The 72,089-nt window shown below is 34.7% G+C and overlaps 1 protein-coding gene across 1 annotated transcript; it reads left to right on the forward strand.

Annotated features, from left to right (window-relative positions):
- The first annotated feature begins 12,411 nt into the window (after positions 1–12,411).
- On the forward strand, positions 12,412–13,556 carry LOC113766740 (F-box/FBD/LRR-repeat protein At5g53840-like). The gene is made up of 3 exons (XM_027310896.1): positions 12,412–12,465; positions 12,901–13,413; positions 13,488–13,556. The coding sequence occupies exons 1-3, from the start codon at positions 12,412–12,414 to the stop codon at positions 13,554–13,556; spliced, it is 636 nt and encodes a 211-aa protein (XP_027166697.1).
- The last annotated feature ends 58,533 nt before the right edge of the window (positions 13,557–72,089 follow it).

A 72,089-nucleotide genomic window follows, 5' to 3' on the forward strand; every position in this document is an offset into this window, starting at 1 on the left:
TTCTAACCTTACATCGTGAAATTTCTTTCCTAGCTCGCATTCAGGAAGCATGGGCACATCATAAAGACTGAGAGTTTTCTGATCATGACTTTGGGAATTTTCTTCCTTTTGCACATGTCCAGAAGACGCAGACACGTCAATCTTAAAATTCTGCACTTGTGAAAATAATGGACCCGTAAGTCAAATGCAGATATGCCTTGTGAAGGGCTAGTCTTCCGTCCACTAAATTAACAAAATCAAAATCAAACACACAAAACACAAGAATTCTGAAACAAAAATAATGAAAATGAACTAAAAACTAATTCAGTTGCCTCCCAATAAACGCCTTTCTTTAATATTTTTTGCTAGACATAAAGTATCATTTCTTAATTCGGTTGTAATTCGAGCTTTCTTGCAATTCGTGGCATTTTTTCAAGATCTAGATCGCCATTGAATGCAACATTCTTCTTTAACTTTTTGTCTATTTTCACATTATAAGTTGCTTTCAACCCATGATGCTTGTTCGTAGCAACTTTCAATTTACCACTACAATTAAATTCAGGAAATTCTCGCGCAAAAAGATTAATAGCATGAATGGCAAATACAGAATGAGAGTTAATAGGATGTGTCATTGTATCAAAAATATAAAAATGGACAACTTTTTCATCAAATTCCATTATAAGAGTACCCTTACTAACATCAATTTTAGTTTGGGAAGTACTCAAGAAGGGTCTTCCTAAGATAATGGGTGATGGACTTGGAGCACTTCTAACATCCATGTAAAACACATAAAAATTAGCAAGAAAAATTAATCCATCTATTGGCACTAAAACATTTTCAATTACTCCATCCGGATAAACAAATGTACGATCAGCCAATTGAATTATTACCCTTGTTTCTTTCAAAAGTCCTAAATTTAGAGAATCATACATTGATTTAAGCACCACGTTAATAGAAACCCCTAAATCTAGCATGACATTTTTAATTTTAGAATGTCCAATCTTACAAGGGATAGTAAACATATCTGGATCCCCACATTTAGGTGGCAGTTTTCTTTGTAAAATCGTTGAGACCCTCTCAATTTCTTCTTGTTGACACACAAGTTCTTAAAGAATTTAGTGTATTTTGGCATTTGCTTCATCGCATCCAACAAAAGGATATTGATTGTTACCTTTCGAAACCTCTAGAATTTCTTTCTCTTTGTCTTGCTTTTCTGGCTTTTCCAACCCATTAGGAAAAGGCGGTGGATTAGATCTAACTTTAATTATAGAATCATGAATTACCTCTAAATTCACACTTCTCATTCCTTCCTTCTGAAACTCCTTTTTGATCCGATTTTTATTCTTATCTTTTGAAGTCACGAGTTCGGGTCCCTTAACTTCCTTCCCGCTTCTTAAGGTCATGGCGCTTACATTCTTCAGGTTCACTTCGGATAGAGATAGCAATTTTTCTTGAACTTGGGATTCCAGACGATTTGATTGATATTGCCATCTAACTTATTTATCTTTCATCTGATTAATTTAAGCCTTACTATTTTGCATGTCAGACTTCATTTTCTGTTGGAACCACATAGTGTTAGCAGTTAGTTCTTTCATCATGTTTTCTAATGATGGGCTTGAATTGGAAGAAGGAGCTTGTGGCTGATACTGATATTGTTGTTGGTACCCCCGTTGTCTGTTTGGCATAAAGTTCTGTTGTCTGTTTCCTCCATAGATGAGGTTCGGATGATCACTCCAACCTGGGTTATAGGTACTAGAGTGACAGGTGCCGAACCTGTGCAATAATAATTACCTACTCAAGAAAAATACAGATTTTGTATATAGCGGCGAGCAGGGTCGAATCCACAGGGACTGGGGATAATTCATTTCTTCTAGAGTCCAGAGTATGGGAGGTTCTTGGATTAAATGCTAACTAAATAAATCAAGTGCAGAAAATAATTGATTAAAATAAATAATTAAGAGAAACTCTAGCCAAGGGTACACTTCAGAAATGGTTCAAGCACTGATCATTGATGCAGAAATAATTCCAACATTTAGCAATAGATTAGTTATAGTTGTCATGCACGCGATAAACAACCAACCCTTCCTTAATTTCTCGATAGCTAAGGTACGACCGTTAGCTATTTCTCTAACCAAAAAATAACCCTAGGTACGACCGTAGGATTTAATTTCTAGATTGCATTAATAATTAGAAAGGCCCAATCCTAACCAACAAACACGCTACGAGGGTTTGTTTAAATTAGATCATATGCTCCCCTGACATAAACCCAATTACGCCAGTTGCTACTGAGGTAGAGATAACGAACAATTACGGATTCAATTACCCCTATTTAGCAAAAATAGCCTATATGAATAATTAATTATTGCGCACTAATCAATCATACACAAGGCCATAGCAATTAAAATCAAGGAACATATAAATACCAATAAATGAAGAAAATAATTAAAACAGATTCGATCTCACAGTAATTGTCGAACCAAATCGTCAGTTGTCCCCTTGACTAGAAAAGCTTAACCACGCCTCATGAGAAAATCTCCCCGTTGGGGAATATTGTCGAATACCTGGCGTGTGTCAGAGGCCAGTCCAAAGAAAGAAAACTAGAACTAAACTAAAAAAACTAAAACTAAAGCCCTAGATATCTCTTGCTTCTGTACGTTGTCCCCTTTTAAAGCAACAAAAGAAAGATGACTAAAAGCTATCTAGGTGGTCCCCACACATGTGGACAAAGCCTCCCAAGTACTTCTTGTTCCAAGTCTCTCTACGTTGCTTTCTTTTGAAGCCCAAATGACCAAATGCCTTTCACTAGCTTGTGGTCCCCCACCAATTCAAGGGCCCAAGGATTGAAGCCCTTAGAAGTCTCCATATTTTTCACAAAGTCCCTCCTTTTTGGTAGTTTTCTGCTTCATTCCTGAAATTGATTCCAAATACCAAATATGAGTAAATATCAGCAATTAACACAATATTTGTCAGGGATAGAAGGGAAAATTAATAATAAAAATACTAACAAATTATACCCTATCAATTCCCACCACACCTGAACCATGCTTGTCCTCAAGTATGAGAACAACAAACAAACACCAATATTTGATAGTGGCTATTGCTCTATCCAACAAATTGCCAAGATACCAAGACAAGCATATATCAAGCATGGGTGATCAAGATCCAAGAAACATCACTTCGGTTAGTTTCTAAACCACAAACTCCTCTAATTTCATGTTAACTAATCTAAGAAGAAGGAATGACGCATAATATTTATCAGTAAATGGTCCAACTATTAACCAAAATCTCAACATTAAATCCATAAATCGGCAAGCTGACTTTTATTATACACTAACACAAACTTCACTTTTTTTCACATTTTTTTTTTTTTTTTTTTACTTTTCTCTTTTTTTTTTTTTTTCTTTTTTTTTTTAATAGTAACAAAAGACTTAGTCGCTAGCCATTTGAGCCTTTTGACGCGAACTCCAACATTGGCCAGATGAAGGAGCCCGGTTACTCAGCTTCTATCGCCACGTGACCACGTACTCATAGCAATTACTACTTTTTGACGCGAGAATCAACACTTTTAGGTGCAGATCCCCGGTTACTCAGTAGTAACTAATAGCGGAGTATAGTCAAGTTTGAGCTAAAAATCACAAAAACTCAATATAACACAAGAACCAAAAGAAAACTTGCATCAGCTAGCCTCATTTTTAAACATGGAGAACTAAAGTTAATAACCGGACCAATTCACATGAAAATGCCAATAATCATTCCCTATACCTAGGATAGTTAACCAAAAATTATAAGAGTAAAACAATCATTGATAATCACCAAAAAAAATGTTCTTGGATTCAACCACATTAACTTGACACCCTTTTATTATTAAAACTTGGCAAAAGTAGAAATAGAGGCAATAATCCAACATCAAACCTTGGCATGCACTTACGAGCTAATCACTAAAAAGAAGAAAAAGAAAATGAACGAAAGACACTAGCACCATAATTGCTCCCCCCACACCTAAATCCTACATTGTCCTCAATGAAGGGAATAAAGCAATTAAAGCGAAAAGGGCAACGAAACTTCCCTCACGAGTGGCGAAAGGGTAGGCGGGAACGGTGCACGGAAACCGATGTGATAGAAGTACGCGGCCAAGGTCTGAGACATCTCAACTCAATTCAACCAGCAAATGCAAAACTCTGTCCACCCAAAATCTCAAAAAAATGGCTCCAGTTGGCCAGTTAATGCCTTAACTTAAAATCAGCAATTTCATCAATGACAACTTAGATATTTGACAATAATAACTCAGCCAACCAAATAGAGGTACCAAATTCAATTGAAAATATTTTCACCAGTACCACTGGGGTAAAACGTAGTCCAAAATCAATGAAATTGCTATAGCAGAGTAGAGCAGTAGTAAAGCAATAGCCCCAAGTATGTACTTAAACCACCAGGTGGGAATCCTGGCCACTGAAGTCACAGACAATGGTCTTCAGAATAGCAATATTAACCAATCACCAAGATGTCCCCAACAATTAAACGAAATGCTATCACCCCCAACAAGCTAGTTAAGCAGCACAGGCCCCCAATCCAACAAATAAAAGCATGAATGATTAACTCAAAGTCCCAACAGAAAGCTCAAGGAGTTGAGCAATTGACATCGACCGGCATAGTATTCGAAAGCAAAGAAACCGAGTAAAAATGTCACACTCAACCCCATAAGCCCTGTGGTTTCTCAAACGGGTAATCAACAACAACCCCAATAGCCGGGAACTCCACCAAACAATGTCAATTAATTTAAGCAGATAACGCAGCCACGGAGTTCTCCAATTCAGCCCAGCAAATAAATCCAAGAAATAGTGCTGTAAGCAATTGGGTAGAAGTGTTCTAGGGGTGAATACCTCCACCTAGTATGGAAGAGAGAGAGCGCAACGCCAGGGAAAGGACGTGCGGCTGGCGGCGGATGAGCTGGAGAAGAAGAGGAGAGCTCGCGCAAGGTGGTGGTGGAAAGCAGCGGCGGTCACGCGGGCAAGTGACCGGCGTGCGTTGCGCTTGGGCAGCGGGACAGAGGCTGCTGCCGCGCCTGTGGGCTTGTGGCCGCGTGAGGAGGGAGCTGCGTGGGGAGGCTGCGGCGGCGTGATTGCTAGAGTGGCGATGTAGAGCTCGGCGTATGGTGGAGCTGGTGGACTGGGCAGCGGCGGACAGAGAGAGAATGGTGCGGGCAGGGGAAAAGGCGGCGGCGCGCGGCTCTTGTGGCAGTGGTGAGAGGCGGCGCGCGGGCTAGTGACGGTTGGTGGAGCTTCGTGCGCAGAGCAGTTGGGTTGCGCGCGAGGCAGAGCTCGGGTGGAGGTGGCGGCGGGCCGCTGCTTCGGGCGACACAGAGGAACAGGGGAGAAGGAAGAAAGAAAGAAGAAGAAAGAAAGAAAGAAAAAGAAAGAAAAGAAAGAAAAGAAAAGAAGAAAAAGAAAAAGAGAGAAATTGCTGTTTTTTTTTCAGAAATGTTTCTTTTTTTTTTCTTCCAATTATGAGGCTCTTTGAGCCACGGAAATAATTTTTCGTTCTTTTTTTTTTTTTTTGGAAATTGATTTCGACTTTTTAAATAAATTTTTTCTTTTTTTTTTTTTTTTTTGAAATTTGGAAACTAAAGCTACGGTGATAAGAAATGTTTATTCTATTTTTTTTTTTTTTTTTGAATCCTTACCTTTCCCGCGAACGTGACGCGGGCGCGTCATGAGGGCAAGAGAGCTCCCAGAAGTTTCTGATGTTTCTGATCGTGAGCTTCCTGCACATCACCGCGCGGGCACGTCATGAGGGCAAGAGAGCTCCCAGAAGTTTCTGATCGTGAGCTTCCTGCACATCATCACGCGGGCGCGTCATGACTGAAGGGCACCTATAAATCAGCAAAAACGAAAATTGAAACCCAAAATCAGTCAAATTCAAGGAGAATACATCTAAACTACCACACGAAAATGAACAAACAATTAAAAGGAACAATTGGGTTGCCTCCCAAGGAGCGCCTTTCTTTAATGTCTTTGGCTAGACATTATCATGTTTTGCTCATGGAGGATAAAATCTTGTGGCTCGTCTTACTGCTTCATCCTCTATATAGTCCTGATAACCCTCGTAAATAGAATAATCCTTGAGCATACGAGCTACGGGCTTCCATGGACTAGTGAATGGCGCCAAACGAGTCGATGATAATTTACATTCTCCATTCACTCCTCCCTCACTTGCATTCATTGGTTCAAGGTATTTTGCCATCTCCACTCTTAACTTATTCCTGTCATGAAATTTTAAATTTTCTGGTATAATAAAATCAATTTCAGTAACAGGAGTTGAAGAATAGGAGTCAGGAAAATATTGATTAAGGAGTGGAGAAGATGTCACCGCATTTGGAGATTGTTCACTGGATTCGTTCACTTGAATGGGTTGCGGTTGGGGTTCCATTTCTTCCTTTTTGGCTTCTTTTTCAACTGCATCTGTAGATTTCTCATTTCGACACTCTTGCATCTCCTCATCACCAGTCAAGCAAATTGCACTCTCATTTTCTTCTAGATCAACAACGGTTTTCGAGGGCAATTCTTCCATTTGAGAAGCCACTCGATTTATTCCGGATGTCAATAGACATAGTTGATCTGCCAGGTCGCGAAGGCTCGCTTGTGTCTCATGATGAGATCGATTTAGGCTCGCTTGTGTCTCCTGATGAGATCGATTTAGGCTCGCTTGTGTCTCATGATGAGATCGATTTAGGCTCGCTTGTGTCTCCTGATGAGATCGATTTAGGCTCGCTTGTGTCTCCTGATGAAATCGATTTGTATTAGCAATTAGTAATTCCATCATTTCTTCAAGAGACATACCTGACACGGAGGATGATTGTTGAGACTCTTGTTGTTGAAAATCCATTGGCCCGGTCGCATAATCAAAATTGAAATTATCCCACCATCCTTGATCATACCCGTTTGAATAAGGGTCATACTGCGTTTGATATTGGGGTGAAAAATCTCCAAAAGTATCAATTGGAGCGCTTAGATTATCTTGAAATGCAGGGCATGTGTCAGTTGAATAACCTGAATCAAAATAAGTTCCACAATTTGCAACAGCCCATTGATCATTAGGGAAAACATGAGTCTCATAACCCCATTCAGGAACAAAGTCCAGTCTATCATCAAAATATGGAATGTTAGCAGCCATAAACTATATAAAAAAATAAGAGAAAAATAAATTAAAAATGAAAACAAGGTGAATTCAAAAAGAAACAAATTAATCAGGCACCAGTCCCCGGCAACGGCGCCAAAAATTGACAGGTGCCGAACCTGTGCAATAATAATTACCTACTCAAGAAAAATACAGATTTTGTATATAGCGGCGAGCAGGGTCGAATCCACAGGGACTGGGGATAATTCATTTCTTCTAGAGTCCAGAGTATGGGAGGTTCTTGGATTAAATGCTAACTAAATAAATCAAGTGCAGAAAATAATTGATTAAAAGAAATAATTAAGAGAAACTCTAGCCAAGGGTACACTTCAGAAATGGTTCAAGCACTGATCATTGATGCAGAAATAATTCCAACATTTAGCAATAGATTAGTTATAGTTGTCATGCACGCGATAAACAACCAACCCTTCCTTAATTTCTCGATAGCTAAGGTACGACCGTTAGCTATTTCTCTAACCAAAAAATAACCCTAGGTACGACCGTAGGATTTAATTTCTAGATTGCATTAATAATTAGAAAGGCCCAATCCTAACCAACAAACACGCTACGAGGGTTTGTTTAAATTAGATCATATGCTCCCCTGACATAAACCCAATTACGCCAGTTGCTACTGAGGTAGAGATAACGAACAATTACGGATTCAATTACCCCTATTTAGCAAAAATAGCCTATATGAATAATTAATTATTGCGCACTAATCAATCATACACAAGGCCATAGCAATTAAAATCAAGGAACATATAAATACCAATAAATGAAGAAAATAATTAAAACAGATTCGATCTCACAGTAATTGTCGAACCAAATCGTCAGTTGTCCCCTTGACTAGAAAAGCTTAACCACGCCTCATGAGAAAATCTCCCCGTTGGGGAATATTGTCGAATACCTGGCGTGTGTCAGAGGCCAGTCCAAAGAAAGAAAACTAGAACTAAACTAAAAAACTAAAACTAAAGCCCTAGATATCTCTTGCTTCTGTACGTTGTCCCCTTTTAAAGCAACAAAAGAAAGATGACTAAAAGCTATCTAGGTGGTCCCCACACATGTGGACAAAGCCTCCCAAGTACTTCTTGTTCCAAGTCTCTCTACGTTGCTTTCTTTTGAAGCCCAAATGACCAAATGCCTTTCACTAGCTTGTGGTCCCCCACCAATTCAAGGGCCCAAGGATTGAAGCCCTTAGAAGTCTCCATATTTTTCACAAAGTCCCTCCTTTTTGGTAGTTTTCTGCTTCATTCCTGAAATTGATTCCAAATACCAAATATGAGTAAATATCAGCAATTAACACAATATTTGTCAGGGATAGAAGGGAAAATTAATAATAAAAATACTAACAAATTATACCCTATCATAGAGTATGGCTGATACTCCTCTCTTGGCACGGGCACGTGACTAGTCATATTTACATGTTCAACTCCTTCATCTCGTAATATTGGACACCTATTTGTGGGATGACTCGTGTCCTTACAAATACCACATGCTTTGGCCTGTTGCAAATTTCCTACAGCCAACTGTCGAATAACCGAAGTTAATTTAGATAATTGTTGTTGAATTGATGAGCCATTTACCTCATTTACTCGGCAAGTATGGACATCCTTTCTTGTGCCAAATTGTTGAGAATTTTCTGCCATCCTTTCTATTAATTCCCAAGCTTCTTGAGGAGTATTATTCACCAAGGCGCCTCCACTGGCAGCATCTAAAAAGCTTCTGTCTCTAAAGAGTAAACCCTCGTAGAAATACTGAATCAGCAATTGTTCACTTATCTGGTGCTGAAGGCATCTAGTACATAGCTTCTTGAATCTTTTCCAGTAGTCATAAAGAGACTCCTCAGGATGCTGTGTAATGCCACGTATCTCTTTCCTCAGACTGGCAGCTCTGGATGTAGGAAAATATTTTTCTAAAAACTTCTTCTTTAGCTGTGCCTAGGTTGTGATACAACCTGCTGGCAGATAGTACAACCAATCTTTTGTCGAATCTTTAAGAGAAAAAGGAAATGCTCTCATTTTTGTCTGTTCTTCAATAATCCTAGGGGGTTTCATATTTGTGCACACAACATCAAATTCTCGCAAATGCTTATGGGGTTCCTCACCTGGAAGACCATGAAAAGGCGGTAAAAGGTGAATTAGACTAGATTTTAATTCAAAAGGGGTATTATCAGCTAAAGCAGGAAAAGTAATGCAAAGTGGTTGTTGGTGTAAATTTGGGGTAGCCAACTCCCTCAAAGTTCGAGCATTAACCATGATGACGTATTCTTGATCAAAATCACTCAAGATGGCACTAAAAGATTCTGCCAATTCGAGTTCTAAATGGAACCTCGGAGATGCAGCAATTGATTGCTCCTCTTTGTGTTTTCTAGTCTCCTTTCTTACTCTACATGGAATCTTCTCTATTTTAGGATCAAAAATTAATTCACCTGTACAAAAAAAAAATGGGGCATAAAATAGAAAAGTACCAGAAAATTAAAAATAAACTGAATTTAAAAAGAAACAAATTAACTAACGCCAGTCCTTGACAACGGCGCCAAAAATTGATAGGTGTCGAGCCTGTACAATAATGAATACCTATGAGAAAAATATAAATTTTGTATATAGGGTGAGAAAGATCAAATCCACAGGAACTGGGGATAATTCATTTACTCTAAAGCTCAAAGTTTGGGAAATTTTTCTATAATTGAGGATAATTAAACAATTCAAATAAATTAAATAAAATTAAAACTAAATGACAATTTAACAAAATTAAATCAATTATGAATAATCTCTAACCAAAAAATAATTTCGAAGATGATTCACTCAATTGATCGTCGATGCAATGATAATTTCATTTATTCGCTGATAAATAAGTTATAATGGTCAAACATGCAATGATAACCAACTTTTCCTTACTATATCAGTGATCAAGGTACGACTATTAATCACTTCCCTAATCAAGAAATAACCCTAGGTACAATCATGGAGTTCAATTTCCCAATTGTCTTAAGAATTAAAGAAACCCTGTTTTAGCCAAATAACATGCTACGAGGGTTATTTTAAGTTAGTTCATATATCTCTTTGACATGAATCAAATCATACCTTTCTGTCCTTGCTTCCTAATATTAATAAACTACTATTACTTAGCCGAATCAAAGTATAACAAATCTCATCTTATCCGAAAAGAAAGAATACATCTCAACAAACAAAGTAGCTAGTGTCCTAGTTGAAATCAAATACTATCTATCTGATGGAGCATCCGACTCTTGCAACTTCAATTCGAATTTTAGAGATCATGTACCAAATCCCGATCTTCCCGGACATATAGAGTTAGACCTTGACATGCCTATGTCGAATTGCATAGAAATTTGGTAAAAATTATGTTTTTAATCCCTTTTTTTGCTTTCGATCCCTACAACCAACACAATTACCAAATAAAAGTAGTATCTGTCAATTAATGGAATATTTGGTTGAAATTAAAGAGAAAACAATTGTGAATTTTATGACAAAAATGTAACCTATCAATATGTGAAGTCAAAATCCAATCACCTTTTAATCCTGCTTTTTAGATAATGTGTTGTATACATACTACTTCATTACAATAATTTCGTTGAAGGACATAATTTGGTAGATTATGGATTTTGACTTTCTTTTTTATTAAAAATTTATAATTTAAATACAAACAGAAAGAACATAAATTAAATAATTATTCAAAATTAGAATCTATAATCAGTATAAGTAATCGAGTAAGAGTGACATTTCATAATTTGTACGACGCATTTTTTTAGTTATCTAAGATAAGAAATGCATGAATTTGTGTTAACGACCTACACAAAAAAATGTATTTGTGTGATTTAAGATACAAAGAGATAATTTCCAACTCAGCAAATAGATTTTTAAGTAGCTAAGTATCAGCTCAACATCTCAAGTATATTGACAAATTTATATGTTGCTAGCCATAGAAAAACTGAGTACAAAATATTCGTACCCAAGAGCTTTTAGTGTTGATCACATGAATCACATTTTAGTGCAGTTAAAAAACAAGCTCCAAAAATACGTCGGAAATTAGGGGGTTTGGGATATGCCAACGTGATATTAGTGTTTTTTTTTTTTTAACTTACCATACATGCCTGAAAACTTAAATAGTACTGTAATAGAGCGGTATCTTTGTAATATAAGGGCAACCCCTAAATTAAATTGATTTATCCTTGCAATGGTAGTAGGTTGTGTATTTCAATAGCATATGTTTCCTCCCAAAAAAAATTACTAAAGCAACGACTTTTATCAATACCTGTTCCCTATAAATAGAGGCTCTTTGCGATTTAGTAAAAATTGAAGGAAATAATTGTAATCATACGAAACCTCAAGGGGTGTCCGTGCAATTTATTGTTTTAACGGTTGGTTACCCACTCCTGCTTCAAATATGTATCCAAATCCGCAATTATTAAGCATTACTAAGGGTCTGTTTGATAACATAAAAAAGTGCTGAATCTGAATTATTTCAGACATTCAGATGTTTTGCGTGTTTGATAAATGAAAATCTACTTGCTGAACTTGTTAAGCAGTGCTGAACCTGTGTGTATTTTTTTCAGCACAAGAATCTTAACTGAATGCTTAATTCTGATAAGAATCAATAGAATTACTTCAACTACCTTATCTTATCTACCAAATTTACCCTTGTTTGTTAATTATGTTCAAAATTTTTATCTAATTAAACAACCTAATATTCTCTATCTAACGATTTTTAGTTTCTTTTTTCTCCCTTTTTAATGACTTTCACATCTTTTTCATACTCCTCATATAATATATTTCATCTTTTATATTAATTTGATTTAAAAATAAATATTGTCATTTTCATACTTAACAAATTTAAACTAATTAAATCATAGATTCTATTTCTTTTTTGAATGAAAGGATATAAGGGCAAAATTGTCAAATTAAACTTATTAAGCATTCAACTATAAATATTTATCAAACAGTATAAATATGTTCAGCATTAAAATTCAGACATTCATATATTTTTTCAGTGCTTAAAATTCAGCAAATTAATTGTTTCAGTATTCAGATTTCAGAATTCAGACTTCAGAATTCAGATTCAGTTTTATCAAACGGACCCTAATTCCTACTGCTATGAGGAAAAAGATTTCCCCACGCTAAGCTAACCAGGCTGATGGATGGTTTTAAGGATCATTAAATCATCGATTGAAGTTTGGCTATTCTAAGTTCAACAAAAACGTCTTGAAGTTTGGCTATTGTAGCAGCTAATTGTGTGCATTCCATGGAGAAAAAGGCGAAGAAGGCCCGTAGTGCACCACCGCAGTCGCGCCAGAAGGTGAAAGCTTCTCTCCTCTCGTCTCCCTTTTCTTTTGAGATTGTTTATTCTTGAGTTTATCTTATTTGCCACACTGCTGCGTCTTGGGCTTATCTTATCTATCAGCTTCTTTAATTTTTAGGGGTTTTCATTGAAAAACAATCATAAAAAGATGAATTGTTCATTCTCCTTTGTTGCCTTTTAAATTATCAAGTACTTTGGAATATGAAATCACGTCTTCTTTCGCTAGCTATATATCCAATATTGGATATTGGCAGCGTGGGCATATTACTTTGCATATTAATCTGCACCTGCGTTTTTGTAGATAAATATCTGATCAAAACTTGTATTTCTTGCTATGTTGATTGTGTCTTAGAGATTAAGCTTTACTTTCTTTTTTTAACCATACAACTTGTTCAAACCTGTCTTTTGAATGTGGAAATATTGCTTTTGCAGGATTGGATTGATCAGTTGCCGGAAGAAATTCTGGGAAACATATTGTCACGCATGGCGATGAAAGAGGCAGCAAGGACAAGTATCCTTTCTCGTAGGTGGAGGAACCTCTGGAAAGTTTATGGTAGCCATTTGGATTTTGATGCATCGGAAACAATGCGGCTTATGTTCGATGGGGTTAAAGAACGCCACATCGAAGCACCAAAATATCGAGATTGGGTTAATCAAGTCTTAGATTCCCATGAAGGTTCATCATTAGAACGACTGAGAATTGCTTTTGACTTGGGCGGGTCATATATTTATGCAACTGCTGTTGATAAATGGATCGACTTTGCCATCGTGAAAAGAGTCCAAAGGCTTGAAGTGGATCTGACTGCAGCTGCCGGATGTTATACGTGTTCTGATAGTGTCTATACTTTCCCGTCCTGGTTGCTGGATTTACCTTCTGATTTTCCGAGTTTTGACAGACTAACAGTCCTGTGCTTGAAGTCTGTTTCGATAACTGAAGAAGATCTGGCATACTTCTTATCAACATGTCCTTTCCTCGAGCAACTAACGGTGGAAAATTCTTCCTCTCTGCAAAACTTCAGAGTTTCGGGTCAGTCACTCAAGTTGAAGCACTTGGAGATTGGATATTGCCAGAAGTTGCAGAATGTTGAGGTTTCAGCTGCAAGTCTTGTATCTTTCAAATACGCCGGGCCAAGGATAAACATATGCCTAATAAAAGTTCCAGAACTCGCTTTAGTTTCCTTTAGTAATCAATACTGTGAGAAGTTCATCATCAATTCTCCAAGTTCTTTGTATCTCTCTCGGCTGGAGAAACTGGAATTGGATCTGAGGTTCACGGTAATATCGTTTAACAGTTTCTGCATTTTTATTTCTTTGCTACTTGTTTGTCTTTGTTTCCTAAATTGTTCGCTGGTGCTGGTTTGCTTTTAACCATTAACTTCTGCTTTTAACATCTCGAGTGTAGGGTTCAGCAAGATGCGTAGGTTTTCCATCTAATTTTCCGGAATTCAGCAACCTTAAGCACATGGAATTGAAATTTGTAGCAGTTGCCGATGAAAGTGCTCTCTTCTTCAGCTCCATCATAGGTGCATCTCCTGGACTAATTATGTTGACATTGAAGTATGACATTGATTGGGCAACAAGACACCAAACCTTATCAAATCCAGAAGTATTTAGAAACCAAGGAATGTTAGACGTGTGTGAGAAGGAGTGGGAAGAGCAAGCAAGGAGATACAGTCACAAGTGTCTCAACGTGATCGAATTTGTTGGTTGGGCTGGGATCAAGACCGATGTTCAACTTGCCAATTATTTGCTCGAGACTGCCATCTCACTAGAGAAGATCATAGTTGATTGCCGAATTCCTCGTTATACTCGAACATCATGGAATGAAGAGCTCTGTCCAATGCCAGGGAACAGGGAAGCTGCTTTACTAAGTGCGAAGGAGCTTCAGAGGAAACTACCTCCCAGAGCCCAGTTGATTATAGTGTAGCGTTTGAAAATCCAATTCAACAGAACTATTCTGTTGTTATTGAGACTGTCATGTTTGGAGTGCTTGTTTATGTGTAGTTTCTTTATGTAAAATCAATTTCGTTCAGTTTCAACAAATCCCCCTTTTATTCAGTTCTCCATCTCATTCGCTCTCTTTCTCCCTTTTTCTTTCAATAACATTGCTGAATTACATTGATAATTCCTCAAGATTCATCTGTTTTCGTCAGAGTTCGGACATAGCTCAAATGTTAAAGCACTAATCATGCATGATATGATGATCATCAAGAAGTACAATATATGCTTGGTGGTAAAAAGAGGAACGGGTGTGATCAGAATCAGATGGATTTGCCATTGTCTTTATCACTGCCTGTGAGGCATGATAAAGAAGAAGAAGAAAATGAGAGTTCCGGCATGATGATCAAGAAGAAGTCCGAAATATCTGCAAAGGTTCCAGCATGTGATTTGTTTGCGGGACGAAGCCAAAAGAATTAAGCCAATCAAGAAGAACTAGATTTTAAGGAAAGTGGGGAAAAAGCAGGGGCTTTTAACTGCAGATTCAAAGATGATGCCAAGCTTGTTGAGAAATGTGCCCCGTGTTGAAGATTTGGAGTTCCATGAACTTGAACAACTTATGGCTCCTATGGACGAGAAGGAAAAGAAGGTATTGGATCGAGGTAATCAGATCAGGAAGAGCAGTGCTAATCCTTCTGGTGACTTCTTGGTTGTAGTTGGTTTCTTTCTGTAAGCTTCATCAGTTTTCTAGATGACTTCAAACATGGGATTTGACTATCATGACCAATTGCCATACAAGCATTTCAACCTGTAGCAAGGTTTCTTTTTATATTAGTATTAGTTGTGAATTTATGTAAGCATGAAGAGTTCAAAAGAAAAATAATTTTCTTATATATTTGTGAATACTGATATTTTGTATCTAAGTTTTCAAGTAGTGTATTAATCTTTGAATAGATTATTAACTTTATATATAATTAAAAGCCGAAAACTATGCGTCTTTATTCAACTAAATATCAAAGATGCCAAATCATATTTTCTTCATGAAGGGAAGTTTCTAGCAACTTTAATGAAGTAACAATTAAAATAACACCAAATAAAATGATATATATGGATAAAATAAATTAAGTCAATTTATAAAAAAAATAATAACAATAAAGTTTGTTAGAAGACAGAGGAAAATGTAACAAAATATAATTAAAATTTATTTAAAATGATTAAGTTGTTAAAAGAGAGAAATTATGAAAAAAAAATTGGTTAGTGAAGAGTTGAATATGAACATGGGTAAAACCCAAATATCCATACGACTCATTAATTCGTTTTAATTAGGCATGCTAAATAGGAGAGAGAAAAATGAGTAATTAAGTTTACGAGATTTATGACTATTTCACTTGTCTCCCCCAAAACTTTTGAAATGCTAATATACCTCCCTTGATAGAAAGAATATTAGGACCTATTGCTGATAGAAGGTGTTGCGGATTGACTACAGTACCATTTCTCTTTGGTGTTACTAAAGACACAATTTGACATAAAACATTTTTACGACAAATAAAAGGAAAAAATGTTATGGTATACAACCAGATTACATCAATGGTGACAGATTATTTGCAGCAGCAGTGAACTAGTTCTTAACAAGAAATTGAATGGAACAGGAATTTGAAGGAAAATAATGAATTCAGCTTCTCATTAATAACTTGGGAAATCAATTACAGAAACAGAAACAATGGATTCAGAGTGAAGGGGAAAGAATGAATGAAAAAATGTGTGAGAGAGAGGAGGGAGATTGGCAGAGCCAAGTCTCCTTTTACAACCAATTGGAAAAAATGACAAAACTTAGCTATCACTAGGATCCTTTGATGGCCATTTCCGGACTAACTAACTTCTAAATAGGCCAATATGGTAAGGACACGTGGGATTCTAGAATAATCAGCTCCATTTGCTCATAACAGAAGCGCAATTCAGTTGTGCTAGGAAAAGGTGTGGTTTTAAAGTCGCGCCTTCTCCTTTCTTCAAGCTGATCGACCACGCCTTCTTTGTAAACTGGAACACGCCTTCTTCTTTCTTCAAGCTGGACTGGGAAGATCTCCCTGCAAATTCCTCTACACTCCATGACAAAGCCTCCCCATTTTAAAAAAATCTTGTCCTCAAGATTGAAACTGAGGGAACTGCTCCCCAATTTCTTCTGCAAATTCCCATGTTGCCTCTGCTGGATCTGTTCCCCACCAATGAATCAGCCATTGCACTGCAGCTGCATTCCTTTTCTTGACTATTCTTCTGTCTAACACTGCAACTGGTTCGACCCTCAAGTGCCCCTTTCCATCAACCTCTGGTAGCTGCAAGACAGGTGTAATTTGGTTCCCAACCTTTTTCTTCAGTAGAGAGACATGGAAAACAGGGTGTATCTTTGAACCTGTTGGCAACTTCAACCTGTATGCAACCTCCCCAACCTTCTCTACCACCTCATAGGGTCCATAGTATCGTGTTGACAACTTGGTGTTGCCTCTCATAGCCACTGAACCTTGCCTGTAAGGCTGTAGTCTCAAGTACACCCAATCTCCAACTTCAAAATTCCTTTCACTTTTCCTCTTATCAGCATATCTTTTCATCCTCTCTTGAGCCTGCTTCAGGTTCTGTTTCAGAGTAATGTCAACCTTATGCCTCTCCCTCAAGTAGTCCCCAACTACAGCCACCTTAGCCTGAGTGTATGGTCCCAGAGCCAGTTGGGGCGTGCCTGCCTGTATAGGGCTTCAAAGGGAGTCATTTGGATGGCTGTGTGGTAGCTGGTGTTATACCACCATTCTGCCATAGTCAACCAATGATTCCACTTCTTTGGTTCAAAATGTGAATAGCATCTGAGGTACATCTCCAGTACCTGATTTACTCTTTCAGTTTGGCCATCAGATTGTGGATAGTAAGCTGTACTGAGGTCCAGCTTAGCTCCCAACAATGTAAACAATTCACTCCAAAATTGACTAGTAAAGATCCTATCCCTGTCTGATAGCATTCTTTGGGGTACTCCATGTAACTTGACTACTCCATCCAGGAATATTCTGGCAATCTTTGGGGCATCAAAAGGATGTGAGATGCTCAGAAAATGGGCATATTTGGTATACCTGTCCACCACTGCCATAATGGTATCCCTCCCCTCAGAGTTAGGCAATCCCTCAATGAAATCCATAGTAACATGGCTTCAAGGGTGCTGTGGAACTGGTAGGGGCTGCAGTAGCCCTGGATAGGACACATGTTCATCCTTGCATTTCCTACAGACATCACATTCCAAAATTACTGTCTTAATGTCTTTGTACACGCCTGGCTAGTAGAACAATTGCTTGGCTCTCATGAAGCTTGCTTGTATGCCAGAATGTCCTTTCGATTGGGAGTCATGTAGGGTGCTGATCAGCCTCTTCCTTATCTCTCCTCTAGATCCCACAACCACTTTCCCTTTGAACTTCAGTGCACCATTTTGGTAACTGAGGTTGGGAATTTGGTCTAGTTTCAATAACACCTCTTTGATGCTGTTCTGCGCCCAGTCATCCCCTTGGTAGCTGCTAATTACTTCTTTGATCCATTCTGGTACTATGGTAGTTATTACAGTGCACTCCAAGCCTTGATCACCTCTCCTGGACAAGGCATCTGCTACCACATTCTCCTTGCCTTTCCTGTAGTGGATCTTATAACTCAGTTCCATGAGCTTAGTTAACCATTTCTGCTGCAGGGGAGTGGTGATCCTTTGTTCTAATAAGTACTTCAAGCTCTGATGATCAATGTTAATGATGAAGTGCTGACCCTCCAGGTAGTGCCTCCCTTGGAGACTGCTGTCACTAGAGCCAATAATTCTTTCTCATTGATAGATAATCCCATATTCTTTGGCCCCAAACCTTGACTGATATAGGCTAATGGTCTCCTGTTCTGCATCAATACTGCCCATATTCCATTGTAACAGGCATCAGTCTCAATTACAAAGGGTTGGTTGAAGTCAGGTAGGGCCAGTACAGGTGTTGTTGAAGTCAGGTAGGGCCAGTACAGGTGTGTCACACATGGCTCCTTTGAGCTACTGAAATGTTTCTTCAGCTTCTGTCCCCCATTAGAAGCTGTCCTTCTTCAGCAGTGCAGTCAATGGCCTAGCTATACTGCTATATCCCTTAACAAATCTTCGATAGTACCCAGTCAAGCCTAGGAATCCCCTCAGCTGTTTTACATTTTCTGGTTTAGGCCACTTCATCATACCTTCAATCTTCCTAGGGTCAGCTTTCACCCCTTCAGCTGAGATGATGTGCCCTAGGTATTCCACTTGTGTCTGAGCAAAGGCACATTTGCTCCTTTTGGCATACAGTTGTTGTTCTCTGAGGATGTTCAGAACCTCTGCAACATGCTTAAAATGCTCCTGTAAACTTGAGTTGTATACCAGGACATCATCAAAAAACACCAGTACAAACTTCCTCAGCTGCTTTTGGAACACCTGGTTCATCAAGCCTTGGAAAGTAGCAGGGGCATTGGTCAACCCAAATGGCATCACCTTGAACTCATAGAGCCCCTGATGAGTTCTAAATGCAGTCTTGGGAATATCTTCAGCCTTGACTCTGATCTGGAAGTACTCTGCCCTTAAGTCTATCTTGGTGAAGAACTTGGAACCATTCAACACATCTAAAAGTTCATCAATAAGGGGTATTAGGTATTTGTTCTTGATTGTCAGCTCATTCAACTGTCTATAGTCAACACAGAATCTCCAGGTGCCATCCTTCTTTTTTACCAGCAGGACAGGAGATGCAAAGGGGCTGTTGCTGAGCTGAATGATACCATTTCCCAACATTTCCTGCACCAGCCTCTCAATTTCAGTCTTCTGAACATAGGGACATCTATATGGCTTGATCTGGAAAGGCTTGGATCCCTCTTTAAGGATAATGGAATGATCATGACTCCTCTCAGGGGGCAGTCCTTAAGGTTTCTTGAATACCTCATCAAAATCCTGCAATACTCCTTCTATCTCTGGGGATATATTATCACTATCATGCACCTCTTCATTTACTGCACTCAGTTGTGCCAAAATTCCATAGGCCTATTTCCTAGCCCACTTGTGCAATCTACTTCCTTTTATCAACCTTAGTTGCACCTGATCACTCTCTCTCTTCAATTCTACCTGCTGTTTTTCCTCTTGAACTTCATACTCAGGCCCTTGAAGTCAAACTCCATGGGACTGAATTTGGCAAGCCAGTCTACTCCTAGCACCATATCACATCCCTCCAACTTCAGTGTGTTAAACTGGTGCTAGAACTCATAGCCTTGCATCTTCCATACTGCCGGCTTAGTTAGACTTCTAGACTGTACCTTCTCCCCATTAGCTACATTAACAACTAGGGAGGTCCACTACTGTCCAATTTCAGGTTTCTAGCTAACTGCTCATCTAGGAAGCAGTGAGTACTGCCACTATCAATTAGTGCAGTGACAGCTCTCCCCTTTATTATCCTCTTCAGTCTGATAGTTTTGTGCTCACTTCCTCCTGCTAGAGCATGGACAGAAACTTCTATGTGCTCATCCCCCAACTTGCCCTCAATGCAGTCATAGAAAACATCAGGTTCAGCTTCCTTCTCACTTTCATTAGCTACAGGGTCCTCATTTTCATCATTTACTAGCAAGAGGTGGATATGTGATTGTTTACATACGTGGCCAAGAGTGTATGGTTCAGCACATTTATAACATAGTCTCTTCTCTCTTCTGATATTAAACTCACTAGGGGTGACCCTTTTGAGCTGGTTTGTGTTGTAGTTTGGATTTTTGTAGCTGTTTGTGGGAGATTTATCTGAGGTTCTAGAAGTGGAGGGGTTCCATTTGTTATGGTTCTGTGGGTGGAAAAGGGATTTGTGTGACTGGAGGGTGTTAGGTAGGGGCTTGTGAATTTTCTGTATGACTTTTAGGTTTTTTTTCCTGTAGCTTGGCTGCTTCTATTGCATTAGCCAAAGTTAGGGGCTTGGCCATTTTAACCATATTGACTATTTCCTCCTTTAAGCCACTCAAGAAACATGCCTTGTAATATGAATCAGCCAAATGAGGGAGGGAAGGCATTACCAGTGTTTTGAGCAGCTCAAACTTCTCCAGGTAGTCTGCTACAGATCCTCCCTGCCTCAGTTTGTTGAATTCTTCAATAGTTTCCTCTGGAGTGCCCTCTCCAAATCTCTCACACAGAGCAGTGGCCAATTCAGTCCATGGAATGGTTCCCCTGCCACTGAACACCCCATGGAACCAGGTGTCTACTTTGTCTCTCAGGTACAGCTCAGCAATCTCAGATTTCATGTTCTCCTCCACTCTATTGATCTTGAAGAACTTGTTAGCTTTACGGATCCATTCCCTTGGATTATCTCCTGTGAAGTTAGGCAACTCCATCTTAGGTATTCTGGTATAGGATCTGCTCTCCTTCCAATCTGATCTGCCATGGCCTTCCCCTTGTGTTTCTCCCTTCCTGCCTCCTTCCTTGGGTCCTCCTATGGAGCTGCTACTTTCCGCCTCTTTGTCCTTGTCATTGAACTTTGCCATCATCTGTGCCATCATAGACATCATACTTTCATACTTTTGGTCTAGATTTTTAAGGGTTCTCTCTGTGCACTCTTGTCTGTGCTCCAGATATTTGACCATATTGCCTAGCTCAGATAGATCCTTCCTTAACACCTCATCGTGTGATTTTGTCATCCCAATGGCTCGTAGCTAAGCTCTGATACCACTATTATGGTATAGAACCAGATTACAGCAATGGTGATAGATTATTTGCAGCAGCAGTGAACTAGTTCTTAACAAGAAATTGAATGGAATAGGAAATTGAAGGAAAATAATGAATTCAACTTCTCACTAAAAACTTGGGAAATCAATTACAGAAACAGAAACAACGGATTCAGAGTGAAGGGGAAAGAATGAAGGGAAAAATGTGCGAGGGAGAGGAGGGAGATTGGCAGAGCCAAGTCTCATTTTACAACCAATTGGAAAAAATGACAAAACTTAGCTATTACTAGGAGCCTTTGAGCCTTTATGGCCATTTCCGGACTAACTAACTTCTAAACAGGCGAATAAGGTAAGGACACGTGGGATTCTAGAATAATCAGCTCCACTTGCTCATAACAGAAGCACAATTCAGTTGTGCTAGGAAAAGGCGTGGTTTTAACGTTGCGCCTTCTCCTTTCTTCAAGCTGATCAATCGCGCCTTCTTTGTAAACTGGAACATGCCTTCTTTTTTCTTCAAGCTGGACTGGGAAGATCTCCTTGCAATTTCTCTACACTCCATGACAAAAAACAGAATTAACCTGAATCAAAAAACTTATTCGACTGTCTTTAGAAAATTGGGTGTACAAAGGCACGTTATTCTGACAAGACATACAAGACATCAAATTGGTTATATCTTATATCTACTCGTGAGTCATGGCACATTTTAGGTTAATGAATTCATGATCAATAATTGGTAGGCAAGTGACAAGATGGTTGTGATTTTAATCTCATATGTTCTATTTTAACAAGTGATAAAGAATGAATAAGGAGGGGTTAAATCCGCATCCCACCATCTTAAATCTGCACAAGATACAACTTTTAATACTAATAGCATAAGTAATCAATTTACATGGCACAGGTGATTAATACATTAAAGGTGTAGATTTAGACGGTAGATATGTGAATTTAATTCCTAACAACATGGTACATGGTACATGTGTAGGTTATAAATAATTTACATGGTACATGTTCTGATCATGCTTAGATGATATTGTTTAGGTTATAATCAGTTGTAGGTGGACAAGTAACATAAAACCTACACTTTTTTTAATACTTTTTATTATTGATCATGGAAATAATATGTTTATGATGTGGACAAATAGCCATTGAGTGATATAAAGGGAATTAGTTGCAACATAAACTACTAAATACAATAGTACATGGCTTAGATGTTGGACTTTTATTCTGTTCAGTTAGCATGAAAATTAGCCGTAACAAGAAGTAGCCATTGGTGCTTCTAATCATCTTAAGGTTGCTACTGTAAATGCTACATTATGCATAAAATTTCACCTATGCCCTATTTATTTATTTATTTAATTTTGTATTTCAACTTTTAATTGACATAATATTTTCTTTAGAAAAATTGTTGGAGGAAATAAAAAGAGCATTCTTGGTACAAAATTCAATTCTCTATCCCAAAAACAGTTTTTTATTTCACATTTTGCAAAATTAGACTGATATATTACAAAATTATTCCAAATAAGAGGGGCAAATGAGATTTTCAAAAGTTCACAGAAACCTGTGAAATTGTAACAAAACCTCACAGGAGGTTTCTAAAATTATCCCACAAACACATGTATTGACTCCATAAGAAGTACAGCTAACTAGTAGAGTAGTATTTAAGTAAAGATTGTGTTTTCCTCATCAGGCAGCTCTTTTCCCTAGAATTCGTTCCCATACCATGAAGACAAGTTCAAAAGCTTCACAATCGCAAACTTGTTTCAGTCATATAACCATTAGGATTAGAAGATAATTAACCATAACTTCTGTCCCGTTTAATTTATGGTGTTATGAAATAGCTTTAGTATGGGGCCAATTATATCTCTTCCTGACACATTTTGTACTTGCAACCAAAAAATCACAACTTTGGAAATTGTATTAATTAAAAATCACAACTTATTAGGATTTGGGAGTGAACTTTAATAGAAACGGTGGTATTTGATGCATATTTTCAAAACAGAATCCAAACCAAAGCTGAGGACGACTATACATCTTTATCTACATTTCTTTCTTACTACCACATACTTTCTACTACAATTCTCTGCTTATTAAACAAAATCATCATTCTTATACTCTTTGTAATCCAAACTTTTCTTCTGCAAACACCTTCCTCTCGCTTCCCCTCTTCTATCTCTCTTCATCTTCATTAAGTATTGATACAGAGAAACCTTTTCTCTTCTCCAATTTCCATCCCTTTTCAAGTTCAACTCTCCCCCTATTTCGAATCTTGATCTCTCAAGATTCAATATCAAGGAGTTTTTTTCCCTCCCTATATCAACAAAAAACAAAAAACAAGAAGCAGTTGTTTCTTTGTGTCTGCATATCAACGAAAATGATCACTCCTATGAGCTTAAGGGATGACTATCCTACACTGAAACCCATATTGCTCCATCTTGCATGGTTGCTGAACCAACAAGAGACTCATTCACAGAAGATACAAGAGCTTGGGATCCAAATGAAATTGGCTACACGAAATCAGATCCCATATATCAAGAAAGATATCAAGAAGCATTCCGATCAATTCAAATTTTTCAAGAATCAATGGAATGATATGGTAAATGGTGACTTAAGAGGCAAGATGAGAATAATTGGAGATAATCCTATTGGAGTGTTATCAGATGAACCATCTGATGTTCGGTGCGTTTGGGTACTGAGGAAATTAGGGACTTACACCCATGAAGTTGTTTACAGTCCCACCAACCCCCAAAAAAGTGCTATTCTTGATGAAGCTAGCAAGTACGGTATTCCGGTCAAAGAATTGAAATGTAGAGAATCCAGTGCAGAAGAGCTTGAGCAAGCTATTGAAGTAGACAAGGAAATCAGGAGGGAGAAATCGCGGAAATCGCCAGATCATTGGCGGTACTCCAAGAGCTTTTAGGGCCGGACAGAAAATGCATTGCATTTTTTACGTTCAATTTTACGTCAATATTTATGTCTACACTGTGTTTTCAGGATATTTTACTTTAAAGTTTTGTTTCACAAAATTTTTCTTATTGTATCATCAAAAGAATTAGTTTTTAAATACCTCACAATAGTATGATGAATTTCCCAATTTATTCATTTGGGGTCAATTAGCTGATTTAATAGTGTTGCCTTTGGGGAAAATAACAAATATGTCTACTGTAAGCATGATAGAATTCGTAAATGCTGATATTGTAATTTGCTAAACTTATAAAATCAAAGGGAAAAATGCACTTTTCATCCTCAAAGGTTGGGTTGATGACCAATTTCGTCCTCAAAGTTTCACCAAGAATACATTTCATCCTCAAAGTTCCTGAATTTTGGCCAATTAGGGACAATTGACAGAATAACATTCAATTTGGATGGAAAGTTGCATGTGAGAAGTATGTTCTGTTAGAACCAACAAAAAAGGGATAAAACCCGTTCGGAAGTGCAGACACTAGTGTTATAACTTTTGGATTCTGAATTTTGTACCATTGCTTTATTTTGTTTATGGTCCAAATTCAGTAGGAGCCATGTCAAGGACCACTTCAAATGCACTTTTGACAAGCCTATGCCTCTTCTTTTTTGATCGTTTTAGTTGGTTATATTAATTTGTTTACAATATCCAGTTTGGTTGCTACTTCGGATTGTTAAAATTTAAGGCAAAAAACCTCTACCAACATTTTCCTTCTTACCTTATTGACATGTAAATCAGCATGAAGATAAAAACAGCTAGTGGTTTTTTTATATAATGCCTATTTTAGGTTGGAACTGAAAATCATACCCATAAATAACTAGTAGTTTTTTCAAATGGATGAAAGCAACAAATAGCTGATAGTTTATGGGAAATAAAAGAAGGCCATAAAGAATCCCATGCATAGCTAGTATTTTTTTCATTTCTAGAGAAGGTTAAAAAAGAAGTTATAAAGGGGTGATAATATTTGGACAAGATAAATGAAAGGGATAATTTCAAAAACCTCCCCCTAAGGTTTCTGACAATTTCACTCACCTCCCTTAGTTTTGAATAATTACACTATTCTCCATTCATGCAGTAAAATGGCTATAATATCCTTCACTTATTGATAATTTCTAAAAAGCCTACAACTAAGACTAATCTTTCATTTTAAAAGAATGGCTACCACATAAAACAAACTCTTATTCTCTCTCTTCGATCCTTTCTCTTATCCTTTCTCTCCTGTATTTCATAGTCCAATTTTTTTCTATAGTCGCCATCTACACAACCATCTAATACATTCCGAATCCTCATTATCATGGAAATAGATCCTCTCTCTTTTTTTTTGTTTTCCTTTTTTGTAAGTATTATTGAATTGAAATTGCTAAATGACAAGTTGTCAAAGCATATTTATTGTCAAACTAAATGAAGATGAAAAGAATGGTGGTGATACAGAGTATAAACAAGAAAATAAAAATGATAACTAAAAAAGAAACATAGATTGAGGAAGATTACACTATTATACCAATTGTGCAAAAAAAAAAAAGAATTTTGGTATATAAGCACTATAATCAAATTTGCCTAAAAGCATAGAATGTGGTCTCTAATGTTGTTTTTGGTTACTCCATGTTGGTATTTTTGGTGGGTTAGATTATTTTAGCATCAACAAGGTTGCATCCATTTTGATTGTTTGAATAATGACATTGGTCAATTTAGATGCAAAATTCAGGCAAAAAAATTTGAAGATAAAGATTAGGTTGAATGCAAATGTTAATTGTCATAATTGATTTGCATAGGAAACTTTAGAGCGGCAAAGTTGGGCTTTCGAAATTATCAGAATATGAGGATTAAGTTAAAGTGGCTTATTGACTTCGTTAGGGTGGTAGTTATGCCGATTGCAATAGTCACGATGTGGAAGAAATTCATGAGTGCGTTCTAACTAACAAAGGGGTATTTTAGGGGTTTTAGGTCAAATTTAGTATAGTGGGTTTATATTGTTACTGAAATGCTAATGGTAGAGAAGGTAGGTGTAATCTTTTAAATTAGAGGGGACCTACCTGCAATAGTCAAAAACCTCCTCTGAGGTTTCTGAAATTATCCCTAAAATTAAAGTTATAAACATTTGGTAGTTTCTATACAAGATAAAGAAACAACAACCTACCAGCTTTTTTTGGCTTTCCTCTATTTTTGCAAATAGGGTTTCCTCTATTATATATTTTTTTGTTAGGTAAAAAATAAAAATTAAATTAAATTAAATGGGCTGGGATAATTTAATGCATTTGGATAGATACTCAAATCCAAGTCATCTATAACCCATAAATAAGTAGATGTGGACCATTTATATCAACCTTCTTGCCAGCAAATGACTAGATTTAGAATGGTAAGGGTGGTTAGAAATTTTTTTACGACTACAACAAGTAGAGGAGCGGAGAGGACATAAATGAAGCAAGAACAGGTTTTTCTCGTTTTTTGTTGGGTGCAAAGTTGGTTCTAACGGGGCATGCTTCTTACGTGCAGCTTTCCGTCCAAATGGAGTGTTATTCTGTCAATTGTCCCTAATTGGCCAAAATTCAGGAACTTTGAAGATGAAATGTATTCTTGGTGAAACTTTGAGAACGAAATTGGTTATCAACCCAACCTTTGAGGATGAAAAGTGCATTTTTTCTTTTACAGTTTCATTAAAGAGAGGAAGGTACGATTGTGAAAAACTATAATGATCTTATGCAAAATAACTAATTGAATTACTCTAAACATTTAATTTTATTATAAAAGTCAATGTCCGTGGTGATAAATTTCAATTTTTTATTATAATTATTAAACTATTACATACATAGAAAATGTGTACTTAAAATGTACTTCTATAAAAAAAATTTGGCGGGGTACTAAAATTCAAGTTATGAATGCAGTTATTTAACTATTACACTTTGGCAATTCGTCAAAAAAAGGAGGAAAAAATAACACGCACATCCTATTTAGATCCTTTTTTTTTAAATCTAAACTTGCATAATAATTTGACAAAGTACGTCATTCTGCATTATCGACATATTTATTAGGTTTTAAAAAGTTGTTGAAGCAAAAAAGATTAAATAGTGCCTTCACAGATTTGTGTATATAACAGACACCTTGCAGTCTTTGTTAGGGGTGAACAAATTTGGTATGTACCAAATTCATACCCAATTTCAAATTTAATTTGGTAATTTGAAATCGGGTATTTGGTATTTGGTACAAATTTGGTATTTACTAAATTCACTGAATTCAAATATGGTATGAAATAGGTAATGAGATTTTCAACTTGATAATAATTGATTTCGAATTCAAATTCGGTAAAACGAAATAAGGTATTGTATTACTGCATTCGAATATTAAATTTGTTTATAAAATTATATATTATATAGATATATGCTATATGCTATTAATACATTATACAGATAAAGGCTATTAATAATAGATAGTATATAGTATTATCATGTACCTATAATAATAATAAAAAATATATATATAATGATGTATAATATACTATTTTAGTATTTGTTATATGATTATAATAATACACATATACAATAATACATAACAATAATACTTACCATTTTATACATAACTAGGATTAGATAATAAGTATAAGTGTAATACTAAATATTAAAAATAATTAGTAATTATAATTTAGACATTGGTTTATCATTCAAGTTTGGATTATTAAATATTTGAATGTGTAACTTTTAATTTGCAAGTATTAGTATACTCTAAATTTATATTACATATACAATATGTGAATTTATATTCTCTAATCACTAATCTTGTTTAAATGTAGACAACTAAGTACTATGATTAACCAATCTAAACGCATGTATATGAAATGCATATCAATATATTAGTGTATTAGCATTCACCATTGAAAGCAATCAAATTATTTGTAAATTAAGCATTTAAACTATATAAAAAATATGAATAAATGTAAGTGTAATGCAATACATCATTAATAAATTATAAATGACTAAGTCTATACAACTACACAAGTGAGTCCCATTTAATTATGTGAAAATTACTATCCAATTCAGTTATGACCAATTTCATGACCGTTTAACTGAATTGAATTCGGTTATTCCCTTCAAAATTGAAAATGGTTTAGAATTTTACAAGTGAAATAATCAAATTTAAATAACCTAATAATCGAATTTGTACCGAATGCACACCCCTACTCTTTGCGCAAGCTCATAATTTACCTGATAGGAAGGGCTTGGGCTGTTTTTCCAATGGTTGTGGGCTCAAAATCTAATGGGTGATTGTTGGCCGTGAGAATAACATGTGGTAAATGGACCCAATTGCTGTGGTAACTAGTGGGTCTCCCATTCAATGACTGGATAGTTTAGTTATTTTATGAATATTTATTGTATGTATTTAATTAAAGATTAGTTTTTTGTACACTGATAATAGATAAAGTATGTATAATGCGAACCAAAGGATGCCTTTTTCCTTTATGAATCTATTCATTTGCATTTTTTTTTGGTTCGGTGGCCAGTTCATTGGATTCTGATTATCTTGGATTGACTCAGTGCATGCTCAAAAGTTTTAAGCAATAATGAACTTACTCGGCCATTCCAACAATTCACTCTGGGCGGGAGTGAAAAGGACTTACAACAATAGTCATTTGGTTCTCACAGCAATAGATAAAAGGGTAAAATATACGGAACCCTTATGGTTTCGTGAAAAAGACACCTTACCTCCCTATCGTTTAGAAACTTACACATAAACACCCTAAACTTCATAACTAAAGTGGAAATTGACTTCTTAACCGGCTGAATTACCGGCTGTAGGTCGAATACCCAAAATGCCCTCATTTATAATAGAGAGGGAGAGAGAATCAAGAATAGACTCTTTCTCGTTCATCCTGTGTAAGAAAAAAACCCTAAAACAAGGGATTTGTATACTAAATTGTTGGTGAAATATCATGAATCTAAGTTGAAAACGGCATGGGATTATGCTGCCCTGATCATTCAACATTTAAGTGTCAGCACAATGTGACGTCCTATCATTAAATCAAACAAAACATAGGCAACCATTCCCCCACTGCCAATATCCCCACCTCCTTTCCTCCAACTTTCTGGGGCCAAAAGGCACATGCCTCAAACCCCATTTCAAACGATCACCGCCAAGCACACTATCCTGAACAAAATGTATGGACATATAAAAATGCAATATTGTCAAGAAGGAGGAGGAACCCAAGTAAAACAGCAACTCAAGAATGCGGGGAAAAAATGAAGAAATTGGGCTTCAATCGTTCAACACAGAGCATCTTCATAAATCCTCGCAATCACCATTTCGCAAAGAAAATTCAGCAGTAATGTAGACGTGCATTTATAAGCAAGCACGTACAGAAATAAGTAGCGTGAGCGCAAGAAAGAAGGATAGTAGTATTGGAGTTGTTTTTTGGGGGGTGGGTGCTGACCTCCAAGAATAAAGTTGGAAATTAAAGCAGCACGCCAATAGAGTTTCATGCGTCTGATTTTTTGGTCAGTGGGAAGCTGAGGTGCTGACCACACCGCCGAACTTGGATTACTATTGGAACCATCCTCCATCTCTTTTGTTTTCGGCCTTTCTCCGCCTCTTCTAACTCTGAATCGATCAGGTTACTGGTAACTTAGTCGGTTATAGGTCAATTTCCACTTTAGTTATGAAGTTTAGGGTGTTTATATGTAGGTTTATAAACGATAGGGAGGTAAGATGTCTTTTCGCGAAATTATAAGGAGGTTCCGTGTATTTTACCCTAGATAAAATGGTAATGCAAAGACAAAAGAAAAGAGACTGTGGATTGAAATTGACATGCTGGAAGTGCATAGGAACTTTCACCTTTAGGCTTATGTAGATGCACATAAAAGTAATGAGTGAATATTGTTTAAGTGGCAAGGAGAAACCAACTGTTGTTATGTCAAGAAGCAAGGTGCTTGATACCCTTATGTGAAGTCACAGGTTCGAATCATGTGGACGAAGAAAACAACATTAGAAGAACCACCTCGAAAGGGGTTCAATAATGCTTGATTCCAAAGTAGTCGGATCCAATGCAGTCACCGAGCACCAAAAGGTCTTAAAAAAAGAATGAATATTGTTAAATGGTTTGTGGTGGGGGCTCAATGTTTTCTTGTGCTGTCATACACATGTTCTAGCGTGGTTAAAATTACAAAACTTAAACTCGGTTGAATAGTTGGTGCATGCATTAGAGATTTTATTGCAGTCATCCATGGTAGATGTAGTTAGGCTAATCTAGCTAACTCTTAACTTTGTCCCTAATTTTTATTGAGCAGAGAGTTAGAAAGAGAATAAGGGTTAAGCACATCTTCTAATAAATTTTTCATTAGATATACAATATTTTGTGTGAGAGTTTCGATTGACAGGCTTTTGTTTGAGCACAACAAAGTAGTAAAGGCGCTTATAAATTGGAACTATGATGTAGGACATGCAATTCCAGTGCATAACAAAATTCTTAGTGAAACAATTTAGCTACTAAAATTACATATTTAGAAACTAAACTAGAAAAATGTTGACATTAACATATGAATACGTGCACTGTTCATCTGCTTGTTTAACTCGCTGCAATTTTTTTAATATTCTTCTATGTTTCAATCTCTACTAGTCAAAGTCAAATAGAGAGATTTTGGCCTTGTATTGTGTAATGGATCAGACAGAGTTGAATTAGGGATAAGAGATAGAAGGAGAAAAGAGAAGTGATCAGAAAGGGAAATTGGGGAAAAGAGAAGAAAGGGCAGAGAAGGAGAAAGATGAGATCTTATTGAGAGGGAAAATCTGGATTACAATCAAGCTAAACTCCCTAGTAGACAGACGCATTATTTATACAGATTAGAGCCTTCAGCTCAAGAAAACAATCTGCAATTGACTAACTAATTTTCCCGCCAAATAACTAACTTCCTAATTCTGTTGTAATAATGCTCAGCCACGTGATCCTGCCCTTGTGATCACATTTCCTCTGCTCATTCCTTTGCTGACTCATCTTGGTAGCTTGTGCATGAAGCTTGAACTGATACGGGCCATAACAATACCTCCCCCTAAAAATAATCCTAGTCTCTAGGATTGATTGATTGTGAAAGCAGGGAATTGGGCATGAATGAACGACAGGTCTTCCCAAGTGACTTCCTCAGGTTCCATGTTTTCCCATTGCACCAACACCTGATCTATTCCCTGACCCTTCCTATAAATTGTTCTCCTGTCCAATACTGCTAAGGGCACTACCTCGAACTCACTATCTGCATTCAAGGTAGGCAATGTAGTACTGACTGGAGCCTCCTTAGGTGACTTCTTGAGCAGTGAGACATGAAAGACAGGATGGATGTTAGACCCTGCAGGTAGCTGCAACTTATAGGCTACAGTACCTACCTTCTGTTCCACCTGATAGGGTCCGTAGTACTTGGCAGTGAGTTTTAAATTCCTTCTCACGGCTACAGAAGTTTGTTTGTAAGGTTGGAGCTTCAGATAAGCCCACTCTCCCACTTCAAATTCCCTGTCACTCCTCCCTTTATCAGCCAACTGTTTCATTCTATTCTGAGCCTTTAGCAGGTTCTCCCTGAGCAAGGAATTCCACCCCAATCTCTCCTGTGCCCAATCTTCCACTGCAGCCACTAACGTGGTATCAGGCCTCAGATTCAGCTGGATAGGTTTGTAACCATACAAGGCCTGAAAGGGTGGCATTTGCAGACTGCTATGATAGTTGGTGTTGTACCACCATTCAGCTGCAGGAAGCCATTTCCTCCATTTCCCTGGTTGATCCATGCACACGCTTCTCAAATAGCTCTCCACACATCTGTTAACCCTCTCAGTCTGTCCATCAGATTGAGGGTGGTAAGCAGAAGAAAAGTTGAGCTCTGTGCCCAGCATTTTAAAAAGTTCCTGCCAGAATAGGCTAGTAAAAGCCCTGTCCCTGTCAGAGACAATGTGGGTTGGTAAGCCATGCAACCTGAAAATTTGATCAAAGAAGGCCTCTGCTACACTTTTAGCAGTGTAATGAGAGGTCATAGGAATGAAGTGAGCATATTTAGTAAACCTATCCACCACTACATAGATGACATTGCAGCCAAAAGACTTGGGTAGCCCCTCTATGAAGTCCATAGAAATTTGTTGCCAAGCTTGCTCAGGTATAGCTAATGGTTGCAGCAGTCCTGGATAAGAGCAATTTTCACTCTTACTCCTCTTACAAATATCACACCCCTGTACATATTGTTCCACTTCCCTCTTCATTCCGGGCCAATACACATAGCTCTTGATCCTCTGATAAGTACCATGATTTCCAGAGTGCCCCCCAAGGCAAGAATCATGGAAGCAGGAGATCAATTTTTGTCTTAACCCGGAGCCTGCACCTATCCATATCCTACCCTTAAACCTCAAAATCCCCTGGTGATAAGAGTGGTCAGGCAGTGCATCAGCTCCCATAGCCAACTTCATCAGTGCTTCTTTAGCTATTTCATCCCCAATGTAGCTCTCAGCCACCATTGTCAACCATTGAGGTTTAATGGTAGTAAGAGAATGCACAAATGCTTCTGCTGGATCTCCCTGCTCACCTCTCCTTGACAATGCATCTGCAACCACGTTGTCTTTACCCCTTTTGTACTGAATCTCATAATCCATTCCCATCAGTTTAATCAACCATTTCTGCTGAAGGGAAGTGTTTATTTTCTGGTCCAGCAAGTATTTGAGGCTTTCATGATCAGTCTTTATAATGAAATGGTTTCCCATCAAGTAATGTTTCCATTTTTGAACTGCAGTGATGAGTGATAGCAGCTCCTTCTCATAAGTGGATCTGGTCTGATTTTTCTGTCCTAACACTTGACTGTAGTAGGCTATAGGTCTCCCCTGTTGCATCAGAACTGCCCCAATGGCTAACTGACTAGCATCAGTTTCCAACAGAAATGGCTTTGAAAAATCAGGTAAAGCTAACACTGGTGTCCTGCTCATGGCCATTTTCAACTGCTGGAATGCAGATTCTGCAGCAGTACCCCAAGCAAACTGATCCTTCTTCAGCAACTCAGTGAGAGGTTTGGCCATCTCTCCGTACCCCTTAACAAACCTCCTGTAGTAACCTGTTAAACCCAAGAATCCTCTGAGGGCCTTCAAGCAGGTAGGAGTTGGCCAGGACAGCATAGCTTCTACCTTGGATGGATCAGTTTTCACCCCTTCACTAGTAATTATATGTCCCAGATACTCCACTTGATTCTGACCAAATGAACATTTTGACATCTTTGCATATAGGAAGTGTCTTTTCAAGGTCTCTAGTACTAGGGATAAGTGGTGTAAGTGAGTTTTGTGGTCTGGACTATAGATCAGAATGTCATCAAAGAACACAAGGACAAATTTTCTGATGTAAGGCTCAAAAACTGAGTTCATTAGTGCCTGAAAGGTGGCAGGTGCATTGGTGAGTCCAAATGGCATTACAAGGAACTCATATAGTCCAGAGTGAGTCCTGAAAGCAGTTTTGGGGATGTCATCAGAGTTCATTCTGATTTGGTGGTAGCCTGATCTAAGGTCAATTTTAGAAAAGACCCTTGCTCCATGTAACTCATCTAACAGGTCATCTATAATGGGAATGGGAAACTTATCTTTTATGGTAAGGTTGTTTAACTGTCTATAATCAATACAGAGTCTCCAACTCCCATCTTTTTTTTTGACTAATAGAGCAGGAGATGCAAAGGGGCTGTGGCTGATCTGTATAAGGCCAGAGGCTAACATGTCTTTTACTTGCCTGTCAATTTCATGTTTTTGAAAATGGGGGTACCTGTATGGAGGAATTTTGAAAGGTTTGGCATCTGATTTAAGGGGAATTTGGTGGTCATGGCATCTGTTAGGAGGGAGAGATTTAGGTTCTGCAAAGACATCATCATATTTGGCCAACAATTTAGTGAGAGAATCTGGTACAGACATTACCTGTGAATTGTGAATCTGCACCATGCAAGACTGCTGTAGAGCCTTCCTGATCTTATGCTTGACATACTTGTGAGCTGATAAGCCTTGCTGCATCCTAACATTGGCAGTGTTGGAATCTCCCCTTAGCACCACCTGCTCCCCTTCCTTTTCAAAAGACAGATGCAATTTCTTGAAGTCAAAAGTGATAGGACTGTAGGATTTCATCCAGTCCACCCCCAATATCAAATCATAAGGTTCCAGATCCAGGACAAACACATCATGTGTAAATTTGTGGTCCTGCATGTCCCATTGCATCCTAGGAATCCAGTGGTCACATTGCAACTCCTTGCCATCAGCTATCTTGACCTTAAAAGGCCTATGCCTCTGCACCATTTCTGGGTACATCTGAGCCACAGATCTCTTGATAAAGCAGTTAGTACTTCCTCCATCTAGAAGGATTGTCAGATGATGACCCTTATACCGCCCCTGCATTTTGATGATGCTAGATGATAATTCTCCTGACATTGCATGCAAGGTTAGCATCACATCATGCTCCTGCTGGTTCCCCACGTACTCAATAACTTCCTCTTCTTCTGCTGTCTGATCTACTGTCTGATCTGTATCACATTTGTCCCCATCATCTACTAACATCATGTGGATTCCCCTGCTTTTGCAATTATGCCCTGGACTGAATCTTTCTCCACACCTAAAACACAGATTATGGTCCTTCCTGTATTGAAACTCAGTAGGGGAGATCTTCTTGAAAACCTGCTGTGGATTGGATTTCCTGCTGTAATCTGGTGACAAAGTACCCGTCTGCCTTACTCCTGGATCCTGCACTCCCTTGGTAGAACCATAGGGAGTTGATTGTGGGCCACTTTTGAGTGAAGTTCTATTGGACTTGTGGAGAAGCTCTAAGTGGTGTTCCTGCCATCTGGCCATTTCAAATGCAGCTTGTAGACTAAGTGGCCTATGCATCTTCACAGCCGATTTGATTTCACCTTTCAATCCACTTAGAAAACTAGCTATGTAGTAAGATTCGGTCAATTCAGGCACCTGGAGCATTACAATTGACCTCAACTCTTCAAACTTTTCCTGGTAAGCCAGAACGGTGGAGGATTGACTAAGCTTGCTGAACTCCTCTACAGCATCTGCTTCCCCTACATTGCTGAATCTTCTACACACCTCCAAACCAAAATCCTTCCATTGAACCACCCCTCTGTCTTTTTTGAAATTTTGATACCAGAGATCTGCCTTGCCTTCTAGATGCAATTCCACCAAGTCCATCTGCTGATCTTCAGGAGTGTGAAACAGTTGGAAGAACTTCTCACACTTCCTGATCCACTCCTTGGGACTATGGCCTTCAAACCTGGGAAAATCTAGCCTGGGGACCCCCACAGGCCAATGCTGGCCATCTCCTCTGGTTGAATTGCCAAATTCACCTTGTCGAACACCTTGAGCTCCAGTACTGCGATGATTAGGAGTCCTCTCTGCTGAGCCCGTAGGATTTCCCAAAATGCCCCTGTCACCTTGCAAACTCCTCAAAATGGAACTGATTTGAGTACTCATGAAGCTTTTCAGCTCTGAGTTATTGGTTTCCATTAGAGCTCGCATCTCCCTTTGATTACCTTCCAACCGTTCGTCCATAGCCTGCTTGTCCGCAGCCAAGGAATCAATGACTGCTTGGATCCTAGCCTCTTGTTTCCTGAGCTGCTCTTCAAAACTCTTCATTCTAGTTCCTTCCGCCATGATTTTCAGCGGTTTGAAGCTTACAATCCAAGGATCGCAAGCTCTGATACCACTGTAATGGATCAGACAGAGTTGAATTAGGGATAAGAGATAGAAGGAGAAAAGAGAAGTGATCAGAAAGGGAAATTGGGGAAAAGAGAAGAAAGGGCAGAGAAGGAGAAAGATGAGATCTTATTGAGAGGGAAAATCTGGATTACAATCAAGCTAAACTCCCTAGTAGACAGACGCATTATTTATACAGATTAGAGCCTTCAGCTCAAGAAAACAATCTGCAATTGACTAACTAACTTTCCCGCCAAATAACTAACTTCCTAATTCTGTTGTAATAATGCTCAGCCACGTGATCCTGCCCTTGTGATCACATTTCCTCTGCTCATTCCTTTGCTGACTCATCTTGGTAGCTTGTGCATGAAGCTTGAACTGATACGGGCCATAACATATTGTTTCCTAGAAGAAAGCCATCCTCAGGAATTGCATCTAATTTTTGGTCTGAGGAATGTAGGCTCAATTAATGCAAGTGTATGATCAGTAACTACATTCAATGTGATAATAGTTGTGAGTGTTCATGTCTCCTCAATCTTGCATATTTTGAGAGTTATTAACTGATCATTAAATAATTAGCTAAAACTTGTGGATGATTTCTTCTACAAAAAGATAGCGCACTAATTTCTTTAGGTTCCTGAAGGTGTAAATAAGGTACTTGAATTAACAGTTTAAGGTGGAATTTGATTCCTTAAAAGAAAGAAAAAAACCAATTTCTATGCAGTTAATCATACTGAGGTTATTTGTTTGCTGATTTTTTAAAAAAACTTTTAATTTTTGAGATTTTAGAAACTGTGAAGAAAATAGAAGGTTTTGAATCGATGACCTTTAATTCTTAGAACTAGTAGTTATTTGTTTGTTATGATGTCGAAGGTTTTTATATAATCTATGTAATAATTTCTATGGAGTACAATAGTCCCGCACCATAGACAAATCATTCAAGCAGGGCATCATAGTTAATGGAATAAGCAAGGTCAAGAAAGCATTAAGTCCCACCACCAACACTATTAAACTCAGATCGAATAGCAACTCGGTTAAACTATTAGATCAAGGGTCAATTGGTCGGATCGATCGGATCAATCTTAAAAATCCATTGATATCAGCATGATGTCATAATTATTTTATATTTTTATAAGTTTTAGAAATATTGAAATTAAGTTCTTGATTGTATTTCGGTCAACTATACAAAATGTTCCAAAAATATTAGGCTTGCAATCCAATATACACCTAAAAATTATATATAAAATATGAATCATGTTTAAAATATGTTCTTTCTCCAAAATTACTTGAAAAACCAAATTAAAACAAATCATATCCAATTCAAATTAAACCAAAATAAAATATTAGGCTTGCAATCAAATATACATCTAAAAATTATATATAAAAATATGAATCATGTTTAAAATATGTTCATTTTCCAAAATTAGTTGAAAACCCAAATTAAAACAAATTATACCCAATTAGAGATATTTTTGTTAGAAATATGGCTTTTTAATACAAGTCAAAATCAGTGATGATAAATTGATAAGGGATGAAAACTTCTTGGGTTTAGAGATCGTTTAGGGGTGTGAGTGATTTTGGTGTTTATACTAAGTGGTGGCGTTTTTTTTTATTCCTATTAATAAATGAAAGTTTTATAATTTAGATACCTCAAATTATGTTTGAGAAAAACAAGAAAGAAAAGTTTGAAAATGAGACCAAAAAGTCGAACTAGGCCATTAGTTTGGCTGATTTTTGATAATTTGACTGATTTTTTTATACTGCTAGCTAGTTCGGAAAGAAGGTCAGCTCATGGTGAGATTAGTCAGACCGGCTTGGCCGGTCCCAATCTAGCAACACTACCCAGCACTATCATGCATCCAATTTTCTTTTAGACATTTTTATTTTGTGTAGAAGTAAACAGATTTTGGTAGTTTCTATTAACTTGAAGTAGTAACTAGGGAAGTTCCTATTTGTTGTATGTGTTTAAGAATTACCATACATGTTATGTCTTATTATTATATGGATGTTGGTCAAGAAATTTTATTAATAAACACGTGGGAGTTGACATCCTGTACAAGGACACACAAGAAAACTATGTAGCCTTTACACACGGTGAGAGGAATTTTGAGAGGTGAGAGAGATTCAATTTATATTCTTGTATTGGATTTATCTCTATTTTTTTTTCTTTTGTCGACACAGGGGTGTCCGGGTCAATCCTTACGGGGCCCGACTAATCCCCTGTGGCCCGGGCCCGGCGCCCCAGCCCGGCCCGAACACGTTAAGTGCGCGGAGGTATTGGATTTATCTCTATTAATAAAGGAAGAATTTTCTCTCCATAAAATTGAACCATATTAAATTTGGTGTTCTTATGCTATATAAGAATGAATTTAAGGCAAAAATTTCAACCGCAAGGGTGGGGCTATTTTGGGAATATGAGAATATTTGAAGTGCAATTGAAGTATTGAATATGAATCATTATATCTAATTTGATTTTTTTATAATTACTTAAATGTTCTGTCAGACATTTAAAGCTATGGGTAAGTTTAACATGTGGCAATATTCGATATCCGATTAAACATTGAGTACAATTGAATTCAGCTTGTGTTTTAGTGAAATTACATAAAAATCCTTTTAATCATTTAATTGGATTAACATCCAAGTCTCTTAATTTCTTAAAGCCTTTCTCATCAATTATTTGTAAACTTATGATATATAGATGTTAAGACACAATTAATACTGATTAGTAGAGAAGTTTGGTTTCTTAGCCGTTACCATAGTAACCCCCATCTATTCAAATTCATTTCATTTACTTATAACTTTGTTCCACTATCATGTAGTCTATTGAATTCAGATGTTGTTATATTAGTTACTCCTCTTTCCTATTTTGCAACATCTTTTTCAATAGGTATGTTTTCTTTATCTAATATACTTTTTTGGTTGTAAGAAATCTGTAATCTTGCAAGTTGTATATGCAATACTTTTTTTAGTGTTTTAATTCAATTGCCCATTTTAGATAGGCTTGATAGGGAGGAGATCACATTTGTTAATTGTTATTTGTGGTTTAGAATAAGTTTATCAGCATAAAATTTTTCATTTATAGATTGCATCTACTTCTTTTGTTGTTTTAACTATTAGTTACGGTAATTTTCAAATTCTTTGCTACTTTATTGATGATTCCATTTAGGCAATTTTTCACTCCATTTGATTTGCCAATATATTTAACTATCTACTTAAAAGTATTTGGCTGTAGATCCAAAGTATGTTCTTCATTACTTTTAATTGTTTTCTTGAATTGAATGGATTAAGATGTTTTAGTCCTTTTTTGAGATAACTATTCATCTAGATTAGCATGTTAGTTATTGTATATCTTTGCAACTAGGTCAAAAACTGATGTTTTGTGATTGTAACCCCTACTGAGAAGGAGATGCTTTACTATATGTCCTAAATCATACAATAAATCATAATTGATTGATTGGTCAATGTGGATGTTTCATGATGATATGCCCTTGGAATCAATATAAATCAAAGAATTTGGCTTGCAAGAACCGAAATTCCACTAGCAATGATTTCTTCAAGTATGCCAATTGTTCAAATCTCACTTATATGACAAGATAATGAGGTGGATTGTACTCATATCAAAATCAAATTCAAACTAAACAACAAATTTTAATATCCCTAAAGTGCATGAGCAGATATAAGTAGATCTTTTATTCTATTAGATTAGATGCAAAGTGGTTAATTGTGTTTTATAATTATATTTCAGTGCATATTATATTTTTTACTCAATATGTAATTTATGATTTTTCTGTTTAATATCACATAATAAAATTGTCATACTTCAATTCTTATACTACAAAATACTAAATAATAATTATTAACTATCTTTAATTATAGGTACTAAACTCCCGCGCATGGCGCGGGCTTTTTCCCCTAGTGTTGTTTATATTTTATACTTGTGACTTGATGTCATTAAATTATTGCGTTCTTAATTTTTTAATAGCGATTTATTCTGCTTTGGATCCCAACACTTTACACGTACATATGCTAAAGATTGTTGGCAAAAGCCAGTATATATTTCACAATTGAGTATTTTTCCTCTCGAAGATGTTTCACGATTAAGTTTAGAACCTAGACAATTGCCTACTGTGTTATTCAACCAATACATGCACTTGCTCATTTTTCCCATTGACATGCCAACTAACTGCTACCAGATAATCCCATTCATAATCTACCTAATCACCACACAATCCACATGCACCGCACTTGAACATTTCCCCAGGTGCATCGCACCTGGCATTTTCCAGCATTTTATCACTATCACAGTCTTCGGTCCAGTCTTAACGATTGTAGGTGCAAGACTTTTATGTCATACTGGCCAAGAAATTGACTTTACTGTTACATCAATTACATTAATCTAAATCAAGTAGAGTACTATGTTCTTGGGGCAAGCATCTCCTTAGTTGGGTATTGTGCTTTCTTTCTCACAGGAAACTAGTTTGGTCCGCGGATTTATCATATACGCTGTCATGAATCTATGTGGCGTATGGTCATATGGCTTTATTCAAGGGGATAAATTCAGAAACCTCCCTTGAAGTTTCTAACTATTTCATCGGCTTCTCTTTCAATTTTAAAATTTACACTAATTTCCCTTGGAGTTTATTATCTTGTAATATGTAAGTCCAACAAATAATTAAAAAGTGATATTAGGAGAGAGAAGATAATATAATTTCATCATTGTTTCTCATCTACTAAATTGTTTCATTAATCTAATATTCGTCCAAACATTAAAGAAAATACTAGAATTGGATGTTTATTATTAGGGATTAAATCACATATGATATCAAAAACTCAACAATTAACCTTAATATGTTGACAAGAATATTTATAATGTTAAAGTTTGTTCTCTGTAATATTTTGGTTGCAATTTTTTTTATTATTTGTTGTTGATCATGTTTGACAATGTGTATGTAACTAAAAAGAGTAATTTGGATTTCATATTAAATGAAAAATATAAAATAAGATAGTATTTTTTGATACTATATGTGATTTGATCCATAATGATAAACAACAAATTTTAATATTTTTCTTTAATATGTGGTTTGGTGTTAAATTAATTAAATAATGTAGCAGATGAGGAACAATGATGGAATCATATCATCTTCTCTCTCCTAATATCACTTTTTAATTATAAATTGGGTCTAAATATTACAAGATAATTAAGCTTAAGGGAGGCTAGTGTAATTTTTGAGACCTGAAGGGATGCAGTGAAATAATCAGAAACCTAAGTGGAGGTTTATGAAATTATCCCTTATTTAAGGCCTTTAAGACCCAACCGACCATTTCAACATAGTCTACTAATGATCCACTAAAACATAGTCTACTAATGTCGTCTCCCATCTTTATAAGTACTATTTCATCTGCTTGAGGTTGTCCTATTTCATCTTTATAAGTACTATTTAATGGGGCTTCACGCGTCTGCTTGAGGTTGCCCAGGTATTTTTTTTCATCTGGCATGTAATATTCCTAATCTAAAAAAGGATAAAATTAGTTGGAGAAAAAAGACATTACAGAGATTCTATAGGAAACGTTGGCTGGATTTTTACCCAAGTGGTGATGTAGAGAGATAAAGGGAAGATCTTACACTTGTTAATTAGTTTATACAGGGTGAGTTATGTTTACAGATGATGCCAACTTAGACGGCAGTTGTACTGGTAAGTCAGAATACAAACAAAAAGATTAGCAGGTTGGCAAATTATTTGCTAACTACCCTAGAAATCGGCCATGCTTCACTTATGTTGACAGCAAATAGTCAAACACTAGACTATTTACAGATAGCAGCAATTATTGAAGCACAGTATTGCAGTGCCTGCAAATGAGCGTAGGAAAATGTGAAGGCATATCAGTCACTCATTAAACAAAGCAATAATTGTTGACAAAGAAATCAGGGATAATTTCAGAAACCTCAAGGCCGAAATCTCAAGGCCTTGAGGTTTCTGACAATCTCACCTAGTACGGAAACCTTTATGGTAGGAACCTGCTTATGGTAGGAATGCCGGCAGAGAGCGACACGTGTTGGGGGTAAAATGGTCCAAACGGAGACGTTAAATTGTTGGAGAGCGCGTGTATAGGGAATCAAGTAGAAGCGTGTACGGATGGAAGCAAACAGCAGACTGACTTCCGTACTATGTTATTGCAAGTCTTTCCTTTGTACCAAATATTTGGTGACCCCACTTCTTCCCCATAGCGTCTGAAGTAAGCTTCAACTTTGGCTTTCCATTATTGAAGTTCGGCTTCCACTATGGACCCGAATACCGGATGACACAATGTAACTACATTCATTTTATATTCATTTTTACATTACATATGCATGTCATTCTTTTTAGTGGTTGCACCTTATATTCGTGAACTATCTGCAGAAAAAAAATAAAATTTTAGACTATACTAAATTTGTTATACCAAATATGTTATTTTTATTATTGTATTATTTGTTACGCCACTTTTCTCATTTTGTTAGGTCTACATTAATGCAAGTTTAATTCTTATTATGTCTCGTGTATCAGAAAATACATATTATCTTATTGACGTTGATACGTCCAATAGGTAATCAAATTGATGCTAAAATTTTAGAATGAATAAGTTGCTTTTGCATAACGGTTGTAAAGGTTTCTTGAGACTTTATGAATTATTCTTCTTGCGTTTGCAAAAACAATTGCAGAAGATTTTTTGTAGTGGAAAAGTTAAAACTTGCTATAGGTTACTTTCCTGTATTTCAATTTTATCCTAAAGGGTAATTTGCTGTTCAACCTAATTTTATTCCAATTTTATCCAACTAGTAAATTAACTTATGAAAAATAGTGAAGTGGATAATTTATGGAGGCAAGCCGTAAATAGTGGGTGGTTAACTGTAAAACGCCTTTATGTTTATTTTATTTCGATAAATAAATTTGTTTTTGAGAAAATGGGTACTCTTTCCTTATAATGCAGGAAAGCCATAAACAGCGACTGTTTTATTAGAAAACGGGCTTATTTTCTTTTTTTTTTCGAAAAGAAAATTTGTTTTTGGAAAAATGAGTGTTAAAATAAATTTTCTTTTAATCCGATCAATAAATTTTATCTAGACATCCATACAAAAATTTATTTATCGGATAAAATAAAAATAAACCTGTTTTTGAATACAACACTAGCTCTTTATGGCTTTCCGCCATTATAAGAATAGAGTACACATTTTTCCATAAAAAAAATTTATGGATAAAATAAAATTCTGCATAAACCCATTTTCCAATAAAACACTACCTCTTTATGACTTTCCTCCATTATAAGAACACAGTGCCCGTTTTTCTCATAAAAAAATTTATTTATCGGATCAAATAAAAATAAACCCGTTTTTCAATAAAACACTAGCTCTTTATGACTTTTTTCCATTATAAGAACAGCGTACCCATTTTTCTATAAATAAAACATTTTATTTATCGGCTAAACTAAAAATAAACACATTTTTCTATAAAATACTAGCTCTTCCTGACTTTCCTCCATTATAAGAATAGAGTACCCATTTTTGCATACAAAAATTTTATTTATCGGATAAAATAAAAATAGATCCTTTTTGAATAAAACACTAGCTCTTTATGACATTCCTCCATTATAAGAACAGAGTACCCATTTTTCATAAACTAATTTATTTATTTGATAAAATAAAAATAAATCTATTTTTCAAAATAAGCACCAGCTACTTATAGCTTTCCTCCATAAATTATCTATTTTCTTAAGTTAATTTATTAGTTGGATATAATCAGAAAAAAAATTAGGTTCAACAGAAAATTACCCTTTACGATAAGATTGAAATACAGGAAAGTAACCTATAGCAAGTTTTAACTCCATTTCCAATACAAAAAATCTTCTGAAATTCTTTTTGCAAACGCAACACACCTAATTCATAAAGTCTCAAGAAACCTTTACAACCGTTATGCAAAAGCAACTTATTCATTCTAAATTTTTACCATCAATTTGATTATCTGTTACACGTATCCACCTGAATAGGATATTATGTATTTTCTGGGACACGAGACATAATAACAATTACACTTGTATTAATGTAGACCCAACAAAATGAGAGAAATAGCGTAACAATTAATACACTAATAAGAATAACAGAGTTGGTATAACAAAATTAGTATAGTCCAGAATTTTTTTTTTCTGCAGATAGTTCATGAATATGAGATTGAACCACTAAAAAAAAAGACATCTATATCTATCTATATCTATATAAATTTGAGAAAGAATTTTTAGCAACAAGCCTTCACACGTCTTCCCACTACCAATTCTATTTTTCTAGCATTTCACATTTAATTTAATTTATAAAATATATTTCTCTTTACTTCCACATCTACTCTTCACATTTGAAATTGTTAGTTACTTTTTAAAATCATTTCATTTCAAATTGTTGGTTAATGTGCATGTTATCTTATTTGTACTTCAACCTATCACGTTTTCGATTACCTTGCGTTATTTATGATTCTACTCCAATTAAAACTTCTATAAGACCATAACAAGAGATAACAAATATGACATCCTTTCATGCTTTCTTATTAATTTAAATAAGTAAGATTATTTACACTATATTTTTGTTATTCACACTTCAATAATCATTTTGATCATATAGTTTTCATTAATTAGACTATATGATAAAACAAATGGTGGAATTACAAATAATAAAAAATGGAGTGCAAATAACATTTTTCTAAGTAAGAAGTGCCTTCCATGCCTTTCTAATTTAAATAAGTAAGAAGTGGCTCCACTTATATAGGAATTTGGTTTGAAATTTATTAGTGGGAAGGTAAATAAAGAGAAAACATTACCAAACTTAGTAAAAGTAAAAAAGTAAATAATAATATTTTATCTTTTAACTTAGTAATCCTAAGTAAAATAGCAAAATTATACAGAAAACAAAAGGAAATAATGTCGTGGATTTAAAAAATAAAGAATGGTACCATTCATGAAATCTAAATTATGAAATCACTAAATAAAAAAAAAGTACTACTGGCCTTTTAACGTGGAAATTTTTTTTTGATAAATATGATAATAACAACACCAATTCTACCAAAAATTTTAAAAAAAGTAACATTATAGTTTAAGAAAAAAATATAGAACATTCGACCCTAAAATACTACTTAATTTGTATATATCTAACCCAAATTTGACCCTGATTAGATTTGAATAAGAATGTAAAACCCAAACGCTAAGGATAACTTTTGGTATCATTAATTATTTTATGTATTCTTATTACCATCTTCATATGTAAGTATGTATTTGCTATGTTAAATAAAAGTTATCTTTAATTAGTTGGCAATATCTAGGCAGACAATTGAAATTATATGAATACAATAGTCTTTCAAAACAATTGACTATTGTATTCATATAATAGGCAATATTCGAACCTGTGCTTTTACCTTGCAGCCGCGGACAACATGTTAACGTTGCATCTCCACGCGCGATTCCACGGCTTAACGTCTCCGTTTGCAATCCATCCACCTGCAACACGTGTCGGCCTCTGGAGGCCTTCCTACCATAGACACGGTCAACGGGTTCCTACCATAAAGGTATCCCACCTAGTACTCTTAGATTTTTAATACTATAATTGCTTCTTTGACCCTACAAAATGATTATAATAGCCTTAATATATTAATATTTTTTATACAACTAAACAATCCACTCCTAATCTTATTCATATGAATGTAGTGCATCACATAATTAGATATTTAATGAAAACAAAAATAAAATTTACTCGTGGAATAACCAATTGTGTTCTAAACACAATTTTAACATATTACAAATTAATTTTAACTTTGTTTGGAAGATCTCGATATGAATAGAGAAAGATGTAAGTTGAAGGTTTGAAAAGGATAGGACTGGTATTGGTACCCCAATAGTTGAAAGATAGGATATCATATTAATATAGTTATTGAAAATTTTTGAGTTCAAAAATACTGATTTTTTAACTTTGATTGAAGTTTTAGAATTAAGGAACTGCTGGTGGTAGTGTTCATAGTGATAATGGTACTAATTTGAGATATGATCATTTGAAGGATTTAAAATAATAGAGATGAGAGTTGAAAGTGGGTTTGAGATTTTGTACATTTTTATATTTTTTAAATAAAAATATAAGAAGGTAAATAATTTTAAAAATATAAAAATTATTTAAAAAATATAAAAATTTTACAAGTGTCACCACCCTATGACTCTTTGATTAATTTTTTTTTCCTTGTTCTTTTATCCTTCATTTCAGCTTATTTTCCTTCATTCTTTCTGTCTTTTGGCCGAGCAAGGGAGAGAGAGAGAGCAAGAGAGAAAAACCTTCAATCCATCTTGAATCCAACCATTTGAGTGCAACCAAGGAAAACTAAACCGATTAACTTGTGAGTTGTGAACTTGGGAAGTTAAGGGAACCAAAAATTTCAAGAGGAGGTGAAGTATTACTCTTGCAGGCCCTTTTGTTGAGGTTTTCTCGGTGACTGAAGTAATATCCGGAAGGATATTTGCACGTTGTTTTGCGTAAATAGGTGAGTGTTCCTTGTTTGCTATATTTTTCTTGACTTCATGACTTGTGTTTTTGTTTGATAATGTGTTAAGTGCTTTCAAGGATTTCCAAAACGAGTTTTCTAGGCAAGCGTGTACTTTACCGCGCTCGACCTAAATGAAACGTAAAATTTTCAATGATTTAATGATTGCTACATTAGTTGCGCATGATGTAAGACTTTTGGCTGAATTGGGCCCTGCCCTTCGTTACCGATCGACTCGAGCCAGAAGCGGACTCGGTCGGGCGATATGGTGACCCTGGGTGAATTTGGTATACTCGAATATTACCTTGTAGTCTGGTGGAACCTGGCCAATTTTCAAGAGGGGGTGAACGAAACGAAAGAACGAACGAGAGTTTTATTTACCAAAAATGCATTTTATTTAAATGACTGGAGGAATAAGGGGAATGACAGGAGAACGAACGAACGAACGAATATATGGCTCCCAGTGAGCCCGTATCCTTTTAATGAATGTGTTTATCGCTTTATTTTGTATTTGTATCTTGAATTATTGGTTATATGTAATGAATACATTGAACTTCCTGTTGCCTATGTGTTCGGAACCTCATTGAACTTTTAACTCATTCCTTTAGTTTTGTTTTCCTTAACAGGGGAAAGCGAGCAAGAATGAGAGCTGTGTATTGACTAGCCTAGTCTAGTTTCTTTTTGGAATGGTTCTCGCCCTAGTGCTCGGCACGGGTTGGATGTATGGTGAATTGAGAACCTTTGTATATTCGATGTTTGTACTCCCTTTTGAGATAGCAACGTATATAAGTTTTGCTTTAAGTTTTGGATCGTTGTTATGTTTAGTCTTGTGGGTTTATTCTGGTTTCGATTGAGGATTGACGTGAACGACTGAGTCCCGGCGAGAGTTGGGCAGGCGGTCCGCTGACCCCTTTGGTTCGCCTTAGAGGGAGGTGGAGCTGTCACAGTTTGCCTCAATGGTTAGGGTTAAAACTCACAGAATGAGATCCCAGATTGCAAGTGGTGGTGAGAAGAAATCCTGCAAAGGGAGATGCTGAATTGAGGCACCTTCTCATGAGTCAACTGGAGGTTGGATTCAGGATAACTACACATGTTCATTTGCCGATTGAATCAATTTGGTGTCAGGACTGTATTGATTCGGGTGTGTAGTTTGGTACCATATTATTTGGTAGTTAAAGGCAAATGGAGTTTTTGGATGGTTTGCTGTGTTTGCTAAAAGAAATATTCGCCAAGGTGGAGATTTGTTAGGAAATTGCTTAATTTCTTTTAGTCAAGATTCCTATTTGGTGTGGGAAGTAACTAGTTTTCTAATTGGATTTAGTTACTTGAAATAGTAGTCAAGTAAAGCCTTATTTAGCTAGAATTAGATATTATTTTCCACTCTATACGAGTTTAGGAAATAGTATTGGTTTCCAATTGTTATTTGATTTTTTGGCAGTAATGTTCTCTATAAATAGGTAGATTGGCATACTACAAAGACACACAAGGAGACACAAGGAGACATAAGGGGCATCATGTAGCCTTATACATGGGGTGTGAGAGAGGGTTCTTGGGAGATGAGAGATGGTATACAAGGGTTGACCTTGGGTTCAAGTTGTATTCTTGTATAGGATTTTCCTCTCATAATAAAGAACAGGTTTCTCTCCGTGGACGTAGGCTCAATGGTGGAGTCAAACCAAGTTAAATATTGTGTGTCGTTTATCTTTCATACTTGTGACTTGTTTCTTATTAAATTGTTATGCACTTGATATCTCAATAGTTGTTTATTCCGCGTTTGGATCCTAACAAAGAAGACTCTAGCAACTACGTTCGTTCGAGTTGTCATTCGTTTGCTACTTCTTGTCAATACTGTGCCTATAACTATATATAAAGCCAAGTTTTGTTCATAAGCAGATGAAAGAAACAAGAACTATGAACTTGGAAAGTCAGGAAACCATGAGATCTTCAATAGGTAGGTAGACATTCTCGTTCAATATCTAGTAATCAGTGACAAGTACTCTAAAAATAAATACAAAATTTAAAGTGATAAGAGTAAAATAATATATATATATAGAGATGGAAAAGTGCGAGTATATTTAACGTGTGAGTGATAGATTTAATGCTGCATATTATGTACTTGATCATTATAGATCTAAATATATGTAAAATTGCAGAAGCCGCAATTCGAACAAAGTACAGGACCTAGATTAAGATCATGGTGAAGTATTATACAGTCACATGAGCAAGCATTCTAAAAGGACAATAGAACCATGTTAGAAAAAGCCAGAAGAGCAATAAGGCAATAATAAAATAATCAGGAGAGAAGAACATTAGCAGGCATTCCAAAGGATTATAGAACCATTTTACAAGAAGCCAGAAGACCCAAAGGCCAATAATAAAATAATCAGGAGAGAAGAACATGGAGTGGTGGTTGATGACTCTGGCAGTTGTTTCAGAAAGCATATCCATTAAAAGGTTTAAAAAGTTGAAAATACCAACAAGAGAACTCAACCCTCTGTCACCAATATAGGGGTATTTTTGGAATGAGGGGCTAATATAGTGTAAAAAAAAACACTACAATTAGTGGACCTTGCTGATAGGGGACCAAAAACACTGTTCATGACATCAACTTCCACTTTTAGATTGTTTGGATAGGATAGGAAATATCGAACCTGTAATAGAAAACTAAAACAATTACCATGGAGTCAATCACGTGCACATCATGACATCATGTAGACCTTTAAAAACAACTTGATCCGTTATCTTATCAATTTAAGCTCTTATTTCTACAAAATAAAGTTAATATCGGACTTTTAATAGAAAATTATAGAACTTTAATGGATACGGTAACGCACATAGCATGTGTACCATTAAAATAAAGAGGAGCAGAATTAAAAAAAAAATCCATAAGTTTCGCTCAGAATTCTGTCAATTTCCATCTCCTAACTTTCCCACATCCTTACTTAGAGCCCTTAACTCATAAATCTTCATTAATCTTGGAATATGAGAATGACTGATGTTGTGATTGTAGGACTAAAGCAGCAAGTGATTTTTGTCTATCCCATTAGCTCTACAGTTTCACATTCATAATTTTTGTACCACTGATATTTGATGGAAATTATTAATGAAGAGCTCTAATTAAGGATATAGGTAAAATCGGAGAGCAAAATCTATGGAATTGCAATTGGAGCTTGCGTATGCGGACTAGACTCCTCTCTGTTGCACCGGAGAGTAAAATTGATTTGAAAATTGATTTAAAAAATTCACACCATTCATAGTATGTTTCATCCTTTTTATTAGTTATACATAAAATTTTGTAACAATTTGACTAATTTTATCATCTAATTAATCATTAAAAATTTTTCTTACACTTTTGGGCCATTTTTCACTGTTCAATTTTTTTTGTATAAATTGAATGCCAAAATATTCTCAAAATTATATCATTTTTTAGTATGTTGATCTAGACATCGAAAGTAAAATAATTACACAATCGGATGATTTTAAAAAAATTATAGTAATTTGGATATAAATAATTGGAAAGAAATCCAATGGAGAGAATCCTAACCCTTTTGTATGCATGTGTTTTTTCATTTTTTTCAATTCAAATCCTTTGTGTTCAAGAGTACACATACTGTATAACGGGACTGACTTCTTGGATTGATTTCATTTTGTAAAAAATCATGGTTAAATTGGTAGGCGGTCACATCTTATGGACCAAATTAGACAGATCTCAAAGATAAAGGATCAAAACGATCATTTTGACATATCCATTTAGTTTTATCAATCCAAGGCGTCAATAACGTGACGTATCCATTTAATTTTATCGTCCAGAATTCAAAAAAAAAATGCAATTGCAAGTTATAAGGAGAAAAGAAAAAATAATAAACATTATATAGGTTAATATTTCAGATTAACTATTAAAATCAAGACAAAAAAATAAAAGGTATGAGTTCAATTTGCTGGAGACCATATGAATCTGATACTTATTGTGGTGCTATAAATGAAAAACACAGTTTCCATTTATTGCAGCCATATCTGGCTAATCACATTGCAGCTGGATCAAGGGCTTTTACAATTGCCAATGATAATTGCAAACTCCAATCTGTGGCCTAATCTCAGTGGTGGAGCTAGGATTTTTTGTTACAGAGGGCGATCGTATGTGTACCAAAAATTATATTTTTACTAGTGTAATTTTATAGTTTTGGCTTGTATGTTGATTTCTTCTTTTTAACGCTTAATCATCCGATCTCTGATCTAATTGCCCTCAAAGCAAAAGTTCTAAGTCAAATTTCTATGTCAGCAAGTCCTCTTGTATCAGTATATTATTGTAACAAAACAATAGCAAAGGCAAGGGTATGAAACTTTTATATGGAAGTTGTATGTCTACTGATAAATCGAAATATGCAATGGCTGTATACTGATATAACTACTCAGTTTTATCTTCTCATTCTTACAATCCTATGGGAAAAAATATATATAATTTGACCATTCTCTAGTATCACACTTTGCAGTGCAATCATAATTCAAAGTGCAAATCAAAAGTACACATATAATACTACTAATAGATGTAACTATTGTTTATATGTAGGGATGCAGCGGGTCGGATACTCTCGAAATTCCTTCTTACCAAACTCTAACCCGCTTATCTAAATTTTTTATCAAACTTTATCAGGTAATTTTATGGGTTTTAATTACTATTACCAAACCCTCTTACGCACGGATTCAGATTACCCATTGGGAACCTTCTATTTATTAATCTAAATAGTTTAAAGAAAATGAAAATTATCTTTTATCAAACTAAATTAATTTATACATCATGGTAAATCAATGCACTATATTGAGTCTTAAATTTGGGTAGAGCCACAGAACTTGCATATCAAAAAAATGAAGAGTTAAATTAACATTCTTCCATTTTTAATCACAATTGTCTCCATTTGAGAATTTCAGCTAAATCATGCCTCTAGCATTTACAATTTCAACAAATATCAAAAAGAAGATTTAGACAATTGTTCACAAGGTCATTTCCAAATAATGAGTTTTATATAAAACATGGCACAAAACACTTCACAAGACAAATATAGAAAACAAAAATACAAACTAAAGAAAATAAGAGGGTTATGGGTTGTGTAACGAGTTGGTTTAAAGTTATGTGCTATTATACTATAAAATTGAGACCGAAGAATATATATAGGGTATCGGGTATTCGGGTTATCTATCTGTAATCTTTCATCAATACCAATCTCTAATGAATAATCCATTAGTCATTTAATTGAATTAACTATCGGATCGAGTATCCACGGGTATTAGGTTTTACCTTACCCATTGCCATTCCTATTTATATGTTTATAGAGAGAACAATTCAAGACATGCAAATCTTATTTGTTTAAACTTAACATATAGAAGATCACATATATAGAACCAAGTGCTTGAATTGAAAATCTCATACCCTAAAACTGAAGTGATTATTCGAATCTCGTACCCTAAAGCTGAAAATTAGAATGAAATGATTATTTGAAAGGTGTACACAGTTTAAGTTTGAATTAATTTTTCTTGACATAATAGATAAAGTTTTAACAAGTTAATATTTAATGCTAAAATGATTAATAACAAGTTGTATCTTATAGATCAATTAACTAACTAGCAAGGTTAAAAATATTTAAAGAATAAAAGTTCAAATTTGGTGGTGGGTTGGGGGAGGGGGGGGTGGGAGCATCGAGAGAAAGACTCTTAATAAAAATTTCCAAAATCTCTAACAGGCTAATGGAAAATTTTCAAAATCCATGGAATTGCTATTGGTGCTTGCGTATGCGGACTAGACTCCTCTCTGTTGCACTGGAGAGAATTTTTCTACAATTGTACCCGAATAAAATTGTTTTGAAAATTGTTTTAAAAAAATTTACACCATTCATAATATGTTTCATCATTTTTATTAGCCATACATAAAATTTTGTAACAATTTGACTAATTTTATCATCTAATTAATAATTAAAAATTTTCTTACACTTTTGGTCCATTTTTCACTATTCAAATTTTTTGTACAAATTGAATGCCAAAATATTCTCAAAATTATATCATTTTTAAGTATGTTGATCTAGACGTCGAATGTAAAATAATGACACAATCAGATGATTTTAAAAGAATTATAGTAATTTGGATATAAATAAATGGAAAGAAATCCAATGGAGAGAATCCTAAACCTTTTGTATGCATGTGTTTTTTCATTTTTTTAAATTCAAATCCTTTGTGTTCAAGAGTACACATACTGTATAACGGGACTGACTTCTTGGATTGATTTCATTTTGTGAAAAATGATGGTTAAATTGGTAGGCGGTCACATCTTATGGACCAAATTAGACAGATCTCAAAGATAAAGGATCAAAAATGATCATTTTGAATGATACACATATCCATTTAGTTTTATCAATCCAAGGAGTCAATAACGTGACGTATCCATTTAATTTTATCATCCAGAATTCAAAAAAAAAAAAAGAAGCAATTGCAAGTTATAAGGAGAAAAGAAAAAATAATAAACATTATATAGGTTAATTTTTCAGATTAACCATTAAAATCAAGAAAAAAAATAAAAGGTTTGAGTTCAATTTGCTGGAGACCATATGAATCTGATACTTATTGTGGTGCTATAAATGATAAACACAGTTACCATTGATTGCAGTCATATCTGGCTAATCACATTGCAGCTGGATCAAGGGATTTTACAATTGCCAATGATAATTGCAAACTCCAATCTGTGGCCTAATCTCAGTGGTGGAGCTACGATATTTTGTTTCGTATGTGTACCAAAAATTATATTTTTACATACCACTTCTAACCCAGGCTGCTTTCTATTGATGATTGCATAGAAAAGTAATAGATTTAATGTAAATGGACTTACAAGAATATTGAGTAGACAACGGAAGCTTGTATTGTAGAAACCTTGAATCTTCTTTTTTAGTTATTACATTTACATACTTTGGAGTATTAATACAATTACAATTTTCTTCACTTTCTGAACTAGATATATCATCATAATAATCTTCTTCAGTATTTTGATCTTTTTCATTTATCAATAAATTTATTAATTTATTTTTAATTTCTTCTTCGTCTACACATATTTCTGTAATTTTTTCTTTCAATTTATATTTGTTTGCTTTATGACCTATTTTTCCACATTTGTAACAAACAATTTTTCTTTTAGTAAACTTTCTCTTTCTTTCTGGTTTATTTTCTTTAGGTTTTTTGTATTTTATTTTTCTATTATATTTTTTATCTTTCTTTTTATATGCTGATGGTGATTTAATTCTTTTAATTCCAAATGCATCACAAAATGATCCTACTTCCTTTGTTTTAGAACCATATTTTATTTGTAATCTTAATTCTGAACATAACATTAATCCTTCTTTTTTGACAAATGCAAATAATTGTCCAAACGTAATATTCTCAAATGAAATTACATCTGTTCCCATTTCTTTTTGTAAACTATCCATTATTCTTTGTGAGAATAAACTTGGTAATCCTGTTATGAATCTTTCTTTCCAGAATGAAGCATTACAATCTCGTTTTCTTAATACATTTGTTAAAAACATATCTTTATAGCATCTAAAGTCTGATAATGTAGGACATCTTAAATTTGTTAAAAATGTTTTATTAGAATTTAATTCTTCTTTTGGATTTCCTATGAAATACATTACTATTGTTACTATTAGGAATTCTGCAGCATCTGATTGTATTTGAATATTTCCTTGATCATCTTCAATTTCTTGGGTATGTTCTAATATTGATAATTTATCTTGTAATGTTAGAGCATTATCCCACCAATTTTTTAATTGTCCAGTGAATCCTGAAACTAATAATGTTGCGATATTTCTTTCTTGAATATTTTTAATTTTATAAGCAAGTCTAGCCATTCCCATTTCTTGCAAATTATTTAATACTTCATATTCAGCTTTACCATCTATATTCCATTCATAAATTGAATCTCCATCATATTTAGTGGTACGAAATTTTGATCTTTCTTCGTATTGAATATCCGGAGGACTGGGTCTTGGATAATAATTTTTTGTACTTACCATTCTCCAATTTTTATTGGTATTATCATTTATCCTTCTTCTTCTTATTCTATTTAATTGATTATCTCCTTCCTCTTCAAATTGAGTTTCTATAGGTAATATTATATTTTCTTCTAGATCTGAATTTATTGATTCTTCACTTGAATTTTCGAATTCCTCAGTTAAATTTTCTTCTATAATCTGGTCTAAGGTATTTATTTTGGGTGTTGAAGGTTTTACTTCTGTTAAGTTTTGTAATGCTTGAGATATTTTATTTAATATATTGTCTGTAGTATTTATCTTTTGATTATTAATATTTTGTACTAAATCTTGTTCCTTTTCTTTGGTCAAACTTCTAGGTTGAAAATGCGGTGCTGAAATATCATTTGGGAACTTTAAATCTGGTTTCTTTAATGTATCTATTTTTGTATTTAATATTTCCATATGTTGGGAAATTGTATGAAGAATTTGATTTGTATAATTATTTTGTTGGTATACTTTTTTAATATCTTCTAAATTTATTGTATTATTTGTACTTGATTCAGCTTCCCTACCCTTTTTAAAAGGTGAGGCTATTATTTCTCCTTTTCCTATATTTATTTTTACTTCTTGTAATGGAGGGTGTATGGATGTTATAATTTGATCGTCTTTTAACTTCCATTTTTTATATATATTAGTTTGAACATTTATTTGAGATGTATTATATATGTCATTTATTCCCAATTTTGACGTATAAAATGCTAACCATGTAAAGAAAGGAAAATCAAATTTTTGTTTATCTAATTCATTTTTCCATTCTATAATTAATTTGTTCTTGTATTCAGATTCTAATTGAAAAAACCAAATTCTTTTTTCCCTATTTTCTTCATCTTCAAAATCTTCTTGTAAACATTTATGATTTATTATATAAGGTTTTCTTATAACATTTATTTCTCCTCTCATTTGTGAATGTGTGGGAGAATATTCTGTTTGATTTTGATTTATTACCTCTGGAACTGGGGTTTTATATTTAAAGGTTGAAGTATTTTCTATGGGAAAATTTATTTCAGTAGATTCATAATTTGAATGTCTAGCTGGTAACCATGAATAACTTGAACTAGGTCTTTCTCTTAATGAAGTGAATCTTATTAAAGTATTTCCATCAGGTTTCTCTATAATATCTTCTGCAGTAGTTTGTTCTATATTTCTTGCTATTTGTGGATTTTTTATTTCAAATTCACTTGGTATTGTTATTTCATTCCATTTTAATCTTTTTGGTGTATAAGTTGTAGGTCTATCTGCATCTACTTGTAATAAAGTTGTTTCTTCCTTAAGAGTTGGAGTCATTATAAATTTAGGATTTAAATGTGATGATAAAGGTCTATAATATATTCTATATATTATTGCAAAATTCTTTGTGTGTTTTTCAAATTCATTTCCTTGTAGATGAATATCTAATATGACCGAATTCAAAATATGTGGGTCTGTTAGGTCTATTGAAAAATTTGGAGCACAGTTAAAATATATGGGTCCATTACAAACATTTGTTTGAATCATAGAGAGTAAAAAAGTTTTATATCGTTTCCTCTATAAATAGAATCAAAATTCAGAAGAAAGGCATCGGCGAACACTACGAGACTAGATCAATGAAAACTCTCCCTATTTTGTAATTCAACCAACCTCTTTCCAAGTTCAACCACTCTTTTGTATTCAAGCATCTTTTATATTCAATAAAGAAGATTCAAGGTTTCTACAATACAAGCTTCCGTTGTCTACTCAATATTCTTGTAAGTCCATTTACATTAAATCTATTGCTTTTCTATGCAATCATCAATAGAAAGCAAAAAGTTTAATCATTCAAGAAGATAAAATGCCAAAAATAATAGAACCTTTTAGTATTTCGAAAATCGAAAGTAGATTCGGATGATTCTGCTGACTCGTCAATTTTGTTGGTTTCTTCTTTCTTATCCTGCTTTTGCAAATAGTCCAAATATTCTTTGAGTAGTCTTGGATCTTGAATCATCTTTTTCATCAGAAAGTCATTTGAACTTGCCTCGGATACCATCTCGGTATCTTTTTCTTTTTCTTTCTTTATTGGAGTAGTTGTTGGGGTAGGTGCCATAGTGGTTGGAGTAGGTGGAGAAGTTGTTGTAGTAGGTACCGTAGTGGTTGGAGTAGGTAGCTGTTTGGTCCACTTGAGTTTGTCCCCTGTTGTTAGGAATCTGATGACGTTTACTTGATCTCCAAATTCCTGATTGAATCCTGTCCACCATTTAATTTTAAATTCTCTGACCAATGACATTGGAAGTGGTTTTTCTAATTCTTGATGGATCTTAAAACTCCAGCAAAAGATCCATGGAACTTTGAACTCCATATGAAATAAAATTGGCCTTGTATATTCTCCTCCCTTTGCTCTTTTTAGGTATATCTGAAATCCCATGAGCACGTTTGGAGGTAGAATTTCTGGTTGTGGTCCAAACCATTTCCACCAATGATTGAACCAAATTGGAAATTCTCTACTGCAACTTTCTTTGAATGTGAAGAACCAGGAATGATTGAATGGTCTAAAAAGGAAAGCACGATACCATGCCATTTTGTAATCTTGATATGTAAATCCATCTGGAATAAATCTTACTGAAAAGGATTTTTTAGAATAAAGAGAAGTCCATTCATTGGGAGAACAAACTTTCTTTATTATACATTTTGGATGGCTGACTATATTTGGATTTTTTCTATCTGGAATAGGAAATATTTCAACAGATTGAGTATCTGTAAGAATTAATTCATAGTAATCCAAATTTTTTGAGGAATCATCTGGTTGCCAATAGCATTTTTGAGGAAAGATTCTTTGGGTAATTTGATTGAGGGTAGAGTATAAAGGTACTTCTTGAAATCTTGTTAGCTTGTAAGTCCATTTACATTAAATCTATTACTTTTCTATGCAATCATCAATAGAAAGCAGCCTGGGTTAGAAGTGGTATCAGAGCCACATTACGACTGCATATTTAGATTTTGAATTTATTACTTTATTTGAATTACGTTTCTATTTCAAATTGGCTAATTCATGCATTTATGTTTATTTATTAAATTTTACTGAAATCGTTGGTAAGACTTGATGCCTTGTAAGCCTGTTGGTAAGTCCAGGTTAGGATGTTCCAGGCAGAGTGCTCGGTTGTTCCAGGTTAAGTAAAAATTTTAAAAATAAAACATGGCTGCATTTCTTAGACAATTTAAAATAGGATCTAATTCAAAGCAAGCTAATATAGTACAAAGTCATGAATATCATATGCCCATAAATAATTCAGATTGGACAATTTCAGAAGAAAAAATAGAACATATTTATAGAATAGGCCCTTTTGATTTCAAAACAGCTTTATCAGTTAAAACACATGAAGAAACAATATCTATTCAAGAAGAATATCAATCAATTCCATTATTAAATCATAATACAATTCAAAAATATTTAAGTAAAGGATATCGCTACATTTTTGATGGATCTTAAAACTCCAGCAAAAGATCCATGGAACTTTGAACTCCATATGAAATAAAATTGGCCTTGAACACTACGAGACTAGATCAGTGAAAACTCTCCCTATTTTGTAATTCAACCAACCTCTTTCCAAGTTCAACCACTCTTTTGTATTCAAGCATCTTTTATATTCAATAAAGAAGATTCAAGGTTTCTACAATACAAGCTTCCGTTGTCTACTCAATATTCTTGTAAGTCCATTTACATTAAATCTATTATTTTTCTATGCAATCATCAATAGAAAGCAGCCTGGGTTAGAAGTGGGACTTGAACAATTGTACCAATGACAAGTATATATTTTGCCTAGTATTTTGTATATATTTTGATTGGATTGTGGTGGAATTGGGTTTAAAATGATGATAAGAATGGCTATTTTGATGATTAGGTGATAACTAGTTGATGTAATAAGTAAAGTTTGAAAAATTGCACGAAAGTGGGCACATTTATTGATTAAATTTGCTTTTAACAGGAAGGCAAATATATGGCACCAGATAAAAGGAGTCAATCCGGATATCGCGCTAGATACTAATTAGAGAGTTTTCAGAAGAAAGGATGGTCAGCATTATACAGCGTCAGATAGTGAAATTTGTTTCCAATACTGCATTGGATACTGGAGCGGAAAAAATTTCCAAGTTGCGCAACTTGTACAACGTGCAGTCAACTTTTCAACCTTTTCCTCTGTGACAGTTGGCACATTTTAACGGTTACTTTTTGGGTCTAAAACATCAACTTTTGTTACCTTTTTGCAACTTTATATCATCTCAATATCAAATTGTGTCGAGAAAATGTGATGAGGACTTTTTGGAGGAAACTTCTTGAAGAAGAGAAAAGCACTTTTGTTTGGTCATCAAGAAAAATAGAATAGAAGATAGAAAGCAGTTTCTTAGACTAGAACTCTCTCTCTAGAATAGAATAGGACTTTTAACAAAACTTCTGATGAATTCTTGATGTAATCTTGGCATTTGGAAGACAAAGGAAAAATTAGAGCTTGGAGATCCTTGTTCCTTCAATCAAATAAGCATTTTCTTCTCCCTTTCTCTTTATTTCGTTAGATATATGTTGGGATTCATAAAAAATCTAAGCTTTATGTGTTTATTCTTCATGTCTAGCTAAGATATTTGTTCTAGAGGTGGATGACACCTATGTGTTTCTTGATCTTGGTTTGAATAAGTAGATGAATGTTACTCTTTGTATTTGCTAGGTCATCTAAACTTGCTTGATCATTTGTGAATGCTTGATCACCATTTACAAATTATTTTTTGTTATTTATCGATGAAAGTTGGTAGATTATGATGGAACCGGATTAGATGGAACTTAACGTTTTAGCACACAAAAATAGCGTTGACACTAAGTGGGTTTTAGTACATTCTTGAATTTAATGGCACCATACTTGTTGTTTCACTATGAAAAGTTGGAAAATACACGTATAAGAGACAATCGATTAGTCGTGAAATCGAGTTTTTGATACCATTTGTGAATGAACCCTTAGCAAGACAAGTAGTATAGCATTTATCACTCATTTGAACTACAGATAAGAACACTCGGTTGATTTCATATCCTAGAGCTTGTGTGTTAGTTGAGTTCATCCCTTAAACTTGTAGCTGTTACACATTAGTATCTAAAGTAGCTTTCAATTCTTATTATTGTTGCTTGTCTAGATAATAAAGTAGGAAAAAGTTCTAGTAATTGCGAGTGCTCCTCGAGGGATTGACCTTAACTTCCTTATACTATAAAACGACCTGTATACTTACAATTAACAAGGAAGTTATTAAATAAAACTAGAGTTCTGGGTGAACCTCGTTAACCAGTCATAGATTATAATTTTCTCAAAGTAGAAAATAATTTGAAATATGACAAAGTGAACCAAAAATTAAGAAACCAAAAAAAAATTATAATTTAGACTGACTCCCAAGAAATATAAAACTTGAGGATAACCGAAAGTCCAATGCTTCAATTGTAATTCTATATAACAAATTAAGCAACCAACCACTTCATGTTAAGGAGTATAAAAAGAATAAGAAAATACAATAGTTGTCAAGCCTCAGATCCACAAGAGGACAAGGCGTATGAACACCTAAGTGATCTAAAACTTTCAACTTACAAATTGAAACATAAATGGAGAAAATTCCAACATTTAAAATTCGAATACAACCAAATGATATCCTAACTATCCAACCTAAATTGAAGGTTATAAAATTATAGACCGATGCCTCTTATTTACTTTTTCAATCAATCAAAAAATCTTGCATATAATAGAACCCACGGTTTGAAAGTCAAAAAAAAAAAACAAAGACAAACAAAAAAACTCATCCTATCCGCATCACGCAAGAAAAGATTTAACTCTACGATTATTAACGAAAGGCATGAGCCACAATTTGCAAAATACATAGTTTATATGCTCCTCTTCTGACCTAATTACGCTTGCATAGCATAATTCTTTCTAAATAATATTGGCATTCTATCAATAGCATGTAGTCAACAAATCCAATACATATCAAATTCTTTTTCACATTGATACAAAATCTGTATCATTACTAAGTTCAAGATAAAACACAACCTTCAATGATCACTAAGATATCCAATCCCGAATGCTTGTCTAGCCAGAGGGTCATGGGATCTTAGTTGTTCACCCAACTAGGTCGGTCATATGTTCATATCATAGGAGGTTGGGACTGGTCCCATCAACAGTAATCCGGTAACAAAAAATTTATGTAAATATATAGTTGGAAAAACATTTCGAACACTTAATAGAGCCATATTATTTCATAATGGAAGAAATATAACATAAACATACTCATTCAAGGATTTTCTTAAACAAACAAGCTTTAAACAATAAAGTTCAGAAAATTCAATTTAAAAACATAGAGCATGAACCGTTTACTTTAAACTATGTGAGATCACCACAAAAAAAAGACTTTTTCGTGACAAAGTTTTTACGACGACGGCTCAGTTTGTCATGAAAAGTCAGTTATTTATGACAATTTTTTGTTTGACAGGAAAAATATGTTCTGTTATGACAATGGCCTTTCTATTGTCAGGAATGGTGTCCTAACTAGGATAGCAGCTCCACCTTTTCATGAAAAGTCATCCTTTTTGTCATGAAAACTCTCTCCATTAGCACTACTATTTTAGAAAACACTACAACAAAAATGGCTTTTCCTGACATGCTTATAAGGACACTTGTTGGTTTGTGTCATTATAGTACTTCTATTATGACACTTATTATCAACTCAATAATATATACTTTAATTTTTTTTATTTTATCTGATATAAGAATAATAATGTGCCTTTAGACTACCTATAATAACACTCGAGAAAATGTTACTATTCACAAGTTTTTCATCGTCCTCATGTGAGGTGCACGTGTTCCTTTTTCTTCTCCTCCCTAAGTAGGGCAAACACAAATTCACTTCTTGTTTTCTCCTCCGTCGCTCTTGCTCTTCTTGTTGGATCTTTAATCCAACGTTGGACTTATATGTGAATAATTATGGGTTGCAAACTGTCAAATAAGGTTAAATCCAATTAAAGTGATCATATATGGTTTGGATTTAATGTATCTAATAGGATATGAGCCTTTAATGTGTAGAGATTTAAAGGCTCCTATTTCTATGATGGGTTGAAATAGGGTTCCAAAAAAGGGTTCCAAAAGGTAACAGAAATGTTACCTATAAATAGGGTTATGGTCCCCAAGTTACAGGTATGATACTATTTATCGTATTTTCTAGTACTACAAAATAACTCTTCCCTGATATCCCATCGTCAGGAAAGATACTAGAGAGATACTAAGAACTCTCTCAAAGGATTGGTAAATACGTGTTAACTTGGAAGGTCACCCCAATATCTTTGGAGATTCAAATATCAGGTTGTCGATATGAATCCAGGTACGCTTCCGCAATTTTTATTGTTGATTTATTTCTTAATAATCACCATATAGATCTTGGGTTTAATAAGTGATGATTTTCATTCAAAAATTAAATATAAATAACCACCCTAATAAGTGGTATCAGAGCCCATATGGTTGATTATTAGGAAATAATTTGGATTTAGCAATTCATAGTTGTTTTTATTAAAAAAAAACTATGATTAATTTAGTTTTTCGTTTGCACGGCTGAAAGTTTTTTTTTTTTTTTGTTTCGTGGTTATAGTCATGTTCATGATTTGGCTTTATGTTTCAGTTTCATGTTTTGGCTTTTGTAATCCGTAAAAGAATTGCAATCACTTTTGGTTTTGCTGCATGGCTAATGAATCCAGACTACATGTTTGCTAAAGTCATTCACATGCTTTCTTAATGATTATCGTGTGAATATGTGAATAACATGAATCAAGTTCCAGCGTTGCGTCTCTATCTCTATGCTCACAACATTGATTGCTAGGTGTCAATTCGTGACGTTGATTGACGTGAATTGTGTCTTTATGCCTTTGGTCAGGTCCCACGATAGTCAAACCTTAGTTGTTGGTTTTGATATTTTACTTGGCCGATTCATTGTTTATTGCACAGATTCATTATATTTAATTAGCCAATTCATTGTTATGCAGATTGATTTTTAATATATTTATGTTAAGGATATTAGGGTTTCTCTAATTTAAGTGAACCCTAATAAAGATAAACAAGACATTTAAGGCCAACAAAAGTCCATATGTTTGGCCCACTAAATATATATTTTTATAAAGTGCTTATGGACTTCAAGAATATTTTGGACTTGAATAATAAATTTGGGTCAAATTATGGATATGAACCTTTGGTGCAATAAGTCTTGATCTAATTTGATTGGTTTGACCATGTTTGACCACGTTTTAACTAGAGTTGACCGAAGTTGATTTTGATCAAAATTTTTGTTTAATTTGTGATAATTTTAAATTTGAATATTGGTATGATTATATATATTTTGAAATAAATTAATTGAAATAATATGTCACCAAAGTGACTTCTATTATGAAAATTAATTTATTTTAAAATATAATTAGTTGGATACTAGTAATTTTATGAATATTGATCGGTTCAAAGGAAGGTCAATATTTAATGAAATTACATGTAATAAATACGTAATAATTATTCAGATTTTACATATGATTTATAAATTGGTCCAAAGAAAAATTTATTTTTTGACATGTTATTATTATCAGTATTTATTATTGCACCAAGATATCACTTAGAAGTTCATATTTTTGTCCAAAGACAAAATATTAATGGAACATCAGTATCTTGAGATGGGGTTACCTTTATTTAAATTTATTATTGTTTTGGTTTATGTGAGTTTGTTTTAATTATATTATATTTTCTGTTCAGTTGCGAATGATCTTACAAATATTACTTCCAACATCAATAATGTTCCTATGTTGAATGACACAAACTTCAAGTTCGGAAAAGAAAATCTCTTGATAGTACTTGGAGTAATGGATCTCGACCTTGCATTAAGGGATGATTCTTCCCCATCTCTTACAGATCAGAGTACCTCTGATGAAAAGAAAAATAATGAAAGATGGGAGAGATCGAATCGTTTGTGTTTGATGATCATTAAAAAGACCGTTCCAGAAGCATTCAGGAGAACAATGTCAGAAACGATAGTAACCGCTAAAGAGTTCCTTCAGAACATTGAAAAAAGTTTGTTAAGAACGAAAAGACTGAAGTTAGTACGCTCTTGACACATCTAGTTTCGATGAAATATAGTGATAAAGGTAATATCAGAGAGTACATTATGGAGATGTCTCATCTTGTCTTAAAATTGAATGCACTCAAATTGAAACTCTCCAAAGAGTTACTGGTGCATTTGATTTTAATATATCTTTTTATATAGTTTAGCCAATTTAAGGTAAGTTACAACTGGCAAAAGGAGATTTGGTTTCTAAATGAACTCATCTCACACTGTGTAGAGGAAGAGGAAATGTTGAAATAAGATCAGACAGAAAATAAGATCATTTGGTATTAACCACTTATAATAAAAGTAAGGGACTTATGTGAAAGAAGGAAAAAGGAGCTACAGGTACAGCGCCACAAAAGAAACAACAAAAGAAATCAGATGATCAGTGAAAGAATAGTTGTTTCTTCCGTGAAACTGAAGGGCATAAAAAGAAGCATTGCACCAACTATCACGCTTGGTGTGCTAAGAAAGGTATGCTTCTTAATTTGATTGTTCTGAGGTTAATTTAATTTCGGTACCTAGACACACATGGTGGTTAGATTCTGGTGCAACAACTTACATCAGTGTGTCTATGCAGGGTTGTCTGAATTGCCGAAAGTCTAATGATAATGAAAGATATATCTACGTAGGCGATAGCAAAACAGTTCAAGTTGAGATAATTGGAGTTTTTAAATTATTGTTAAAGACCGGATTTTATTTGGATCTCAATGAAACATTTGTTGTACCGTCCTTTCGACGGAATTTAATTTCTATTTCTACTTTGGACAAATTTGGTTATTCTTGTTCATTTGGAAATGAAAAATTTGAATTGTTTCATGATTCAAAATTGGTTGGTTCTGGTTCTTTAATGCACTATGATAATCTATATTTAATTGATACAATTGTCTCATTTAATGAATCTCTGCATTTGAGTACTAGAGGAGTAAAGAGAAAATTAACTACTAAGAATTCAACCACATTATGACACAAGAGATTGAGACATATTTTCAAACGGAGAATGGAAAGACTTGTATCAAATGAAATTCTCGACCTTTTGAATTTTACAGATTTTGATGATTGTATTAACTGTATAAAGGGGAAACAAACCAATAAAAGGAGATTTGAAACCAATAGGTTCTTAGACGTCTTAGAACTTATACATATGGATATTTGTGGGTCATTTTCTACATCTGTTTGGAATGGTCAACAATATTTTATAACGTTCATAGACGATTTTTCAAGATATGGCTACGTATATTTCATTTTTGAAAATTCACAGTCACTGGATGTGTTCAAAAATTTTAAGACTAAAGTTAAGAATCAACTCGATCAACAAAAGAATTAAAAGCGTCAGATCTGACCGTGGTGGTGAGTACTATGGTAGATATGACGGTTCAGGTGAACAACGTTCAGGACCATTTGCTAAATATCTAGAGGAATGCATTATCGTCCCACAATACACTATGCCGGATTCACCCACTATGAATGGTGTAGCTGAAAGACGAAATAGAACGCTTAAAAATATGATAAGGAGTACGATATGTCATTCTATCTTACCAGAGTCACTCTGGGGAGAAGCATTTAAAACTGCAGCATATATTTTTAACAGAGTTCCAACTAAAGCGGCTATCAAAATTCCTTATGAGTTTTAGACAGGGAAAAAATTTAATTTAAAGCATTCACATATTTGGGGATATCTAACTGAGGCAAGGTCTTATAGGCCAAATGAAAAGAAATTGGACTCAAGAACAGTTAGTTGTTATTTTATTGGATACTCTGAAAGATCTAGGGGTTATAAGTTTTATGATCTCACAACTAAATCGATTTTTGTGACAGGAAATGCCCAGTTCTTTGAGGACGTCGAGTTTGGAAGAGAAAATACAGTAAGGGACATTGTCTTTAAAGAGAAATATATTAATATTTCCACAGGTGTCATTGACTTTATTCAGGATCTTATTCTTGAACTTGATCATGACATGACAAATCAAGACAATGTCGAAGAACAAACTGTTATAGAAAAACAAACTCTTTCTCTCCAAGAACCGGTGCCATTAAGAAAATTCACTAGAGAAAAGAGAAGTGCAGTACCAGATGATTACATTAGTTTTCTTCAAGAACATGAGAATGACACTGGATTGATGGAAGATGATCCAATCAACTTCCGTCAAGCCATAAAAAGTTTAAATTCTCAAAAGTGGATCGATGTCATGAATGAAGAGATTAAATCCATGAAAAATAATGATATTTGTGATCTTGTCCCATTGCTAGAAGGAGCGAAACCCATTAGTTATAAATAAATATTTAAAATAAAAAAGGATTCAAACGGCAATGTAGAAAGATACAAAACTTGTCTTGTCGCCAAGAGATTTACACAAAAAGAAGGTATCGACTATAAAGAAACCTTCTCTCTAGTCTTTCCAAATGATTCTTTTACAATTATCATGGTATTAGTGACGCATTTCGATATTGAATTACATCAGATGAATTAAAGATAGCGTTTCTCAATGGTAACATTGATAAGACAATTTATATGGTGCAACCAGAAAATTTTGTATCAGGAGATCCAAAAAATACGGTTTACAAATTTAAAAAATTCATCTATGGGTTCAAACAAGCGTCTCGGCAATGGTATTTCAAATTTCATCAAGTGATCATCTCATTTGGTTTTGAAATGAATTTAGTAGATAATTGTATATACCATAAGTTCTGTGGGAGCAAGTATATTTTTTTGGTATTGTACGTTGATGACATTTTGCTTGTCAGCAACGATATTGGTCTATTGCATGAAATCAACAAATTTCTAACTAAGAATTTTGAGATAAAAGATTTTGGTGATGCATCTTTTGTGTTAGGCATACAAATACACCGGAATCGATTTCGGGGTATTTTAGAACTATCACAAAAGAGCTACATCGAAAAGGTTCTTAAAAGATATGACATGCAAAATTGTAAATCAGGTGACACCCCTGTGGCTAAAGGAGACAAATTTAATCTTGAACAGTGTCCTAAGAATGCTTTTGAGGAAAAAGAGATGTAAAAGATTTCTTATGCATCAGCAGTAGGGAATGTTGGGTAGATATTTGAGTACTTCTGAATTAGATCGTTGAAAAGCAAGCAAACGGGTCTTGTGGTAACTACAGAAAATAAAAGATTACATGCTCACTATCGGAAGTCAGATGAGTTAGAGATCATTGGGTATACTGATTCCGATTATGCTGAATGCCAAGATACTATGAAATCAACGTCAGATTATATCTACTTATTGGCTAGAGGTGCCATATCCTTAAAAAGTGTTAAACAGTCCCTCATAGCATCTTCTACTATGACTGCAGAGTTTATAGCTTGTTATGAGGCATCCAATCAAGAAATTTGGTTACGAAATTTTGTCACAGGATTACGTGTAGTGAATAGTATTGAAAGATCATTCAAATTATTTTGTGACAATTAGTCAACAGTCCTATATTTCAATAATAACAAGAGCTCGACGAAATCTAAATATATAGATTATTTTGTAGAGACTATAGCATATCTAAAGAGGTTCAGGTCTAGGATTTGGGGTGTTTAGACCTTGATCCTGATGGAGAGCTGATTGCAATAAAGGAATGAGAATTTATATTTGATGTTCGACATTTGCTTAGTTATGTATGTTAGGGGAAAACACATTAAGAGAATCCACCAAAAAACCTAATATATAAGTCAGGAACTCAATTTTGATTCAAAAGGTTAAACTATTAGGTCTCGAACTCTTGTTTATATATTAACTATTTTTTCTCTCTCGAACTAATGTGAGATATAATTCTTTACTCATGAATCTAACAAATCTTCTCTTTCATGAATAACCCTTCATATTAAACCCAAGTTTGTAAACTCTTCTTCAAACCCACTTAATACTCAACGCAAGTCTACCTTATCACCTAAGATCACTTTTTTTTTTCCGATCATGGATCTACTCTTCTTCAACATCCAAACTAGATTTCACACCTTCGCCAACTCTTGGCTCCTTGGTCTAACACCTATCGGATCCCCTGCCAAACCTATGAGCACTTGATTCAAAACCAGCCAAAATCTTTGGCACTTCGGTTTATCACCAAGAATAGAATTTTCACCGACTCAATTTCGAGAAGAATTCATTTGCCTATAAATAGCCCAACCTCACAACTAGAAGCTCTGATACCATTTGTTAGGGAGAAACATCTCGAAAGAATTCATCAAAGAATTCAATATGTAAATTAGAAATTCAACTTTGACCCAAAAGTTTAAACTATTAAGTCTTGAGTCCTTACTTATATATTAATCACTCTTTCTCCAATATGGGATATAATCTTTTATTCATAAATCTAACAATGTAAGTATTTGAAAATGGTTGATTATATATTTTTATTAAGTTGGATCCTTCGATGAACTTGTGAAATGAAATCTCCTATGATTGTGAAGGAAATGTTGATTATGCAGGTGAATTATTTTATATTTCATGGAATTTAAATTAGTTTAGTTTTGTGCCTTGTATCTTATACGGAACGTGACATAGCATACGTAGGACATGCCATCACGGAAGGAGTCAGTATAAATGTTTCTAAACTGGAGTGATCGCAGTGCCCTTCTCTTGATTCAGTACAAGAACATAGAGGGTTTTTGGTTTAACTGGTATTACAGAAGATTCATAAAGGGGTATGGCATGATTTGTAGACCTCTTATGGAGTTACTGGAGAGTTTGTCCCTTGGCATTGATTTTGTTTTGATTCTCCCAGTCGTCGAACCTGATCGATTCAAGTCTTCTCCTTACGTCCCCGCCTCTAATTTCGTTTCGTTCTTCTTCCAATTGTTGAGCCTGATTGACTTGAGTCTTTTTCCTGCCTTCCGGCCTCTCCTTCATTTCGTTCTTTCTTTTCTTCCCTCGTTTGAATGAAGACACCCGATTATGATTTTGTTACTTCATTATTAATTTTATTACCGCTTTTCTAAATGCTATAGGTACTAGAAGTCAAGGGACTTGTACCTCAGCAACCTTGGCATTAATATGTAATGACTGCATTTTTAGGTGGTAGATATTAGAAGTTAAGTGACTTGTACCATAGCAAGGACAAAACAAAAAGAATCAAGGAACAACGTGAAAAACTGGAAATCAAAGGCTTTAAATGTCGCAAAATATATTATCTTGAAAACTAAGCTTTAGTCTTATAAATAAATGTTGGGTTATACCATTATAGTATTCACTTTCTATTTTTTAACTTGTCACACACACTTAATGAGGGACATGGATCTAGTACTATTGATCTTGGTGGCGTTGGTATACAATCGCTATATACTAACCCGGATTTATGCAATATTTTGTTCGTATATATTAACTTTTAATTCAAAAAAACACTAGTATTGTGTTGTTATGCATCAAATAAAATATATCACACAACTGTACCAGCCCAATGCCCTTTCTTGAATATGTATTTTGCCTAATATATATATTTGTGTATGACCTAATATGCATTTTAAGTCTGTATAAGAAATTAAGGTATGTGAACTTCGTTACCTATGTAAAAATAGTGAAGGAATTACATCCATAAGAAAAAGTAGTTACTGTGACTAACAAATTTGATCGTAAAAACTATGATACAAGTCACAAAAAAATTTTTGACCTCCTAGTGACTTTTCATTGTGTTTCACCGTCTATCTAGTCACAAGACTAATTGTGACTTACAGACTAGTTTGTTGGGATGTCACGCAATGCATGATGATGGAAGCTATAAAAGAATTCGTGCATATAAAGAATGGAACAGAATATTCATAGATTAGTGAAGCTTGTAAAGCAATAAGAGTGTACTAAGGCACCAAATTTGAGGGTTAGCAGGAAGTTTTGAAAACTAAAACATACCTTTATTGCATTTTACAGAAGATAGTTCCAAATTTTTTTGAAAGAATTTAACTTGCATGCACAAGACTCATAAATGGGATTAAAAATCCAAATAAATTTCCAAGAAGTGATGATTTTTGAAAAAACTTATCGAATAGTGAGAGTGTTAAAATCTCTTTTCAAAGAGTGAAAGTCATACTTAGTGAATGCATTGTTTGTTAAAATTGCATTCATGAAGTGCAATCTTTCAATTGCATCATTGGTCGAGAGCTATGTGAAAAAGTATCGTTATTTGAGTAATAACTTGGAAACCAACATGATTCCAAAGCTAAACAATTAGACAATCAATGTATGGCACCTAGTCACCAAGAATAATTAAAATGGCATCTCATATTTCAACAGCAGTTACCATCCAAACAAAGTTGATTTATTAGCAAGCACATAGGAAGAAAGCTATTGACAGACGACTAATTTGAAATTTTCTTATTTCCACAGCTATTTCGTTCCTAAGTGTCCTTAAATTGGAGGGTTTATTTGAGTGCAAAATATTTACTTCTAAGACATTACAGATTGCAAGTTGCAACCATCTAGGAGATGCAATCTCATAGTTGAGAAACCAATGGAACATTGAAAAGAGAAATTTAAAATTGACTTGAATAAGCTGAAACTTTTTGGTGATATACAAGCATACACCGAACTTGTGCATATACCATTTCAATTAATTTAATTTAATTTTTAACTGAAAGCAATTAAGATTAATGATCATTGATTTAGCAATATTAAAGTAGTTCAACTGCAAGTATTAAATCTATTCATCAATCAAACATAGCTACACATTAATTAGCACAGTTTATATAACTAAATTATTGCACTTAAGCAGCTATTCTAAAGAGTATGTCTCTTTTTTTCCCTTTTTTTTGGAAAACTAAGGAATATAAGTTCAATGTATACATGTAACAAACAATAAGGTCCAGTTTTTTATAATTAATGACTAAGTTATTCAAAGCACTGACTTTTTTATACCAAGCTTTGAATTTAATTACTCCATGCAACTATTAAAACAGTTGTAAAGAATATTAGGTCTAAGCACACCACTGGAGGTTCAAATCCAAAGGATTGAGGAAAATTAAATTGAATCTTGGAGCTTTTATGTTTTTATTAATTGGTTATGTATTTAGAGAGATTTGAGTTAAGAGAATAAGTATTTTTTGGGAGAATTAAATAATAACAGGATGAAGGTAAAAGAGCACTGTATGGGCTCACACTTGGGTAGACTCAATATTAAAAAACCTAATAGTTCAAATGGTGCCACAATACTTGGTAAAGTGGTATGACAAAATTTGGATCATTGGGTTTTTAAAAACCGAGTCTACCCAAATTTTGGCCACTAGTATAACTATGGGCAGCCAACTTGGATAACACGTACCAGAAAGCAGGCCTAGATTCAACTTAGTATATAATTGTCAACGACTCAAAAATCATCTCAATCAAAACATATTATAGAAGAAACAAAAGGTATAATTGACTTATAAGGATAACATAGTCACAAAAAATATTTGGACCATAATTGAAACTAACCTTGACCGATAGCATACACAATTGAATTCACAAAATTGTCCACCCACTCAAGGTGTCCATAGGGGACCAAAAAAAACTATCATTAAACTAAACTCCCTCTTTTTATATCTAAAACTAGTTAATTTGGGTCTAGCGCGAGGCGCGAGGTTGCCTAGATATGACAATTGGTACGTGGTCAAAAGGGTCATGATAAATTAAAAACACAGTATTGCTGCAGTTGAACACATTAAAGTTAAAAAGAAATAGTGATTATCCAAACTAATAGTAAATTGTTATATTTACATACATAAGAGTCTTTCTATAGATGCTTTTACATTAATACTTTATGATTCAACAGCATTAATCATCATAGTTCTTCATGATATTTGTTATTATCGTTGAGCTAATACATGAAAAATTACACAAAGGGAGTGAGGAATTTTTTATAAGGGAAAAAAAATCCATACAAATCAAGCTTAAAAATTGAACTTTTTACAAGGAAAAAAGACAAAAATTATGAAATCATAATTCATCTTCTTTTGAATATTCAGTTCAACAATAGATGGGAAAATAAAGAAAATTAAAAAAATAAATCATAAAAGTCTGTGATAGTGGAGGAGGTTCTATTTGAGAAGTGACATTGGTAACAAGGTTGTAGACAGCAGTCAGTCATCACTTACCGTCAGATGTTTGGGTTGCACCCACATTATTATTTTTTTTTCCTTTTGTTCTTATATGGAGAAGACAATTCAGACCGTAACATTTCGGAGTGAAGATGGTGCACGAGCTTATCATTCAAAAAAGATGGGACAGAAACACCATTTTTAAAGTTTTTAACCAAAGTGATGCAGAGAGGATTTTGAGCATCCCTATCAGTCTAGCAGGTAGAGAGGATTGCTATTTTTGGCAACACAATGCAGGAGGGTGTTACTCTATAAATTCTGGATACAAACTTCTGATGGAAGAAAATGACAGCATTGAGAAGGCAAAATCAGGAGAAGCTGGTCCAAGCATAATGGAAGGAAGTCAACAGCTGAAGCAGATGTGGAATACTCTTTGGAAGCTCAACATAAAACACAAGATTAAGCTGTTTATTTGGAAGTGCATCCAAGGGGCATTGCCAGTCAGAGAAGCAATCTTCAGAAGGACAGGAATGGGAGATCCAATATGTAGAGCCTGTGGGGAGAACCAGGAAACAGTGGAACATCTACTCTTAAGCTGCCCGCATGCCTTGGATATTTGGAAAGTGGCCCCTATACAAT

Source organism: Coffea eugenioides, chromosome 3, assembly GCF_003713205.1.
Source record: "Coffea eugenioides isolate CCC68of chromosome 3, Ceug_1.0, whole genome shotgun sequence".
Lineage (NCBI taxonomy): Eukaryota > Viridiplantae > Streptophyta > Magnoliopsida > Gentianales > Rubiaceae > Coffea > Coffea eugenioides.

Coding starts and splice junctions, on each gene's coding strand:
- LOC113766740 (XM_027310896.1), top strand. CDS start 12,412: ATGGAGAAAAAGGCGAAGAAGGCCCGTAGTGCACCACCGCAGTCGCGC. Junction 12,466..12,900: donor CACCGCAGTCGCGCCAGAAG/GTGAAAGCTTCT, acceptor TTGCTTTTGCAG/GATTGGATTGATCAGTTGCC. Junction 13,414..13,487: donor CGATAACTGAAGAAGATCTG/GCATACTTCTTA, acceptor GCAAAACTTCAG/AGTTTCGGGTCAGTCACTCA.